This window comes from Alnus glutinosa, chromosome 4 (assembly GCF_958979055.1).
Source record: "Alnus glutinosa chromosome 4, dhAlnGlut1.1, whole genome shotgun sequence".
Taxonomy (NCBI): Eukaryota; Viridiplantae; Streptophyta; class Magnoliopsida; order Fagales; family Betulaceae; genus Alnus; species Alnus glutinosa.
The window spans coordinates 985,254-1,057,342 of NC_084889.1; the positions used below are offsets into that span (position 1 = coordinate 985,254).

Below are 72,089 nucleotides of genomic sequence, written 5' to 3' on the forward strand. Positions count from 1 at the left end.
AAACGGACCCCAAGGGTGCGTTTGGGATTACGATTTCGTAGACAATAAGTGCGATTTTAAACCAAATCACAAAACATAGATCGTTTAGGAACTGCGTTTTTAAAAATTGCTATTTGAAAACGCAGAAAATCTGCTTTTTTAAATTGCAAATAAGATTATGCTTTTTTGAAAACGCAGAATTTTAAAGGTAAATTCGCGATTTTAAAGGCTAAACTGTGATTTTGCCAAACGCTTAACTGCGTTTTTAAAAATCACATTTTTCAAATCGCACATTTTTAAATCGTTATTTTAAATAATACTTTTTGAAATCCCAAACCCAAACGGACCTTAACATAGATTAGAATCTTACGGCTCGTTTGAATCTGTAATTTTTTGAAAAATTGCAAATATCGAAAGAATTTGATTTTTGAAATCATGTTTGGATGGTTTAAAAAACCTAAGTAAAATTAAAAAAAAAAAAAAGGATAAAATTTAAGTAAAATTTGATATTTAAAAAACATTATTTAAAAAATCTCTCTCACCAAAACTTGCCATTAATATTCTACTATACCCTGTAAAAAATTTCAAATCTAGCAAATTGTTTTCATAATAAATGGTCAAGATTTTGCAAATCAACATTTATTACCTCTGTCAACTTAATATTTATAATATTTAAATAAAGAAAAATGTGTGTATAGATATATATTCCTATCTTTCAAGAATTAAGGAAGGAGATTACGAGACTGATTAACGTTTTTTTTACCAAACGGAGAAATAAATGGCCGGTACGTATTGATATATACCATGACTTTCTTCTCGATCTTTCTATTAAAATATATATCCTCCATATATAAATATAATGTATTTTTTTTTAATTTTTTATTTACTGATATTATTCCTCTTAATTTCTTACGTGCTAGCTGTCACTGATCAAATTGATCAACCCTAAATATAGATGTCGGTGATCTTCTTTCCTTGATTGACGTTCCTTCCATATATAATTAAGTATCCCCGTGCAACCCTAGCTATATATATAGAGGCTCCAGCTTATTAGCAGCCGTAAATCAGTTTTTTGTGCAAATTTTACGGTCGAGCATATATGGCTATTTCATCGGAGTGGGCATGGCTTCCAAAGGAGCTCCTTGATTCGATTTTGGACAAGGTGGCATCACCCTTTGACAAGGTCCGGTTTGGTGCCGTCTGCAAGTCATGGGGCATACTGGTGAAAGAGCGACGACGCCTGAAAACCCAAGTCGCTCAAACTCCGATGTTGCTGATTCCTAGCAAAGACAATATCAAGAAAACGCGGAGTTTATACAGGATCACTGACCGAAAAATCTCTGGTGTTAAACTCCCCATGCCTCACAATAGAAGATATTGCGGTTCTTCCTTCGGTTGGTTGAGCTATGTAACCAAGGCTTCTTTCATCACCCTCTTTAACCCCTTCAGAAACGCGAAAATCCATCTTCCACAGCTTCAAAAACTTAGAGGCTATAGAAGGTACGGTAACAAGTACGAGTATACGGTCAAAAAAGTTACGTTGTCCTCAGACCCCGCTTCCACTCCTGAGGACTGTCTTGCTATGGCAATATTTGGTGAATTTAAAGACCTGGCTTTCGTGAAATTAGGTGATGAATCTTGGACTTATGTGGAAGAGGATAGAACGTCAGTGTACGCTGATGTTATGTATTTTAAAGGCGGCCAATTTCTCGTCCTTGATCATCGAAGTGGGCTTGTATCCATTGATGTTAATACCAATCAAAAGAAGATACTTGCGCCGGCAGATTTAGAGTATACTGAACGGACATATCTGGTGAAAACATCTAGTGGAAATTTGTTGTTGGTACGGAGGTTGATCGATTCTTGGCCTTTTGGGCTTTCGAGTCAAGGTATGACTAGTTGTTTTGAGGTGTACAAGCTTGTGTTAGATGATGAAAGTGAAAGGGTGGTGGAGCGGGTGGAGGTGAAGAACATAGGCAATGATGTCTTATTCTTGGGAGACAACCAGTCCATATCTATTTCAGCTTCTCACTTTCCGGGTTGCCAACCCAACTCCATATATTACACCGATGACTACATTGATACTAAACCATACTACCCCAATGGCCCGATTGACATGGGTATTTTCAATTTGGAAGACGGAAGCTTTCGACCACACTACAAACCAAATCCTGCCCACAAGCATATGTCTCCCCCAATTTGGATACTACCGTCTATGTTGTAGCCAAATCATGTTTGACATATTTTGTTTTTCTATTATATTATGAAATTAATAGCATTATTCCAATTGTTTTTCTATTATATTATAAAATTAATAGCATTATTTCAATTGCTTTTCTATTATTATTTCACATTTGTTGGTGTTTCATGTCATATATTCCAGATATTGAGCCAATCTATCGATCATCATAATCTGAAACTAGTTTCTGTCTTTTTCGTGTCTCTATACCAAATCAGAAATTTAACTAGTCCCCCACTGTACTTCACAAGGCAAAAAAATATATGAATATATATATATATATATATATATATATATATATATATATATTTTAATAAAAAAAATTAGATAATTAATTAAAAGCATTTATATATTTAGCCAAAGATCTTAAAAATATGGCAACACAATAAATTTAATGCCGGTCATACATGTATTGTTGGGAATTGAATGCTAGTTAAAATTTAATTGTTATAAATTATTTGAAACCCAAAAAAAAAAATAATAATAATAATAATAATAATTGCGTACATTAATTATTGTATTGTCAAATATCAAGCACCATTGTAATATGAAATATAAATTAACAAAAAACGATGTTACGTACATTACGTTTGATCCGCTAGAATACTAGTGTTTGCATGCAGTTTATCTTGCTATAGGATTATAGGTAAATTAGCCAGTGAGAAATCAAAAGCTTAAATTATTGGATTAATTTCAACTTTAAGGATGGAGTCATGACAACTATTGATGTTAAGAAGATTAAAATTGAAAATATTCACACCTTATTACTGCACTTTCCTTGTTACATGGTGCTAATGAGTAATGATCATGATATATATCCGCTTGTGCTCGTATTGATTTTGTTTTTAGTTTTTAGTTTTTTACTCTATTATATTCAAATATGGGGAGGAAAAAATGGGTCAGCCATGAGTAGTTTTTTTTTTTCAAAAAAAAAAACAACTCCAACTGGAGTCATTTTTAAAACGACTTGACTTGGAGTCTCCAACCAAAAACAACTCAAAAAGGTTGATTTTTTGTAGTGCATCAGGTACTCTTTTTGTTGGTATTCTTATTCTTTGTTGCCCCTTTGTGATTTTTACATGTAATAGTTGTGTTTTTTTTTACATGATTTTTATAATTTAATATGATTGAATGAAAATATAAAAAATATTTGTAATTTTTCGTACGCGCTAAACACCGAAAAATGTTTTCGACGGAAAATATTTTCACGTAAAATGACTTCCGAGAAAATATTTTACGACGAAAATCATTTTACGCCAAAACAATTAGAGAATAAGTAACAGCTATATTCGATGGGGATTAGGCTTAGGTATTTCGAATTTTGATATGGATTAAGTGAGTATTTCCATTAGATAGATGATTCTCTGCCAATTAAAAACACAACTTTTCACCAACTAGCTAACGCCAATGTTCCATCCAATGGTCCTGTGAGTTTTTCGTTTTCTTTTATCTCTATGTTTTCGATCCAAAATTGTCCTATGTAATTTTAATTTTATTTTTGTTCTATTATTTTCCCTGCCTTTTCACGCTTCTGTCATCTCTATCCTATATCCTTCGTTTTTTGTTTTTCACCATCACTGTTTTCTTTATTTCCTTATGCTTCTCTTTTTCTCTCGTGGTTTTGTCTATGATTTTTTCATTATATTATACTGCAAGGCAATATGCTTTATTTTCTATTTCTTTATCTTTTCTTTCATGGTTTTATCTATGATTTTACCCATTATATCATACAACAATGCAATATGAAAGAGTTTGTTCTCTTCTTTTCTTTTGAGAATATTTGACAATACCGTAAGATTCGTTTGTTGTGAACAAACATCTAGAATTTGCAATTGTAGATCATTTACTTTCTCTTACTCTCAGTTTTGTTTCTTTGAATTTCTGAATGCTTGAGAAATACTTCTACCTTGTATTGCAATTTAAGATCGGGAAAAAAAAAAAGAAAAAGAAGAAGGATTTGATGGGAGTTTTTTTTAAAAAAAAGGAATAAGAAAGGATAAGATTTTACTCGTTTTGGGTTATACCAGACCCAGAAGAAGAACAAGAAGAAGAAGAAGAAGAAAACCAAAAGAAAGGAAGAAGATTTGGGTTCTACCCGACCCATAAGAAGAAGAAGATTTGGGTTCTACCCAACCTAGAAGAATAAGATTTTGGTTATACCTGATGCAAAAAAAAAAAAAAAAAAAAAAAAAAAAAAAAAAAAAGAAAAGAAGAAGAAGAAGAAGAAGAAGAAGAAGAAGAAGAAAAAAAGACCAAAAAAAAAAAAAAAAACAAAACAAAAGAAAGAGAGAATAAGCTTTTATTCATTTTGGGTTATACCCTCCCCCCCTAAAAAAAAGAGGTCAAGTTGTCCATATTATTTTGACTTTTTGTTAGCTTATTATTTTGGTCATTGTTGGTCCAATTGTTAACCAATACCCATCTTTTGGCATTTGAGGTATTATCTAAAATTCAAGCCCATTTGTCAATTTCTTGGCTTTCTCTTTGGCCCATCTGTGGTCCTTCTTTTGACATTTGAGGTATTACTTAAAACCCATACCTATTTCAGCCCATAGTTGGCTCTTTTGTTTTGCCCATAGATAGCACATTATGTGTTTGGCCTGTAAGGTATTCTCTTAAACCTAAGCCCATTTTACCCAATTACCGTAGCTAATACATTTCAGAGAATATATTTCCAAGATATTAGATAATATATTTCATATATTGAAATGAAATATATTATATTGATATTGTACATTACTTTCCTTTTATAAGGTTGATTGTAATTAGGTTTTATGGTAATCAAATCAATCAAATTTGATTACCATAAATTTGATTACCATTCTTACCTATCTCAATTCTCCTATCAATATGAGTATTCTGTATTGTAAAATAATCAAGATATTAGATAATATATTTCATATATTGAAAGGAAATATATTATATTGATATTGTACATTACTTTCCTTTTATAAGGTTGATTGTAATTAGGTTTTATGGTAATCAAATCAATCAAATTTGATTACCATAAATTTGATTACCATTCTTACCTATCTCAATTCTCCTATCAATATGAGTATTCTGTATTGTAAAATAATCAAGCAATAAGAGCAACAATGTAGCCCTTTAGGCTTTACCCTGTGCGTATGTCATAGATCAAACCACATAAAATTTATTTGTTTCCATTTTATTATTTTCGCTATTTGTCTTTACTTTTCAATCATTTATATTTTCTTTCAATTACTGCACTTTCCTTGTTACATGGTGCTAATGATCATATCCGCTTATGGTCATATTGATTTTGTTTTTAATTTTTTATTCTATTATATTCAAATATGGGGAGGGAAAAATAGGTCAGCCGTGGGTCTTTTTTTTTTTTTTTTTTTTTAATTTTTTTTTTTATTATCTAAAACGACTCCAAGTGGAGTCATTTTTAAAACGACTCGACTTGGAGTCATTTTAACAAAAACGAGTACTCCAACCAAAAACGATTCAAAAAGTTGATTTTTTGTAGTGTCTGGTACTCTTTTTGTTGTTGGTGTTCTTATTCTTTGTTGCTTCTTTGTGATTTTTACATGTAATAGTTTTTTTTTTTTTTTTGTAACATGTGATCTTATTTAAAAATTTAACATAATGGTTGTTTTTTTGGTGATCTTATAATCCTTTTCTGGCTGCTAGCTATGTATGATGAAGTTGCTTTTGTTTAAAACTCAACGTTAGGATTGTTTCATGGTTTATTTTAAACTTAACATTATAGTTTAATTTGGTTTTGGTTATTTTCGATTCTTTGAAATTATTAGCAAATTGTATTGCTTATTGCAAGTTCTCAGCAATCCAGAAAAGACACGTATCCGGACCACATGCACTTTCTTTGTAATTATGATTAGAGTCACATGCCAGCCGGTACCAAGGTAGTTTTCCAATAGAGTAATGATTCAATGCCACCTAAAGATGCAACTTTTTACCACCTTGCCTATGTGGCAAGGTGGTTCCCCACTACTTTTTGAGTTTTATTATTTTTTAAAAATAAATTAAGGTGAGGGACCACCTTGCCACATAGGTAATTTGGTGAAAAGTTGTATATTTAGGTGATAGTGAATCATTACTCTTTCTAATATCACAAATAAAAGTTTTTTCAGAATTTAGCGATTCCTTTGCATGATTAATGATGTGAATATCTTTTGCTTCGTTTAAATAACAGAAGAAGATTATAGGTATTTCGAATTTTGATATGGATTAAGTGAGTATTTCCATTAGAGATATGATTTCCTGGCAACTAAAAACACGACTTTTCACCAATTAACTTATGTGGCAGGGAATCATATATGAGTTTTAGTCCTTAGGTTATTATTTTTTAAAAAAGATATGATTCCTGCCACATAGATTAGTTGGTGAAAAGTTGTGCTTTTAGTTGGCAGAGAATCATATCTCTTTCCATTAACAACAGATAGCCCATGTGATACTTGTTGGCCCTTACCACATGAACCAATTATATATTTAACCCAAAATTGTTACATGAAATTCAATTAGTTAAATTTTTTTTTATTTTTTGGGTCAAGGTAATTTTGGTTTACCTAGCAATTGAAGTTTAACTTGATATGTCTTTTGTAATATTGCAATCTATTAACTTTCATTGGGATGATAGAAATTGAGAATATTATTAAAGTTCTTACTCGTTTTATATATATATATTGAGCAATAGATAGTTGTGTAACTTGTGTTGGCTGTCTGTGTTGTATACTACTTCTGCCTTTTTTCTTTTTTATTGAAAAAAAAAAAAAAAACCATGGGGCTAGTTTTTGGTGGTATTCTTTTTAAGAAATTGAGTAACGCTTAAAACTACAATTTTATTTTACAATGTTAATGTGATAGTCTCAACTAAATATTGGATCAATCATTGTTAAAAAAAATAATAAGTAAAAATCTAAAAGTTTGTTGGAATTACCATATCAGCATTGTAATATAATTGTTCCATAAAAATACTGTAGTTTCTATAATTAATCTAATAAATTTATTATTCATCAAATAAAAAAATTACAAATGCTCAATGGGCCTATCAACTGTGATAAATTACCACTTATCTCAAAAGTTCAAGCGTAAGAATTATTCCTTCAAAATTTTAATAGACCTAATTAATCTTAAAGATTTTAACAAAATAATTGAGTTGTTAACTTCTTGAATCATTCATAGATCATGATGCAAAAAAATAATAAATAAATAAATCAATAAATCGCCCCAATGGACACAGCACGTGATCATTGTTCGGATTTAGGGGGTTGTCATATGTTTTGTACAACTCTTATATAACAATTGTACAACAATGTTGAATGCAGGTGTGTTTAGCATTTAAAAATAAATGAAATAAAAATATTGGACACATCAACATTATTGTGCAATTATTTTACAAAATTATTGTATCTCTTTTAAATTAATAAGTTCTAAGTCGTATAACTTGTCATAAAGATGAGATTTATGTTTTTGTCATTTTGTGATTTTATGGGAATCCCATGAAACCAAGTTGAGGAAATAAAATCAAAACATCACATTAGAATAAAATAAATGAAATAAAAACCAAGTTGATAGAAGGTCTAAAATACCCCTACCTTTTGTAGCCGTCCTTACCTGAATATAGGGGCTCTGCAAAAAAAAAGACGAAAATGACTCTTTACAATTTTAAGTAAAAACTTAAAGAATAATGATTCACTGCCACCTAAAGATACAACTTTTCACCACCTTGCCTATGTGGCAAGGTGGTCCCCCACTACTTTTTGAATTTTTTTATTTTTTAAAAATAAATTAAGGTGAGGGACTACCTTGCCACATAGACAAGATGGTGAAAAATTGTATATTTAGGTGGTAGTGAATCATTACTCAAACTTAAAAGGGAGAAGGAATACGAATATGAGAAGTGATTCTCACGCAACCCCTCTCACACAACTCATCTTACATTGAGTGGGATCCACACATGTGAGTCCCACCTAATGTGAGAGGAGATTGTGTAGAAGTTGTGAGAGAATCATTTTTCATATGAATATACGATGATTTGTTGGCTGCAGGGTGCAGAGATTGTCAAATGCTTTGCCATAATTTGTTGCTTATGCTTCTGGATCATTTCTATTTTCTTTGCGAGGGGTGTTATAAAAACATTAGGTGCATACTAGTTACACCCCCCCTCTCACATGGGGTGGGGCCCACCACATGTGGGCCCCACCCCATGTGAGAGGGGGGTATGCACTTGTTTTTTTTTTGGCATTTCCCTTTCTTTGGTGTATCTGTCTCTGATGAGCGGAGTTGGATGAAATGACAAGGAGCAGTGTCGTTTGGTCACAAAGCATAAGGAGTGATGATTTTTTTTATTTTTATTTTTTATTTTTTTATATATATTTTTTAAAGATAAGTTTTTAAAATATTACTTATTATTTTTAAATTAAAAATCTTACTAATTACCCCTCATTAAGTATAATAAGTATCAGGCTGGCCATTAGATAGCATATATATTCTAAAAAGAGAGCTGACAAGTGTTATGCCATTTATAAATAATAAAATTTGTTTGGGCAAATTCTTTAATGGTCCTTTTCAGAAATTAAGTGGTAGATAGCATATATATATTCTGGGGAAAAAAAAAAAAAACACATTTGTTTGGGCAAATCCACTTATTTGGATCATATTCAGTGTGATTAGAATAAGAGAAATGTTAGACATTACATTTTTACCTAATTATCCAACTTTGTTGATATGGTAATATTAATATAGTCAATCGATTTATTTTTTTGGATACATTTCTTCATTGATTGTATACTTTATAGCATCTTAAAACAAATACACTATTTTAAAAAATCCCTTCCCCCTTTTATATTGAAAAACCAATTGTGAATTTTCAATCTCAAAACAAAAATTCATGATAAATTTGAACCATTAATTATTGACTTTGAACTTGAATTCATGAACAATTCACTATCATTTTTTATAGATAGTTTTCATGAATAAAATTAAAATAAATAAATAAATCAATCAAAAAGCAATACTATACTATACAATAATAGGCTATAATAATAAATAATAATAGGATTTTTATTTTTTATTTTTAAATATTGTTGTGCAATTAAAAAAAACAATAAAATAGTTTTTTTTTCTTCTCTTAAGTTAACTAAGTTAAAATTACACTTAAGCTAAAACAAATATAGGAATATTAACATTAATTGCAGTACTGTATAGATAAAGTTAATTATTTGAAGATGAAGAGATTTAAAATGTAATTTGATTGCCGATCGAGTTGCGATTTGAGGGCATGAGTTGCATACTTTTGGACACATGGATTTCATGGCATGCCTTAAATTAAAACACTCTCTTCACAAAAAAGAAAAGAAGAATAAGAAGAAGAGGAGTATTCATGAATATATACAGCTCATTACGTACTAATTTAAGAGAACATTACTATAGGCATAAACTTAAGAGAACATTACTACAAGCATAAACTCGGTTTCATGTCAAGGCATTACATACTGCTCATTACCTATAACAAGATAGACACTTTAATCCTAACAGTTTATTTAACATAAAGTCATAAAGATAAATCGAGAGTTAGGAGAGGTAGGAGGTAATAACTTGATTGCCAATTGGGATGGTGTTCGATCTTAAATATAATTAGAGTAATGTTATGCACACTTTCACTTCTCTACATCCTTAGGTGGCTTTTTAAAATCATAACTGGATTAAAAATTTAATAGTGATTTTAAAAAGTCACCTAAGAGTATAGAGAAGTAGAAGTGTGTAGCTTTACTCATATAATTGATCACGTAGTTATTTATGTTTGACAAAATAAGATTAAAAAAAGGGAAAAGTACACATAACCCCCTCAAACTACCACATCATTGTCAATGTACCCCCCAAACTACCAATTGTGTCAATCTCCCCCCTTAAACTACCAGAAAATGTCAATGTCCCCCTAATGACAAAAATGCCCCTCATAAAATTATTAAAATAAAATAAAAACTAAAAAAAATTATTAAAAAAATATAAAATAACAAAAAATTATTCCAAAAAAAATAAAAATTAAAACTGTTTTTTATTATTATTTTTAAATAATAATTTTCATTTTTTTTAAAAAAAAAATGTTCTTTTTCGTTTTTTTAATTTAATAAAAACTGTTTCTTTTTTCATTTGTTTTATTTTTTTTTTTTAAAAAAAAATAAATAAATTTCAGTTATTTTTTTTTCGTTTTTTTTCCTTTAAATTTTTTTTTTTCGTTTTTTAATTTAATAAAAACTGGTTTTTTTTTCATTTGTTTTATTTTTTAAAAAAATAAATAAATTTCAGTTATTTTTTGTTTTTTCGTTTTTTTTTCTTTAAATTTATTTTTTATTTTTCGTTTTTTAATTTAATAAAAACTGGCTTTTCTTTTTTTTTTTTTCATTTGTTTTTTTTTTTAAAAAAAAAATCAGTTATTTTTTGTTTACTTTTTAAAAAAAAATTAAAAAATTTGTTCTTTTTTTTTAAATTTTTTTTTCGTTTTTTATTTAATTATTTTATTATTTTTTTTTTTAAAAGTTTTTTAGTTTTAGTTTTAATTTTTTTGAATTTATGAGAACATTTTTGTCTTATTCAAAAAAAATTAAGGTCATTTTTGTCTTTTTGTTGGTCTTAGGGGGGACATTGACATTTTTTAGTAGTTTAAGGGGGGAAATTGACAAAAATTGGTAGTTTAGGGGGTACATTGACAATTGAGTGGTAGTTTGAGAGGGTTATGTGTACTTTTCCCTTTAAAAAAATATTCTTGATTTGACGTCAAACCAATTGCCCAACTATTAAGTACCCTTAAAATTCCTAAATCCCCAAAATGACCTCAACTACCACCAATCTTACCTCCCTCTGACTCTGATGGTGGCCACGGCCACGCTGGATCCAACCCCCTCCGACACATGGACCTCTCGAACTCCATTTTCAGAGCCTACTTCGAGACTGAGAGCAACAATATCCAATTGTTTTAAAAAATAAACAAGTGCAATCAGAATCTGAAATTCTCGGTAAATTAAACCAAAAAGAAGAAGCATAAATTCATCACAAACACAAATTTTGCCACTGGCTTGCGAATTGAATTTGAAGTTGATCATATCTACTTAAACACAAATTAAAGTTTTCTCGTTAAAAATACATATGATCATGGATTGATATCATCGATCATATGTTTTCAAGTGCCAAATGACTAAAACTGAAAAGCCCAACACTACATAATATCCAAAGCGAAAAAACCTTCTTGTGTGGCATAATTTTTTTCGATAAGGTAATTCCTATAGTTCAAAGAAGTATCTCTATAATCTCTTTTTAGACCAGCTGAAACTAAATTAATTGCTCGGTTTTTGTTTTCTGTTTTCAAAACAAAAACAATAATAAACAATTCAAAAAATAAAACACTCAAATCTGTTTTTACCTTTATGTTACATCAAAACAGTTGGCAGAGAATCATATCTCTTTTCATTAACAACTGATACCACATGTGATACTTGTTGGCCTTACTACATGAACCAATTATATATTTAACCCAAAATTGTTACATCAAATTCAATCAGGTTTTTTTTTTTTTTTTTCAGTCAAGGTAATTTTGTTTTACCTGGCAATTGAAGTTTAACTTGATATGTCTTTTTGTAATATTGCAATTTGTTAACATTCATTGGGATGATAGAAATTGAGAATATTATTAAAGTTCTTACTGGTTATATATATATATATATATCTTTCCAGTCAAGGTAATTTTGTTCTTACTAATGTATCTCTTTTAAATTAATAAGTTCTAAGTTGTATAACTTGTCATAAAGATTATATTTATGTTTTTGTCATTTTGTGATTTAATGGGAATCCCATAAAACCAAGTTGACGAAATAAAATCAAAACATTACATTAAAATAAAATAAATGAAAATAAAAACAAGTTGATAAAAGGTCTAAAATACCCCTACCTTTTGTAGGTGCCCTTACCCGAATATAGGGGCTCTACAGAAAAAAAAAAAACTAAAAAGGCTCTTTACGATTTTAAATAAAAACTAAAAAGGGGGGATGAATAACAATATGAGAAGTGATTTCCACACAACTCCCACACAAATCCTCTCACATTGTGTGGGACCCATACATGTGGGTTCCACCCAATGTGAGAGGAGGTTGTGTGGAAGTTATGAGGGAATCATTTGTCATACAAATATGCGATAATTTGTTGGCTGCAGGGTGCAGGGATTGCCAAATGTTCTGCCTTAATTTGTTGCTTATGCTTCTCAATCATTTCTATTTTCTTTGGGAGTGGTGTTAGAAAAACACCAAGTGCACACTAGTTGCATACCCCCCCTCTCACATGGGGTGTGACCTACCACATGTGGGCCACACCCCATGTGAGAGGGGGGTGTGCACCTAGTGTGCACTTGATTTTTTTTTTGGCATTTCCCTTTCTTTGGTATCTCTATCTCTGATGAGCGGAGTTGGATGAAGTGACAAGGAGCGACGTCGTTTGGTCTCAAACACAAGGAGTGATGATTTTTTTTTTTTTAAAAAAAATTTTAAGGATAAGTTTTTAAAATATTACTTATTATTTTTAAATTAAAAATCTTAGTAATTACTCCACGTTAAGTAGAATAAGTAACACGGCCGGCAATTAGACAGCATATATATTCTTGGAAAAAAAAAAAGCTGACAAGTTTTATGCCAATTTTATAAATAATAAAATTTGTTTGGGCAAATCCATTAATGGTCCTTTTCAGAAATTAAGTGGTAGACAGAATATATATATATATATATATATATATATATATATATATATATTCTGAAAAAAAAAAAAAAAAACACATTTGTTTGGGCAAATCCACTTATTTGGATCATATTCTACTGTGATTTGAATAAGAAAAATGTTAGACATTACATTTTTATCTAATTATCCAACTTTGTTGATGTGGTAATGTTAATATAGTCATTGGATTTTTCTTTTCTTTGGATACATTTCTTCATTGATTGTATTCTTTATAGTATCTTAAAACAAATACACTATTTTAAAAAGCCCCTTCCCCCCTGTTATATTGAAAAACCAATTGTGGATTTTCAATCCCAAAACAAAAATTCAGGATAAATTTGAACCATTAACTATTGACTTTGAATTTGAATTCATGAACAGTTCGCTATCTATTTTTATAGATAGTTTTCATGAATAAAATAAAAAAAAAATTCAAACAGCGATCCTATACCATACAATAATAGGCTATAATAATAAATAATAGTAGAAGAAGAAGAAGAAGAAGAAGAGTATTCAACTATTCATGAATACATACTACTCATTACGTACTAATTTAAGAGAACATTACTACAGGCATAAACCCAGTTCCATGTTAAGGCATTACATACAGCTCATCACCTATAACAAGTTAAACACTTTAATCCTAACAGTTTATTTAACATAAAGTCATAAAGATAAAGATAAGATAAACACACTATAACAAGTACTTAATGGTCGTCATTCTTCATGTGGTTCTCCCTTTTCTCTTTGGTGGTGAAGCGACGCCCACACCCATTCTTAAAGCACTCGTACACAGCAGAAGAATGCTGATCATTCTGGTGCTGCTGCAGCATTCTGTCCCGATTGCGGAAGGTCTCAGAACACTGGTGGCATTTCACCGGGGGAGCCATGGTAGCTTTGAGGATCAACAGAGAGCTAGGGGAGAGAGCCATGGTAGCTTCATGGTAGATTTTGACATCAAATCACTTGCCCCTCCTCTGTCTTCCAACCCTCATTTCCTGATACCTCTCATGTACAAGCCCAAGTAACAAAAAAAACAAGCCCAAAACCAATGCCTTCGTGTCTACTTGGAGCCCAAAGCCCCCTAGGGGTAAAAATGGAAACTGGAACATCTTCCACGTACACTACAAAATCCGGTTCAAGCACAGTCGCAGTATGAACCTATCAACCCCGACTATTAACTCTTAAAATTCCTAAATCCCCAAAATGACCTCAACTAACCACCTCCGCTACTGACTACACTACCACCAACCTCCCTCTGGTGGCCACAGCCACGCCGGATCCAAACCCCTCCGCCACATGGACCTCTTGAACTCCATTTTCAGAGCCTACTTCGAGACTCAGAGCAACAATATCCAATCATTGCCCTCCACGTAGGACCTTGCCAAGATACAATCCTTCCTGACTTACTTCCTCTTCCTTGGGCAATTTGAACTGGCAATTGCTGTGGATTCCAATCCCTTACCAAGACCATTCCCATCTCCATTGCAGCTTATTAACAATTAACAATTAGAATCCAAAAAAATATAAGAAAAGTGAATCACAAAAACAGCAAAATACTTCAATCTCATACCTGTCTATTGCTGATACGACGTACAAGAACAGCTCCCCCCCCCCCCCCCACCTCCCCCCTCCAGAAACACAAAACACTAAATTCACTAATCACAGCAAGATAGGTAGTCAAAATGTGCACTGAAACCTTCATCATTTGATTGGCTTGTGAACCCAGTAATAACAACCAAGCACATCTCAGAATAGTCCCAACACCACTAGCAAACAGCATACATCGGCCAATAATTCTTTATGAAGCCCCTGTAGTGTTCCATAAATCCATTGGTGTACCTATCAATGTTTTGCCTTTTTGTTTGCTCAAACCCATTGAGCCCGAGAACCACAAGGCTGAATCCCAAAACCACCAAATGAAGCATAAATATTGCCAGCCAAAATATATACCACCAGCGGCGTGGTGGCTCAGAAGCTAGCTTTTGAGCACTGTGGCCACTTTTCCGACTCCGAACCACATTCTTTAATTATTTAAATATAAACAATCGCAATCAGAATTTGAAGTTCTCGGTACATTAAGCCAAAAAAGAAGCATAAATTCATCAAAAACACAGATTTTGCCACTGGCTTCTGAATTGGATTTGAAGTTGATCATATCTACTTAAACACAAATTAAAGTAAATTACCCAGAGAAAACACAAAGACTCATTAAAATGCTGGGCATCAATAAAATGAAAAGTTCATATTGAAACGTAATAACAAAGGGTATGAAGCATTTATCTGGTTGTCATCACAATGGTCGTTGGTTTATTGACCCCAACCCATTAAAGTTTTCTTTCAAACTGGGTTGGAGGAATTTCCTTCAACCCAGTCTACAAAACTAACATTTGCTCAAAATACATATGATTCTCACGTGCATTTTTAATAGAACACCACATGGATCGATATTGAAACATCGATCATATGTTTTCAAGTGCCAAATGACTAAAACTGAAAAGCCAAACACTACATAATATCCAAAGCGAAAAAAGAATACTATTTATCAATGTAATTCCACTACTGCATTGTGAGTACAAGACATCTGTTCATGAACTTGACACCTCCCACCTTTCCTTGAATCTCAGGAGGCAGAAGAATGACACGTCTTTGGTCCGATGCTTCCACCAATAACTCAGATCGACCCCTGTACTGCATATATAGGTCAGAAACTAATAATGTCAATCAGAAATTCTGCAAATTCATTCAAGATAAAAGGAGCAAAATAACATAACAGAACTTTAGAAGTTCATTATCCTTAAAATCCATTAAAAGGAATGTCCAAATTCGTACTTCTTGTGTGCCGTAATTTTTTCAATAAGGTAATTCCTATAGTTCAAAGAAGTATCTCTATTATCTCTTTTCAGACCAGCTGAAACGAAATTGCTCGGTTTTTGTTTTCTGTTTTCAAAACAAAAACAAAAACATTAACAAACAACTCAAAAAACAAAACACCCAAATCTGTTTTTACCTTTATGTTACATCAAAACAGTTTTTCAAACATGAAGCAAAAAACACATGAACAAACAGAGCCAAGAGCTACTTCTAATTTTCTGAACAGGAAGCTCAGAGAGCTTCAAAAGCATATTCTCTTATCTATTTATAGTTTCTCTCCTCATTACATTTAAATATTTTAGGAGGTGAAAAAAAAAAAGTCTTAATGTCACCGCAGAGATCCAAGTTTAAAGGTTAAAAGTTCAAATTCTCCACCAGATTTATGATGACTTGAAATCTTGAAGGTTCAATTCCTAATTATTTTTCCTCCTCTCTCTCTCTCTCTCTCTTTTTAAGGAAAATATTCCGTCTCACTCGGAATACTTCCCCAATAAACAATAAAAGAAAATTACAACACTTGCGAAAGACACCTGAAGGGAAACAAATAACAGAACTTTGATAAAAAGGAATCAAAGATTTGAAGAGTGGAAGGGTGGGCGTACTTGATATAGCTTGATCTTGGACTTGTCAAAACCTGGCATGAGAAGGGTTATTGACTTCTTGGCTTAATCAAATTTTACTGGTGCCAATGCCATATTGCTGCTATGGCTTGCTGGCACAGAAAGAAGATTCTTTGCATCTTGAATTACAGTGTCGAGCAAACTTTGGTTCCAGAGAAGACGGAAACTGACTTGGTATTGTGGAATGAAAGCAAAAGGAACGAGCAAAAAAAATTTCTTGAATGTTTTTTCCACTGATTCTACATTCAAATGTTTTTTTCCATTGACACTGTTTTTTTCTATTGATTCTACATTCAAATGTGAAGAAGCAATACCAAAAGCGCCAGAAACCTGTGCACCAGCTTGGATTGTGCAGTCCCAATAACGTAATACAGAATTGACAGATACTGGACTATCTCGATGCATCATAAGGAAGCAGCCGAATTTATGCGGTTCTCAGAAGGCAGAGGATCCTCTCTGCATGACACATAAGCAATACATAATCTCGTTGGGTTTACATCTAAATGTGATCACAATAAAAATGGGAATCACATTTACCCCCAACATTTGTTCCAGAGTTTCCCGTACTTCTGCACTCATTTTCCCATTCAGATAGAACCTGCTGCCACTAATACTCATGGCTTTATCTACAAGTCTCATGAGTGAAGGACCGGCCACTCTCCCAAGATCAGTCTTTTCAGCCACATTCCAGGAAGCACCCCAAGCTCTTCTCCCACAATCTACACATTATAAACAATGGTCCATAAAGTCCTCCGAAACATTCAAGGGCAACTATATCTTTCAAATTAGACTGCACAACAATAGCACCTACGAGATTAGGTACCCACCCCTTCAAGAACTCCTTGGGTCATGTTAAGATGAGCATCTTCTTGCTTTAGCAGATCGAGAGGTTCAAGAAGCATCTGTAATAAGCAACAACAATTCTTCTTGAGTAACCACTCAAAGAAAAAATATACACGGTGAAATAGAGTAGGATAGGAGGTTAAAAAACACACTTTAGTGGTTTCCAACCTAACAGCCGAAAGGATCTTGTGGCATGTAAACAGGAGAAGTTCCAATCTTAAAATTCAAAAGATAATCAGCTGTGGGTCTTGGTTATGTATCACCAAGCATGTGCTGAGCCCGGCCAATGCATAATGCTGAGAACCAGAGAGAACTAAATTGATTAAAAAATCACTAAATAATTTGTGGTAAATAGAAATCTTAAGTTATAAAAACTCCTAACATTATCTCTAGGGCGGGAGAAAAAACGCGATTAGTTTGAAATCATGTTATAGGAGCTGACTACAAGTGGTAGACGGACATTATCTTTCAAAAAATAAAACTCCTATAGAAAAAAAAAGAAAAGATAAAGGAATATCGAGCCTAAATAACCTGAGTTGTTTAGAAATAGTTCTTACATTATATCATATGCTCTCTTTTACATTAGTGAAGAAGCTCTGACTTCTTGCTGCTTTGATTGAGATATAGTCGATTACAAAAATGTTTCAGAATTCTTATTAGCACCATAATTTCTCAAATGGAAACACCACAAAATTTTCCATGAATGACAATTACCCACTATTTTTCTGAATAAATATTTAGAATCAATAGTCTGTTTATAGTTGCTTACAGATCCAAATGCAGATTAACACAATCTGTGCATACCATATTGTCTACATTTCACACAACCAAATTATATGAGAAGTAAAGCAGTGAACTTTTAACTCAAGAACCCACAAATTATCATCGAAAATAAAACGCAAAACATAGCCATGTACCTGAGCGGCGAAAACCGCTGACGTGGTCTTGCCGGACCCACCTTTGCCCAAAAAGGTGACCAATTTGGTTGATTGGTGAGAAGAATTACTACCATTGCTGCCACTACTACCATTAATTCTCTGCTGATAAATCCGCAACCGCAAAAGCTCTTCTTCGAAGAGTGGAATATTGGGAAGTGGGGGTGTGCGAGGAGGATAGGAGAAGAGAGACAAGAAGCCATTCTTTGACAAAGAATTCTCGGCGGGAGTGAGAGTACAGAACTCAGAAGGCTGGGGTTTTTGCGGCTTTTTTTTGAGTTTGGGAATACACAAACAAACTGTTCAATGTTATGTGAAACAAGACCTTAAATGCATGCGTCGGGCCTACCAGGTAGTCAAACTCAAATTACAAATTTTAAAACAATGTGTGAATCAGTTCTCTCTATTAAACTCTCGACTTTTAGAACAATGGTTAATTAAGATGGATTAGAATCTTAATCGGATGTTTGGGTGTTTATTTTAAAAAAAAATTATTAGTATTTGCAATTTTTTAAGTTTTACTTAAACTTTATTCAATTTTCTTTTTTTTAATTTTTCTCAAAAAGCCAAACAATCCAAATATAATTTTAAAAACAAAATTTATTGATATTCGTAATTCTTTTTAAAAATCAGACATCCAAACATCCCACTAATATTCTGCCCTGTAAAAAATTTTAAATCTAACAAATTGTCAAGAATTTGCAAATCAACATTTATTATCTCTATCAACTTAATATTTATCATATTTAAATAACGAAAAATGTATATATATGTTCCTATACTTTCAAGTATTGAGGAAGGAGATTAATACGAGACTGATTAACGTTTTGACCGAACGGAGAAAGATATGGCCGTTGATAACATGACTTTCTTCTATATCTTTCTATTAAAATATATATCCTCCATTTATAAATATAAATGTTTTCTTTTTTCTTTATTTATTTATTGGTATTATTCCTCTTAATTTCTTACGTGCTAGCTGTCACTAATCAAATTGACACTAATTATAAATGTCGGTGATCTTTTTTCCTTGATTGACGTTCCTTCTATATATAATTAAGTGTCCCCGTGCAGCCCTAGCCATATAGAGGCTCCTTATTAATTAGCAGCCTTACGTAAATCAATTTTTGGTGCAAATTTTAAAATATGGCTATTTCATCGGAGTGGGCATGGCTTCCAAAGGAGCTCCTTGATTCGATTCTGGACAAGGTCGCATCACCCTTTGACAAGGTCCGGTTTGGTGCCGCCTGCAAGTCATGGGGCATAGCGGTGACAGAGCGACTATCGACCCCTGAAAACTCAAGTCACTCAAACTCCCGTGTTGCTGATTCCTAGCAAATTAAAAGACAATATCAAGAAAGCGTGGAGTTTATACAAAATCATTGACCGAAAAATCTCTGGCGTTAAACTTCCCATGCCTCACAATAGAAGAAGTTGCGGTTCTTCCTTCGGTTGGTTGAGCTTTGTAACCAAAGCTTCTTGCATCACCCGGCCCTCTTCAACCCCTTCATAAATGCGAAAATCCATCTCCCAAGTCTTCAAAAACTTAGAGGCTATATATAGAAGGTACGTTAACAAGTACGAGTATACGGTCAGAAAAGTTACGTCGTCCTCGGACCCCGCTTCCACTCCTGAGGACTGCCTTGCTATGGCAATATTTAGTGAATTTAACGACCTAGCTTTTGTGAAATTAGGTGATGAATCTTGGACTTATGTGGATCGATGAGGATAGAATGTCATTGTTCGCTGATGTTTAATTTTGTATTTTAAAGGCCAGGTTCTCGTCCTTGATCATCGAAGTGGACTTGTATCCATTGATGTTAATACCAATCAAAAGAAGATACTTGCGCCCTCAGATTTGGAGCATGCTGAACGGACATATCTGGTGAAAACATCCGGTGGTGGAAATTTGTTGCTGGTACGAAGGGTGTTCGATTCTTTGAGTTTTGAGCCTTTGGGTCTGCAGGGTATGATTGATTGTTTCGAGGTGTACAAGCTTGTGCTAGATGATGAAAGTGGAAGAGTGGTGGAGCGGGTGGAGGTGAAGAACATAAGAGATGATGCATTTTTCTAGGGAGACAACCAGTCCATATATATTTGTTTCAGCTTCTCACTTTCCGGACTGCCATGCACCCCAACTCCATATACTACACTGATGACTACATTGATACTAAACCATACTACCCCAATGGCCTGATTAACATGGGTATTTTCAATTTGGAAGACGGAACCATTCGACCACACTACAAACCAAATCCTGACCACAAGCATATGTCTCCCCCAATTTGGATACTACCGTCTATGTTGTAGCCAAAAAATGTACGTTTGACATATTTTGTTTTTCTATTATATTATGAAATCAATAGCTAGCATTATTCCAATTGCTTTTCTATTATTATTTCACATTAATTGTGGGTGTTTCGTGTCATATAAATTAAAAAAAAACGATGTTACATTACGTTTGGTACGTCCGCTAGAATAGTGTTTGTTTATCTTGCTATAGGATTATAGGTAAATTAGCTAGTGAGAAATCAAAAGCTTAAATTACGTATGTGTTGTATGCTACTTCTACCCAGTTTTTTTTTTTTTTTTTAAGGAAACATGGGGTTAGTTTTTGGTGTTATTCTTTTTAATAAATTGAGTAACACTTAAAACTACATTTTTATTTTATAATGTTAATGTGATAGTTTCAACTAATCATTGGATCAGTCATTGTTAAAAAAAAAAAAAAAAAAAAAAAAAACTAAAAGTTGGTTGGAACTACCATATCAGCATTGTACGATGATTGTTCCATAAAAGTGTAATTTCTATGATTAATCTAATAAATTTATTATTCATCAAATAAAAAAAATACGAATGCTCAAAGGGCCTATAAAGTGTGATAAATTACCACTTATCTCAAAATGTCAAGCATCAGAATTATTCCTTCAAATTTTTAATAGACCTAATTAATCTTGAAGATTTTAACAAAATAATTGAATTGTTGTTAACTTCTTGAATCATTCATAGATCATGATGCAAAAAAATAAAATAAATAAATAAATCGCCCCAATGGCCATGGCACGTGAACATTGTTTGGATTTCGGGGGTTGTCATATTTTTTGCACAATTTTTATATAACAATTGCACAACAATGCTGAATGCAGATTTGTTTAGCATCTAAAATTAAATAAAATGAAAATGTTGGACACATCAACATTGTTATGTAATTATTGTACAAAATTGTTGTACAACTAACGTATCTCTTTTAAATTAATAAGTTCTAAGTCGTATAACTTGTCATAAAGATGATATTTATTTTTTGTCATTTTGTGATTTTTTTTTTTTTTTACAAGTACAAAGAAAAGACAGGAAAAAAACATTGAGGAACTAGAAAAGACGAAGAGGATTCCTTTCCAAAACAGGTAAGAAAAGGAACCCGCAAAGTAGGGAAATTGAGAATGCAGTTAGAAGAAAATCTAGTCATGGCCTAGGATGCCACATGATGGGCACGTAAGTTTGCACTTTGGTTGATATGACTAGCTATATAGCTAGTAAATGATAGAATAATGGTAGGGAAATCGGAAATGAGAGATGAAATACGCCAGTCTTGAGTGATAGCAAGATTATTGATGGCAAGAGTAGGGGTGGACGCGGGTCGGATTGAGCCGGATTTACATGTTTTCCACAACCTGCCCCGCAGTGAACGGGTTAGAAAATCGGGATCTGCAACCCGCATAGTGAATGGTCAATCCGCTGGACGTCAAGTAGCACGGATCGGGGGCGGATTCTGCGGGTTCCGGTATTCTATTTGTTTTTTTTTTTTTAAAAAAAAAAACTAATCATCATCAAGCAAAATGCTAATTTTCTTCAAAGTTATACAAAGGAGAATGAAAAAATATATATATATTACAATTACAATCAAAATTCAAATTGATAAATAAAGCAAGTGAATAGTTAAATAAATTAACTTGTTAAAATCCATATACATTCTACTCTGTAGCCCATGCCAGACAATTTCACAGTTAGTCTAAGTCATCAACTCATCGGCAACGAAAAAAAAGACATAAACAACATATTACACACAAAAATCAAAGGAAAACTCCCCCAAGAATTTACTCTCCAAATCCATGACAAACAACATAACCCTCAATTCCAAAAAACATAAAATACCCATGTGAAAAATTACAGTAAATCACCAAATCAGAGTCACAAACTGGTCAGACACACCAAAAAGCAAATCAGAATCAATGAATCACGCTGCCAGCAGCTGCTTGATCTTCAAAGGCGCACTTCAATTTTCAAACTTGGAGGGTTTCACACTTTCACGAGAACACGAGATAGTTTGTGACTATTAGGGTTTTTTGGGGGAAATTTTAATGGGTATTAGAAGTATAGCTATTGCGGGGCGGGGCGGGTGTGCGGGTGGGGAAAATTTTAATCCCACAAACCGCCCAATAAAACACGGGTTGCAGTATTTAGGATCCGCACATTTCAAAAATCATTTTAAATCTGTTATTCATGGATCGGGGTAGTGCGGGCTGGGGCGGTTTCGCGGGTGCGAGCGAGTTCTACCCACCCCTAGGCAAGAGTGACAATTAAAGAGTCGCCTTCAAAGATGACAGAATGAAGCTTAAGGGAAGAAGATAATTCTACCGCCAATAAAGCTGCTTGTGCTTCTCCAAAAATAGCTGCACAAGGAGGACAGATTTTTGTCAAACATTGAATGAGTGTACCTGTGGAGTCTCGACAAACAGCAGCTTGAGCAGAGAAATTATTTCGGATAGCTGTATCATAATTAATCTTGTAGGAGAGTGGCTCAGGCTTGGACCAAGTTGCATGTGAAGGGCCATTCTTATGAGACCAAGCAGCAAAATGTTTCTTAGCAAATTTATTAATAGCAGCAAAAACAGACATGGCATTTGGAACAAGAGCTTCATGAAGAGTGTTATTCCTAGCAAACCAAATATGATCACAAGCAACTGTTGCAAAAATTTGAAACAAATGAGAACCTAATGTAGGAATACCAATTTTTCCTGGATAAAGAATGATATCCAACCACTTAGTCATTGAAGAAATATGCAGAGCAAGAGAGTCCAGTGGCCAGAAAGAATTCCTCCAAATCACGCGTGCTATAGGGCAAGCGAAGAACAAATGTACCAAGGAATTTGTTGGGCAAGAGCATAGAGAACAAGAGATATCTAAATCAGGAGCATGAAAAAAAAAAAAAGAAATACAATCCTTTGTGGGGATAATATTTCAAACCATTTTCCAAAGAAATAGCCGCAACCTATGATTAAGGTGAAGTTTCCACAGTCCTTTCCAACTAGAGGAAGGTTTTGGAGAGGGAATAGAAGCCCATTGAGAGGACAACAGATGATAAGCCGACTTTGTTGAAAAATTCCCAGAAGAAGAAGGGGCCCACAAAAGTGCATCTCCATAAGTGCAAATTTTGATCTTCAATATCTCAAGAACAATTGCAGGATTAAACAGAAAACTTATTAAAGACAAATTCCAAGTCAAAGTAACAAGAATAATAAGATTCAAATCGCTAAGGGATAAGAGGTTGAAAAGGCAAAGATCCGTGGCTGAGGTTTAAAACCAAGAAGTGTTGGAACCCATGGTGAAAACCAAACTGTCAAATAACTAAAAACATGAGGTATAAAGCAGGCTCCAGTTGTAAATAGAGGAGTAATAGATTTAATTCCATTCCAAATATAAGAACCTGAAGAAAGTGGACTAGTTAAAAGTTTTCCATATTCGACATATTTGATCTTGAAAAGAGTCGCCCATAGACAATCTTGATTCAAAAGAAGCTTCCAACCCAATTTGGATAAAAGAGAAATATTGACATCCTTCATAAGACGAAACCCTACACCACCTTGATCATTTGGTAAACATAAAGAACTCCAAGATTTAAGGGTTAAGTTATGAGTTTTACCTTTTGGAAAACCCCACCATAAATTCTTAAAAGCGGTATCCAAACGCTTACATAAGATATCAGGAAGAAGGAAAGAGCTCATAGCATAAGAGAGGATATAGGAGGCCATAACCTTAATCAAAACAAATTTTCTTGCTTCGGAAAGAGTTTTTGAGAGCCAACCTTCGATTTTCCCCTACACTTTATCCAAGATATCCATAAAGGAGGCTTGTTTAGATCTGCCAAATAAAATTGGAAGCCCCAAATGCTTAGCATTAAGTTGAGTATTGGCATAAGGGAGAATACCAGCAATCCCAACCTTAGTAAAAGCCGCAGTATTAGCACTAAATAAAATATTTGATTTGGTGACATTGACAGTCTGACTAGACCACATACTATATTTGTTCAAACAATTTTGAATAATAGAAGCTTCACTGGAAGTGGCGTGCGTAAAAATCACCAAATCATCCGCAAAAAGAAGATGATTTAGAGGCATGCAATGGCGGGAAATTTTAAACCCCTTAAGACTATTAAGAAAAAGTCTTAAAAGAACCTCCGTTCCTATAATAAAAAGAAAAGGTGAAAGGGGATCACTTGACTCAATCCACGTGTGGGTCGAAAATGGCCAAAAGGGCAACCATTTAATAATACCGAAAAATAGGTTGTGGAGATACAGAGACAAATCCAATTAATCCATTGAGCGAGAAAGCCCAGTTTTTTCAATATGGACAAAATAAAACCCCACTCCATCTTATCAAAAACCTTCTCCACATCGATATTGACAGCCATCAACCCACCCTGACCCCTCTTTGATTTAAGAGTATGAAACATCTCATGAGCAAGAATTGAGTTATCTTGAATGTGATGCCCAGGCACCAAAGCTGTTTGAAAATGGGAGATAATTTTAAACAAAAGAGGCTTAAGCCTATTAGCCAGCAGTTTAGATATAATCTTGTAAATAATATTGCATAGACTAATATGCCTAAAATGGTTAATAGAAGAAGCCCCTATACACTTAGGAATCAGAGCAATAAAGGAGTGATTTTGCTCGCGAAGAAGACGATTGTATAGGAAAAAATTCTCAACTATCTTAAGAACTGTGTGCTTGATAGAATCCCAATACTTGACATTAAACAGAGCCGTAAAACCATCCGGTCCAGGTGCCTTAGAACAACCCAAACTGGTGAGAGACTCATAAACCTCAGAATCAGTTGGAGTAGCACAAAGATGTGTATTGTCCTTATCTGTGATAACCTAATCAAATAAATTTGAAAGCTTGATCTACAGGAAATGAAGGACTCGTAGAGGTGAATAGATCCTTGAAAGGACTAGTAAAACAATTGTCAATATCAGACCTGTCCTGGAATCAACTCCCATTTGAAGATTGCAGAAGAGAAATAGAATTCCATCGCCTGCTAATAATGGTACTTGTATGAAAAAACCTAGTATTAAGATCAGAGGTAGTTAACCATAGTTCTCTGGATTTAGATTTTCAAAGAGATTCCTCCTGTTTTAGATTTCATCTAAAAGATTCTAAAGATGAAGCTCCAGTGCTAGATTGGAGTCTGAAGGAGCTTGTTGAACCAGATCAAGAAAAGCCAAGGTAGAATTCAGCTTTGTTGTAATATCCCCAAAATATTGTTTGTTCCATTGTTTAATAGCAGTCTTGGTGAGCTTTAGTTTCTGAGATAAACAGAAGGATGGAGAACCAGCAACTGGAGTAGACCATGCTTCTTCGATGACTATTCCACAAGTTGGATCACGGGTCCAAAAATCTTCAAATCTAAAAGGACGAGGCAAGGATGGGGTGGGAAGGGAAAAATTTAAAAGAAGAGGATTATGATCAAAGCTAAAGGCAGGAAGATGGGTGACTAGATAAGAAGGGAAAAAATGGATCCACTGAATATTTGTAATACTCCTATCCAGACGCTCTTTGATCAAACCAGCACCTTGTCGGTGATTTGACCAAGTAAAGGGATTACCAGAAAAACCCAAATCAACAATTTCAAATTCAGACATAAAATCAAACATAGGATTAGAAATTAAGCTATTATAAGGCCGACCACCAATTTTATCATCTGGAGAAATAATAGTGTTAAAATCTCTTATGCAAAGCCAAGAATCATTATGAGATGCACCCAACCCTTCCAAGGTGTGCCAGAAATGCAAGCTCAAATGCTTATAAGGAGGACCATAAACAAAAGAAAGCAAGCATTTCACAACAGGATTCATAGAAGAATACCAAACACAGATAATATTATTACAAACATAAAAACTAAAAATAAACATCAGTTTTCCAAGCTAGCAAAAGACCCCCTTTAGAACCAGAGGGAGGTGCCTGGACTATCAAAGTAAAACCTAGTTAGTGCAAAATAGGGTTAGCTACAAGAGGAGCAGTCTTTGTTTCAATCAAAAAATGGATATCAGGATTATGTTGCCTGATAATAGCCCGTAAACAACGAATTGTAGAGGGTTGAGCTAGACCTATACAATTCCAAGAGAGTACTATCATGGACCCGGAGGGGGCATGGCAAAGCCAGTCGCCTCAAAGTGGGCAGGAGAATGAACTCCTGTATGAGTTTTTGAATGAGGACCTGCATCAACCAAAACCTATTGTGTTACACTCCTGGACTTAACCCCAGCTTTGTAAACCTTTTTTTGCCACTGATGGAGTAGAAGGGGAATAAGCCTTCTTGTCCAAACGGTCCGGGAAAGAAGAAGCTACTGGCAAAGGAAACTATGATTCTTGAGCTAGTGGAGAATTCTTTAGAGTAGTGAGGGCATGGGCTACCAATAACATACGGTCTTGGAAGGTACTATAAGTAGCCAATTTCTTTGATGGAGTGGGAAAGAGCTTTGATATATTAGAAACTGAAGTACACTTCTGCCCCGTGATCTTGCTCAGCTCAGAGAGGGATGTCGGGTAATTTTTCAGCTGTTGGTGACTTCCCATTTTTGGCAAAGCCTGAGGTCTTGGGCAGATAGGGATGGTAATGGGTGGTTCCTTTTGCTAGAGAAGGGTGGAGCTTGCGGTGGGTAGGTGCAGTGGATGAGTAAACTGGAGGAGTGTGATGTGGAGACATGCGAGTGTGTATTTGGAAAGGTGGTGGAGGGAGCGTGACTATAGGGTGGGTGTAAATAGTGGAGCTGACAAGTAAGTGAGTGTGAGGATAATCCGACAAAACAGAGGAACCAGAAACATTTGAAGAATGTAATTGAGGGGTGGAAGAAGGACTAACCGCAAAATGATGTATAGGTGTTGGTGGAGAAGGAGAAACCGGATCAGTTTCTAATGGAGGACCTTGATAAAAATGGAGTGTTGATGGCCCAAAGAGTGTAAGGCCCAAAGAGGAGTGGCCCATTACACCCGTGACCTGCTGGGCAAGTTGGAGATGGCTGGTATAGTTGTGTTGGTCCGTTGGGCCGTGTACAGATGGGCCCGTAAATGAGTGGCCCATGGTAAAAAAATGATCCTGAGTAGGGCTGTGATATGAAGGTTGAGGACCAGTCGCTGGGCTTGAGTAGGCCGGGTCTAGAATAATACCCAACAGCTGATCCGGACAATGTAAGTTTGCCCTTCCCCTTTGCAGACGTGTCCAAGTTTGGCTAGAGAGACATGGATGAATGAGGGCTAAGTCCGGTGTCATGTTGTCCTTGCTCTCGCACGTGTGGATGGAACCTTGGTGTAGATGAAGCTTCCTCAACAAACTTTAGTGGAGAATAACGGGGAGGCTGCATGGTGGTCGTCGGACCTACTAAAGGGGCCCGTAAGAAGAAACCCGAACCCAAATCCTCGGTGCAAAGTAAAGATCGGAGATCTCCTGGGATACGAACTAGCCGAGATGAAGGAGGAGAACGAGTTTCGGGGTAGACATAATTGTGTAAAGACACCCCATACATATCATGAGGACCTGGTTGAGTAGGAGCTGGGCAAAAAGACTTACAGTGACCCATCAAGCCACACAAAAGTACAGTAGTCTGCCAACCTTTCATAGAGAAATTTTATCCCTAAAGATAGAAGTCTAGGATGGGGAAGGTGAAAACCAGGCACCAGAGGCTTGGATACATCCAAGACAACGCGCATACGAAGGTGGTGATGACATAATTCCAGGACAATCACCATTATCAACATCTAGAACATCGTTACCAATAAACTTTCATATTTTAATGGCATTAACGGTCGTCATATTTTGTAGGGGCAGACCATGAACTTGTACCCAAAAGGCACATGTAGACAAAATAACTTCAGCATTTGTAAGCTCATGAGGCCATTGTTTAACCACCAATAAAGCATCTTTGATGTTCCATGGTCCATTATCCATTATTTTTATGACAAATTCAGCATTAGATACCGTAAAAAGAAGATGTTTAGCATGAATAAGGTTTACCTCAAAGGGGGTAGCAAATTTCCATGAGAGGGACAAGATATCCCAAATCGTGTACACCGAAGGAGGATTTGGCGAGATAATACACCCAAGAAAACGGAAAGAGTCGTTTTGTGGAAGGGCTATAGGTGCCGACTCCAAGGGGAAAGGATCAGCACAATTGAGAGCAGCAGTTTCCTTGATTAGGGCCTGGAGATTGATGGATTCGGTTGCCATAAATAGGAGATGTGGGGAAGATGAGAGGGATGCGGTGATAGTGATAGAAAAGGATGGTGAATAAAGGTGAAAAAACCTAGTTATTTGTTAGAGAGAAGGTAGAGGTTCTCTCACTAGAAGTGAAAGATAACAAGCATAATTAGTCTTCATTTTGTGATTTAATGAGAATCCCATGAAACCAACTTGACGAAATAAAATCAAAACATCACATTAAAATAAAATAAATGAAATAAAAACCAAGTTGATAAAAGGTCTAAAATACCCCTACCTTTTGTAGCTGTCCTTACCTGAATATGGGGGGCTCTACAGAAAGAGTCTAAAAATGCTCTTTACGATTTTTTAAGTAAAAATGAAGGAGGAATACAAATATACGATGATTTGTTGGCTGCTGGGTGTAGATATTGTCAAATGCTCTGCCTTAATTTGTTGCTTATGTTTCCCATTTCTATTTTCTTTGGTGTCTCTGTCTGTGATGAGCGGAGCTGGATGAAGTGACAAGGAGCGACATCGTTTGGTCTCAAAGCATAAAGAGTGATGATTTTTATTTTTTTATTTTTTTTTATAGATTTTTTAAAGATAAGTTTTTAAAATATTACTTATTATTTTTAAATTAAAAATCTTAGTAATAACTCCCCATTAAGTAGAATAAGTAACACAGCCGGCCATTAGATAGCATATATATTCTAAAAAAAAAAAGCTGACAAGTGTTATGCCATTTTTATAAATAATAAAATTTGTTTGGGCAAATCCTTTAATTGTCCTTTTCAGAAATTAAGTGGTATATATATATATTCTGGAAAAAAAAATAAAAAAATAAAAAATAACACATTTGTTTGGGCAAATCCACTTATTTGGATCATATTCTAGTGTGATTTGAATAAGAGAAATGTTAGACATTACATTATTATCTAATTATCCAACTTTGTTGATGTGGTAATGTTAATATAGTCATTGGATTTTTCCTTTTTTCTTTTTGGATACATTTCGTCATTGATTGTATATTGTATAGTATCTTAAAACAAACACATTATTTTTTTTAAAAAAAAACTCTTCCCCCTTTTATATTGAAAAACCAATTGTGGATTTTTAATCCCAAAACAAAAATTCAGCATAAATTTGAACCATTAAATATTGACTTTGAATTTGAATTCATGATCGATTCACTATCTATTTTTATAGATAGTTTTCATGAATAAAATAAAAAAAATCAAACAGCAATCTTGTACTACAATAATAGGCTATAATAATAAGGGGAGTGATTTTTACACTCACACTACACAACAATGGCACAACACCAAAGCACAATGGAGTGGGGTCCATGTGTGGGCTACACTCAATTGTGCCTTGGTGTTGTGTTATTGTTGTGTAGTGTGAATGTTTTAATCGTTTCTCTAATAATAAATAATAAGAGGATATTTTTTTTAAAAAAATCATTGAACAATTAAAAATAAAATAAAATAATTAGTATTTTTTTCTTCTCTTAAGTTAACTAAGTTTAATTTACACTTAAGTTAAAAAAATAATAATAAATAAATAAACAGTTAACCAGATACTTTTGGCCTTTGTAAGAACCTTTTGAATCACTACTAAAACAAATATAGGAATATTAACATTAATTGCAGTACTGTATAGAAAAAGTTAACTACTTGAAGACGAAGAGATTTGAAATGTCATTTGATTGTCGATCGAGTTGGGATTTGAGGGCATGAGTTGCATAAGAATAAAATGGCTACTTTAGATACTTTTGGACGCATGGATTTCGTGGCATGCCTTAATTAAAACATTGTCTTAACCAAAAAGAAAAAAATAAAAATAAAAAAATAAAGAAAGAAGAAGAAGAAGAGTATTCATGAATACATACTGCTCATTACGTACTAATTTAAGAGAACATTACTACATACATAAACTTAAGAGAACATTACTACCGGCATATACCCGGTTCCATGTCAAGGCATTACATACTGCTCATTACGCATAACAAGATAAAAACTTTAATCCTAACAGTAAATTATTTAACATAAAGTCATAAAGATAAAGATAAGATAAACACTTATAGTTGGAAACCATAACAAATACTTAATGGTGGTCATTCCTCATGTAGTTCTCCCTTTTCTCTTTGGCAGTGAAGCAACGTCCAAACCAACTCTTGAAGCACTCGTACACCGCAGAAAGATGATGATCCTTCTGGTGCTGCAGCATTCCTTCCTGGTTGCTGAAGGTTTGAAAACACATGTGGCATTGAACTAGTGGAGCCATAGTAGCTCTTGAGTCTTTAAGATCAACTGAGAGCTTGAAGAGATAAGGGGTAACTTGGCTTGTATGTTTACTACGCGCAATGGTCAATGGGGATGGTATTCTTAAATATAATTGATCTTTATTACCGTGTGGTTATTTATTTTTTTTGTGCTGCAGCATTCCTTCCCAGTTGCGGAAGCTTTGGGAACACATGTGACATTTAACTAGTGGAGCCATGGTAGCTCTTGAGTCTTGAAGATTAGCTGAGAGCTCGGAGAGGTAAGGGGTAAGTTGGCTTGTATGTTTTTTGTGCGCAATGGCCAATAAGGATGGTATCCCTAAATATAATTGATCTTTATTATCATGTAATTATTTATGTCTTCGGGTGTTGCACCATTCATTCCTGGTTGTGGAAGGTTTGGAAACACATATGACATTGAACTGTTGGAGCCATGATAGCTCTTGAATCATGAAGATCAGCCGAGATCTAGGAGAGGTAAGGGGTAACTTGGCTTGAATATATTACTGTGCGCAATGGCCAATGGGGATGGTATTCTTAAATATAATTTATCTTTATTATCGTGTAGTTATTTACGTCTTCTAGTGTTGAAGCATTCATTCCCGGTTGCGGAAGGTTTGAGAACACATGTGGCATTGAACTAGTGGAGCTATGATAGCTCTTGATCTTGAAGATCAGCCGAGAGCTCGGAGAGGTTGGGGGTAACTTGGCTTGTATGTTTACTGTGCGCAATGGCCAATGGAGATGGTAGTCTTAAATATAATTGATCTTTATTATCGTGTGGTTATTTATTTCTTTTGGTGCTGCAACATTCCTTCCCCGTTACGGAAAGTTTGGGAACACATGTGGCATTTAACTGGTGGAGCCATGGTAGCTCTTAAGTCTTGAAGATGAGCTGAGAGCTCTGAGAGGTAGGGGTAACTTGGCTTGTATATTTACTGTGTGCAATGGCTAATGGGGATGGTATTCCTAAATATAATTGATCTTTATTATCATGTAGTTATTTATGTCTTCGGGTGTTGCAGCATTCCTTCCTAGTTGCGGAAGGTTTGGAAACACATGTGGCATTGAACTAGTGGAGCCATGATAGCTCGAGTCTTGAAGATCAGCAGAGAGCTAGAAGAGGTAGGGCGTAACTTGGCTTGTATATTTACGGTGTGAAATGGCTAATGGAGATGGTATTCCTAAATATAATTGATCTTTATTATCATGTAGTTATTTATGTCTTCGGGTGTTGCAGCATTCCTTCCTGGTTGCGGAAGGTTTGGAAACACATGTGGCATTGAACTAGTGGAGCCATGATAGCTCTTGAGTCTTGAAGATCAGCCAAGAGCTAGAAGAGGTATGGGGTAACTTCACTTGTATATTTACTGTGCACAATGGCCAATGAGGATGGTATTCTTAAATATAAGTGATATTTATTATCGTGTAGTTATTTATGTCTTCTGGTGCTGCAGCATTCCTTCCCGGTTGTAGAAGGTTTGAAAACACATGTGGCATTGAACTGGTGGAGCCATGGTAGCTCTTAAGTCTTGAAGATCAGCCGAAAGATAGGAGTGGTAGTGGTACTTGGCTTGTATGTTTACTGTGCACAATGGCCAATGGGGATGTTATTCTTAAGTATAAGCTATCTTTATTATCATGTAGTTATTTATGTCTTCTGGTACTGTAACATTCCTTCCCGGTTGCGGAAGGTTTGGGAACACAAGTGGCATTGAACTGGTGGAGCCATGGTAGCTCTTGAGTCTTGAAGATCAGCCGAGAGTATGGAGAGGTAGGGGGTAACTTGGTTTGTATGTTTACTATGCGCAATGACCAATGGGGATTGTATTCTTAAATATAATTGATCTTTATTATCATGTGTTTATTTATTTCTTCTGGTCCTGCAGCATTCCTTCCCGATTGCAGAAGGTTTGAGAACATATGTGACATTTAACTGGTGGAGCCATGTTAAACTATTGAGTTTTGAAGATCAACCGAGAGCTTGAAAAGGTAGGGAGTAACTTGGCTTGTGTGTTTATTGTGCGCAATGGCCAATGAGGATGGTATTCCTAAATATAATTGATCTTTACGTAGTTATTTATGTCTTCAGGTGTTGTAGCATTCCTCAATGGTTGCAGAAGGTTTGGGAATACATGTGGCATTGAATTGGTGGAGCCATGATAGTTCTTGAGTCTTAAAGATCAGCCAAGAGCTAGGAGAGGTAGAGGGTAACTTGACTTGTATGTTTACTGTGCGCAATGGCCAATAGGGATGATATTCTTAAATATAATTGATCTTTATTATCGTATATTTATTTATGTCTTTTGGTGTTGCAGCATTCATTCCCGATTGGCATTGAACTGGTGGAGCCATGGTAACTCTTGAATCTTGAAGATCAGCTGAGAGCTTGAAGAGGTACGGAGTAACTTGGCTTGTATGTTTACTGTGCGCAATGGCCAATGGGGATGATATTCTTAAATATAATTGATCTTTATTATCGTGTAGTTATTTATTTCTTCTGGTGCTGTAGCATTCCTTCCCGGTTGCGGAAAGTTTGGGACATGTGACATTTAACTGATGGGTAGCTCTTAGTCTTGAAGATCAGTCGAGAGCTCGGAGAGGTAACGGGTAACTTGGCTTTTATATTTATTGTGCACAATGGCCTATGAGGATGGGATTCTTAAATATAATTGATCTTTATTATCATGTAGTTATTTGTCTTCTAGTGCTACAGTATTCCTTCCCGGTTGCAGAAGGTTTGGGAACATATGTAACATTAAACTGTTGGAGTCATGGTAGTTCTTGAGTCTTGAAGATCAGCCGAGAGGTAGGAGAGGTAGGGAGTAACTTGGCTTGTATGTTTACTGTGCGTAATGGCCAATGAGGATGGTATTCTTAAATATAATTGATCTTTATTATCTTGTAATTATTAATGTCTTTTGGTGCTGAAGCAGTCCTTCCCCGGTTGCGGAAGGTTTGGAACACATGTGACATTGAACTGGTGGAGCCATGGTAGCTCTTGGATCTTAAAGATCAGCCTACAGGTAGGAGAGGTCAGAGGTAACTTAGCTTGTATGTTTATTATGCGCAATGGTCAATGGGGATGGTATTTTTAAATATAATTTATCTTTATTATCATGTAGTTATTTATGTCTTCTAGTGCTGCAACATTCCTTCCCAGCTGCGGAAGGTTTGAGAACACATGTGACATCGAACTGGTGGAGCCATGGTAGCTCTTGAGTCTTGAAGATCAGCCGAGAGCTCGGAGAGGTAGCGGGTAACTTTGCTTCCCTTTATTCTCTTCCTAGCTTTAGTGTTTTACGGTGAAATCTTATCGTCCTTCGATGTTTTGTGGCGAGATTTGACCATCCCTTGGTATTTGCGATGAAATCCGACCGTCTCTTGGTGTTTGCAATGAGATCCGACTGCCCCTTGGTATTTGCAGTGAAATCCGACCACCCCCAAATGGTTTATTGTGAGATTCAACCGTTCGTTGTAGTCTTCTAGTGAGTTTTCAAAAAAAAAAAAAAACTCAAGATTAAACAAATTTCCACCTTGAGTTTGATGGAGGATATTAAGTATATCAGAAGTTCAAAAATCCAAGCTATAGTTGAATACAATCACTTACCCACAGCTGAAGACTGTGACCTAATTACAGTTGAAGACTATCATTTAGTCATAGTTTTGAGATTGTGACCTAGCGACAGTTGAAGTCTATCACCTAGTCATAGTTGACGACTATTACCTAGTTGTAGTTGAAGTCTATTTGTATTATCTAATTCTCTTATAAATAGGAGCTTGTTATATTGTAAACATTGCTCAAAGAAATAAGAGCAAAATGTAATCTTTTGGGCCTTATCCTGTGGCTGTAAGTCAGACCGACCATGTAATTCTTTGTCTATTTATTTATAATTTTCGCATTATATTATCTTTCAGGTGGCATCCCCCTTTGATAAGGTCTGGTTTGATACTCAAATTCCCATGTTGTTGATTCCTAGCAATGACAAAATCAAGAAAGAACAGAGTTTATACAACATCACTAACTCAAAAATCTCTGACGGTAACCTCCCCATGCCTTACAATGGATGAGGTTGCGATTCTTCCTTCAATTGGTTGAGCTTTGTAACTAACACTTGGTCCATTACCTTCTTCAACCCCTTTAGGAAAGCGAAAATCTATCTCTCACATCTTCAAAAACTGGTAGGCTTTAGAAATTGGCCCAGTAAGTAGTATACAGTCACAAAAGTTACATTGTCCTAGGACTTGCTTCCACTCTTGAGGACTACCTTGCTGTGGCAATATTTGGTAACTTTAAGTACCTGGCTTTCATGAAATTAGGTGAAGAATCTTGGACTTATGTGGATAAATATAAGCAATTAGTGTTCGTTGATGTTTTGTATTTTAAAGGCCAAGTTCTCGCCCTTGATTATCGAAGTGGGCTTGTATCCATTGACATTAGTACCAATCAAAAAAACATACTTGCGCCGGTAGATTTGGAGTATACTGAATGAACATATATGTTGGAAACATCTAGGGGAAATTTGTTGCTGGTACGGAGGTTGTTCGATTCTTGGCCTTTTGAGCCTCAAGGTCAGGGTATGACTGGTTGTTTCGAGGTGTACAAGCTTGAGCTAGATGATGAAAGTGGAAGGGTGGTGGAATGGGTTGAGGTGAAGAACATTGGAGATGGTGCCTTGTTCTTGGGAGACAACCAGTCCACATCTGTTTTAACTTCTCACTTTTTTACACATGCACAGAGAGAGAGCCAAAAAAAAAAAGGCGAAGAGTATTTATGAATAATTCGGAGTAATTTAAGAGTATATTACTACATGCATAAACGTGGTTCCATGCCAAGCATTACACATAACAAGATAAACACTTCATAATCCTAACAGTGAATTATTTAACATAAAGATAAAGATAAACACTTGATAGATATGAACCATAAGTACTAATTACTGGTCTCCATTCAAGTGGTTGTCACGCCCACACCCACTCTTAAAGCACTTGTACACCGCAGAAGGATGGACATTCTTCTAGTGCTGAAAGCATTCCATCCCAGGTGCGGAAGTATTCGGAACAAATGGGGCATTCAACTGCTGGTGGTGGATTCATGTTAGTTCTTGAAGATCAGTCGAGAGGAGAGGTAGGGGGCTAACACTTGGTTTGTTTACGGTGTGTAATGGCGATGGTAAGATTTTTAAATATAATTTCTCTTTTGACGCCACAATCTCGTGTAGTTATTTATGTCTCAATACTGTGACAAAATCAGCCAAAAAATGACCCAAAAAAAAATCTTTAATTTGACGTAAAACCACTTGCCCCTCCTCTCAAACTCTCTTCCAACCCTCATTTCCTGATATTTCTCTCATGTGCAAGCCCAAGTAATAATAATGATCAAACTGAACAAGCCCAAAGCCATTGAACCAATGCCTTCGTGTCTACCTAGAGCCCAAAGTTTCCTTGGGGTAAAAACAGAAGCTTGAACTTCTTCCACATGCACTATAAGTACAAACGCATCAACCCTAACTATTAACTTTTAAAATTTCTAATCCTCAAATATTTGAAAGATAATATAATGTGGAGTATAAATAAATAGACAAAAAGAATTACGTGATTTGATCTATGACTTATGTTCATAGGATAAAGCCCAAAGGGTTACATTTTGCTCTTATTTCTTTGAGTGATATTTACAATATAACAAGTTCATATTTATAGGTGAATTAGATAATACAAATAGATTTTAACTACAACTAAGTAATAGTCTTCAATTGTAGTTAGGTTACAATCTTTAACTATGACTAGGTAAGTGATAGTTTTCAACTGTAGCTTGGATTCTGGAACTTCTGATATACTCTAACACCTCCTTAAACTCAAGGTGGAAATTTGTTGAATCTTGAGTTTGATTTTTTTTTTTTTTGAAAACTCACTGGAAGATTACAATGAACGATTGAATCTAGCTGTAAACCATTTGGGGGTGGTCGGATTTTGCCGCAAAACACCAAGGGGCAGTAGGATCTCATTGCAGACACCAAGGAACGGTCGGATTTCACTGCAAATACCAAGGGACGGTCAAATCTCGCCTCAAAACATCGAAGGACGATAAGATTTCACTGTAAAACACTAAAGCTAGGAAGAGAATAAAGGGAAGAAAAATAAAAAATTGAGATCTATAGGATCGAACATTGGCGTTAGCTATAGCTTTGATACCATAAAATATAATATAATGCGGAATATAAATAAATAGATTTAAAGAATTACGTGGTTTGGTCTATGACCTACGCCCACAAGATAAAGTCCAAACAACTATATTTTGCTCTATTTCTTTGAGTAATGTTTACAATATAACAAGCTCCTATTTATAAGAAAATTAGATAATACAAATAGACTTCAACTACAACTAGGTAATAGCACTAAGTGATAGACTTCAACTGTAGTTAGGTCACAGTCTTTAACTGTGACTAGCTAGGTGATAATCTTCAACTGTTATAGTTCATAATCTTCAACAGTGAATAAGTGATAGACTTAATTTGTAGCTTGGATTCTTGAACTTCTGATATACTTTAACAATATCAAGCACCTAATAAGAAATATAAATGAACAAAAAAAAAACGATGTTACATTATGTTTGAAATGCTTGAATAGCGTTTGTTTATCTAGCTAGAGAATTATAAGTAAAGGGGAATGATTCATACACTACTAGTGCACAACCCCACCACAATGGTGTCTTGGGATTGTGCACTAGTTGTACACTAGTTGGGGTTGTGCACTAGTTGGGGTGGGACCCATGGTGTCTCAGGGTTGTGCATTAGTTGTATTTTTATCATTTTCCAAATTAGTAAGAAATCAAAAGCTTAAATTATTGGAATAATTTCAATTTTAAGGATGGATCGAGTCACAACTTTTGATGTTAAGAAGATTAAAATTGAAAATATTCACACCTTATTACTGCACTTTCCTTGTTACTTTAGTGTTTATGAAATTATGATATCCGCTTATGTTCGTATTGATTTTGTTTTTAGGTTTTTTTTTTTTTTTTTCCTATTCAAATATGGGGCGAAAGAAAAGGAAAAATACGACAAGATAAAACACAAAAAAGTAAGCAACCCAAACAACCAAAATCAACCATATATAGAACGGCGCTAAAACAAATTAACACGCTAATCAGCATGAATGGGTCAAATTAATTAACGACCCACCCATAAAGAGAACCAAAGCAGTCCCAAAGGGCGACAAAGCAAAGGGCGCAGGAAGGGACAAATCTTCCGGAATCGTTGCAAGCACAACATATATATGTTGTTTATTTGTGATACATTTTTTTACAAATCATTCATTAAATTTGTATATATATAGTGTACATCTAGCAGGTCTCTTCCCAAAACATTATTAACATTAGAGAACACATAATTCATTGAAGCCAAACTGCATAAGAAAGGCTGAAAGAATTAAAAGTTCTTAAGGTTTGTTTTAAAATGCCGCAAGTTAGTCAGATTTTTAACTCCCCCGGCGAAAAGACAACATGTTTAGTAATTTTTTTGCTAGTGTTTGTTTGGGCTTTAGCAGTGGTTTGACCATCACTAAAGCTTCTTTTTCAGTGTTGGGTGGTCCTACTATACCACCCCATGTGGTGGTTGGAGGTGGTGCCAACTTTGAGATAGGAGGCCCACAATTTTTTCATTTGGCTAACATGCATGACAATGCAACGTCGTGGCACTGCCACATCAGGGAGTAAAAAAGGAATATTTGTTGAATAATGCTATACGTAGGATTTTTATCCCCTCAAATATATATGATTTGTCTTATAAAATTATCATTTAATTAAAATTTAATTGTGATCCATCCTAAATTCAATTGTAATTTTAAAAAACACATCACTTTTAAAGGGATAATAGGAGAATAAAAGTCTTAGGTATAGCACTATTTGTATTTGTGTAGTTTGAAAGTTCATTTCCTCGTGAAAATGTATATGAAAGCGCCACTAAAAAATCCAGACAAGTTCTTAATTTTTTTTCTAAGCTAGCCAAGGTTAAGAAGGTTAATTAATTAGTAGGTAACCTAGCTGTTTGTTTAGTGGAGCTTGGTTGTCTGGCTTGTTTACTTTGACTAGTTAATTAATCTCAAGCCAATTTGCGTTTGACTATTCGTATAACCGAATGAGATCGTGATGGGATTGACAGAAACAATATAGAATTAGCACATTTCTTGATCAGAATCTAAAAAAATTTGTCAAACGTGGTATGCTTCCCATCATAAAATTTTAGCTTTTTTTTTTTTTAAAAAAAAATTATTATTATTAAAAATAGAGATTTTTAACAATTTTATTACTCAAATTGCTAGCAAACCGATCGAACAGAAAATTGCTGAAAATGTTGAGACAAGTGTACTCCATAGGAAATTGCTGAAAATCTAAATCATTTCCACAATCAGGAGTACAAATTAAAGTGATGAATTTCAAACCAAAGAAGGACCAAGTTTAATTGGAATTTAGCATAAGCAAAGATAACTTCAACAAGACAACAACTATATAGAGATCGAGGAGCCACTAGTTTGTACAAGAAAGTAGTTTTACTGTACGTAGCAAATGTGTACATAGAGATCGAGGAGCCACTAGTTTGCACCTTTAGCCTCAGGAAACAAGAAACTTGGCAAGGGACTGGCCCTTGGCGACCTTGGCGGCGGCTCAGAAAGCTTGTTCCCAGAACTATCGTAATGAATAACTCCAGAAAACTCCGGTGGCCGGCATCTCTCACCCATCAAGATCCCTTTCTGCCACAAGCCACCTTCTCCAAAGCCTCCCTCCGGTAGTACTCGAGCACCAATATCAGCTTCAGATTCATCACCACCTTTTTTCTTGTACGTGATTGGATTTGCCTGGTTACTGATAGTTGTCACGAGCTTCTTGGGGGACGCCAGAGGTGACTTAGTTGAAATTGCTGAAGAACGGCGCGAATGTTTGGCACACAAAGCCACCATAGCCGCAACCGAGATAAGCAAGCCGATTGCTAGGGGCACCGAGCCAAACTGGTGGCTGCCATGTTCAGAAATTAGACGTACCATTTCATGAATTAATGTTGCCTGAAATTGTTCAATGCAAATTTGGAGGACGCTTGAATGATGAGCGCGCTTGTATATATATTGGTGGTTAATTTCTTATTTTTTGTGATCGTTAGCTTTGGCCGGTGGAGGTGGGAGAAGTAGGGGAAGACTTCTCACATCTTCTTTGTGCCTTCATCATGTCTTTAGCCCAATAAAGAATAGTATTAAATTAGGTTAGTTGTGGGTCAATTATTGGTAAATTAGTGAAAATAATTTTCCCAGGACATTGAACCTTCTAACTCCCTTCCCATACATATCACCCAAATATCGGGTGTAGTTCATATGAATTGCGATGATCTTTATAGTCGTTGTTTATCTGACTTGCGTGCAATTTGAACAGTTTCACAAATAAGACAAGTATGAAGTTCACTTGTCTCGAGTAGCCTGCAGGTGTACGTGTAGGACTATGATGCATGTAAGAGTCACAGCTGATACTGCATTTCAAGATACTAAGTTAATGTCGTTGACTCGTTAGGATATCAAATTTGATATTTTCTCTTTTGAATCAGCTTTTCTTTCGCCATTTAAGAAAATATTTATTTTTATCATTTTGGAAGGGTTTTAAGTACCAAATTTTGTCAGAATTCATAATCTGATAAGTATTTTATGTAATAAATAGAGTTTTGTCATTTTTGGCAAAATTTGGTTTTTCCCAGCTGTTTAATTAAGCTCGCTTGTGGGCTTAGTTCAATACTTCGATCGATGTTGAGAATAAACTCTCAGAATTTCAGAAAAATCATTTGTTTTTCCCTTGGGCAACCAGAGTTTCCTCTCCCCTAGCCTATTCGATATTGTCTACTTTCCTAAATTACCTTACAACCTTCAACAATACTTTATGCTTACTAGCTATCACACGTTGCCAGATAAATCCCAGATATGTTCGGCATTAGACCACTTGTCCGGTGCAAGTAGGCCTAGTTCATATATGAAGTTGTTCAAATTGCACGCAATTCGAATAATCAATAACAAAGGTTTCCAATCTAGCTAGTTCATATATGCAACAACATTTCCATTTATTGTTCATAATTAAGGTGATTGTTGCCAATAACTTCAAGAAGAAATTTGAGGTAAATAGATTAATCCAACGATATGCAAATCTTGTTCGAACGAACCCGCCAAATACTATTTAGTTCTAACTCAAAGAGCTTCAATCGCTTTGATCAATTTCTAATTCGATCGTAACTCGTTCGATTGAAGTGATGAGGTCTGCTAGTAAATTCCTAAGAGCTTTATTCGATATTTCAATTGAGTTTTGTTTCGTTCGATCGAACTTGTGACAAGATAGTTTTGTCATTTTGTTTTTAAGGTTGTGATTCTACTTCTATTTAAAGCTCAATAGGACAGCTTGGTCGCCCTAGAGAGTGAGTTTTTTTTTTTTCAATTTTCCTCCAACTTTATGATATTTTTTGAATTTGTAGAATAATTGTGTGTTACTGTGCTTGGAGATTCGATCCGGAATCGAGTCCAAACTGTGTTCAATATGCTTAGGCCAGATCAACCTGAAATGAATATTAATTACAGTACTAGTACTCTTTAATAATTTAACAAATACACGAGATAATTAAATCTCACATAACTTATTAGTTATTACACGTATACATGCCTTCTATTCTTCTAACTCTCCTCACCGATTGTTCCCGGCCTTCCTCTTTCTTTTTCTTTTTTTTTTTTTTTTTTTTTTTTTTTTTTTTTTTTTTTTCTGAGGGGATCTTTTGGGCAATGCCAAGGATGCAAATGTAAGTTCAACGTACCAAGTATGAACTCCTAGTCGGTCACCAATTTTTTGGATGAATTGTAATAAACTATTAATTATATTATTATTATTTTACACGATTACCATTTTGTTGATGTATTATATTTTCTTCTTTAACGATTTATTTATGATAGTAGGTTTGAGGTTGTATATTAAATGATTTTGAGAGTTGAAACTTTGGTGTTTATAATTTCTCATGGGCCCGCCAAAAACTAATTTAAACTAATTCCACCACTTCTTCTTTCGATTGAATTTGTCCAAGAGGACCAAGACGCGTTGATCATCTTTTTGGCAGGATTAAGCCAATGAGATTGCTATCATTAGAATTCAAACATCAAGGGAAAAAATAAAAAGAGCAAAGCATTAAGTCAACTTATTGAATTGTTCCTGCCACATTCATCTTTTTTTTCAAAAAATAAATAAATAAATAAAATTGTTCGATCCTGCCACCGCTAATTGTTCGATCCTGCCACCGCTAATTTGCATAGTCAAATGCATTAGCATTTTCTATATGACTAATGCTAGAGAGTAATGCTATTAAAAGGATTTTTGTTCTTTTTTTATTTTTCTAAATGTGTTGTGTCTTTTAAAATCACCACTGAATTTTGATCTAATAATGATTTATCACATATCCAATGGCGGTTTTAAAAGTCACATGATCACCTTTGGTGAGAAAAGGGGACAAAAGTCCTACATATAGTATTACTCAATGCTATATACCAGATTTTTAGCCCTTAATTAAGTCCAACTATCTCCCAATATTGACATTACAGTCCTTATCGAATTTTGATTTTTTTTTTTTTTTTTAAAAAAAAAATGCTATTTGGTAGGTATTGTTATACGGATGTCATGATGTGATAATGAAAATTAACTATTGATTTTTCTTTTTACAAGCCGTCATTATTGATTCAGAGGCTATTCGATTTGTATGATAGATTATATATACTAAATAACATTACTCTTTTTTCTTTTTTTCTTTTAACAATAATTGATTCAAAAATTGGTTGAGACTTGAGACTGTCACATTAGTATTGTGAGATAATTTGAAGATAAAAATGTGGTTCCTAACATTAATAGTTTTTATATTCTAAAACATTATATTCTAGAAATCAAGGGTACTGATCAGCTGGCTCAGTACGTCCGGCCATTCAAAAATGTGCTTCAACATTCTCCACTCCTCCTAAGGATGGAATATGATCATCTCTGTTGTAAGTGAAATTGAGTAAGTTATGTCATGATCAAAATTTTTTTTCACAAATCTAAATGTCTATATGCATGATGTTACATAGTGAATATATTGCCACATCAATAAAAATTTTAAAATGACTAGTGAATAATTAAAAAATGGCTAATCTTTATTTCACTTTAAAAAAAAACCCTTGTCTAGCTTCGAGTTTGAGCAGATTATAAAAGGAGAGATAAATTACATGAAATAGGTTACTAAAAAATAAAAGAAAGACCGAGGCCCCGTTTAATAACTCCCTCCCCCTTATTTTTACCTTTTCCAAAAAACCTCAACTCAAAACATTTTTAACATTTTTTATTTTTTATATCACATCAACAATTTTTTTATTATTATTTAATTAAAAAAATTCATTACAAAACAAAAAATTTCTACTTTTCCATATAAATTCTTTCTACTTTATATCACATCAATCACTTTTTACTCACACTCAAAAAAAATATTCTCCCATAAGGAAAAGGGAGGGGAGGGAGATTACTAAACGGGCCTCACGAAATCAATGAAAAATAATGGCAATTCTAAATCATTAATTAATCCAGCAGTTTCTTGCATGCATTAATTATGTAATTAGCCAGCGTGTTGAACACGTACGTCGTCCCTAAAAAGTTTGCCGTCCAGCTCATGGTGGTTCGAATTTTCCAAGGCTAGCTATATATATATAGATATATTATTAATTAATTTGCACCGATCGATCGAATGTTGTATATTTTTCCAATAATGTTCTGAAATACCTTTGCATGATTAGGTGGGCTATCATTCAATTGTTTCATTATAAGATAGTTAACTAACACCTTTATTCTCTATCCGACCTCAAAATTGCCTTAAATCTGATGAAACGTTTACCTATATTTAGTTTGACAACACCAGGTTGATGTTGTCCCCGGCCGATATCCTTAAAATGTTGCTTTCATAAGATCGATGTGATTGCATTTGCTGGCAAAAACTAATTCAGTCGGCAAATCCCTTGTTGGTACGTACGGCTGTGACAACAATATATGCTTCCCTTAGCTTCTATCACAATCTTATTGGATCCAAAGCAAGCAGCAACTGTACATGTGGATATGCAGTGCATCGCACCAAGCCGCAACGATAAGCTGGTGCGTCACATTGTAGTTGGAGTGGAGTAATATAATTCCTACTAAGTGGATGAGCGCGCATCATGTGCGCGCGCCCGCCACGACAGTGCGAATTGAACTAGCGAGCCGCATGTTGTTGCACATATTGCATTGTCACTTCCAGTAAGCATAGGAGGTCTTGTCTGGCTCTCTCTTTTGGGTTGTTTCATATCTTAAGGATGGGTTGAGATTGCCACATCAGTATATATATTAATTAGGACAAAGATATATATGATTTATAACATTACTTTATATATATATATATATATATATATGTTTAGTCCATTCCAACTTGATTGCTTTGATGCTGATGTGGTTTGATGGGAGGGAATAATCTTCAAGTGTGGCTCCCCTAAATGGAGTTTATTTTGACAATATGTTTGGATAGTTAAGAGCTAAAAGAAACTTTTTGTACTGAAATTGACGTCGTAAAAGGTGTAGGGTAGGAAGATGAGTAATATAATTATTCACGATTAATTAAGTGTTTTGGAATCCGTCGATCAGGAAAAAAAACATAAAGAAATTCCCTTGACAAATTTTATTCAATATTTAAAGATAGTGGAAACAAGTTTATATATATATAGGCTACAAATTCAAATCTTAAGATTATTAGAAATGCTAATTCAAATTAAATAATTAAAGATCCACTGGCCGGTAATCTTAATTAGAAGAGATAAGAATTCTTTTTATTATAACAAATAAAAAAGCTTAATTCTTGATGATCGAACAAGGATTAATTTCTAATGGATTAATTATTATGATCGATGACAATTAATAGGCTTAAAAAACAATCAAAATATAACAAATTCATGAAGAGCGGGCCTTGTGCATGTCTGACGTACATCTGTTCCCAGAAATTAACTATGATGACTTAAACAACAAACCGAGATTACAAAGAGATCTTTCAAAGAGATATTTGGCAAAAATCTATGATGGCGTTTAAGGCCGTGGAGAAAAGGTTATAATTTTTACCCTTTTCAGCAAATAAAAAGAACTGTTTGTTGGCCGGTTGAGGTGTGTATGAACAAATTAGGATCATATCTTCAACAGTACTTTGTAGTCCAAATTATATATTAGCAATTTAGACAGTAATTATGAGCAATTTGAACAATTAATAATTATGAGAGAAATTATATGATCAGATCCGTTTGTCCGAATAGGCAATATTTTGAACTATCTCAATCCATATATATGAACTATGAAAACTATCTTTCAAACTAGTTTCAAACCCTGTAAGACAATGGTGTTTCAGTGCAGCAGGTCATGAAATGTGCATTCCGATCCCAATAAGCAATTAATCTTGTAGGCAGAGAGAAGCTAGGAGAATGCGACTCTGAATTTTCCTATTTATTGAGGGTTATTGTAGAAGCATATCCTTAATTGTCTAAAGGGAAGTAAGGATGGGAACAAATATATTTCACCAAAATGGCAAAATTAAGCCCATTCTTTGGTGCACGTACCATTAATGACACTGGCATGGAGTTTGTGTCCAATTGGTTCCATCCATCCATGATGCGGTCTATCGTAATAAAGTAAAATTCAGAATTCCAGCAATTTGATATCCGAATTATTAGCCTGTATAGGTCTATCTATCCCAACAAGTAGGTGACTTATTTGAATAGATAAATCCCATATAAACTCGATCTCTCATATAGATTTACGATGTAAATTGTTAGTAATATAACTACAAAATTAAATCTCTATCCAATTAATATAGTGAGGCTTGAATGGCCTTCCCAACATTAGGTCTCGTTGGTTTGGAGTTCATATATAACTTGTGTGATTAGTTGACACAGCCACCTCAGAGTTGATAGATAGAGGGTCCCTCACCATTCGGTGCTCCATTAACATTTACAACATCCCACTAGAAGATCTCAAAGATGGGGTTCGCTTTTTTACGCACTAAATATGTAATCCATCTACAGTCATGACATAGTATCACTCTATATATATATATATATATAGTATTCTCACAAAGTCAACCACCAAATAACAAAGAAGAAAAAATAAATTGTTTATTACGACATCCACACATATATATATATATATATATATAATACACATTGAGAAACAGGTTTACAAAAATGGACTGTCTTTTTCCTATCGATCTCCATCTGATTATAGCCTGCTCTTAGATACCCGTGAACTTTCACAAAGGTGGATATTAGATAATTGGTAAGGCATGCATTTCAAGGTCGTTCGGACACCGTTGAAAATCATATAAATACAAAGTACGTATTAGATTTTAAGTTTGAACATTGTTTTCGTAATTTAGTTTTAATTTTAATTGAGCATTTTGTGTGATTTTACTTGTTAAATGAGAGCTCTTGAGCTCATAATTAATGATCAGGTGTTAAAATATAAATTAAATGATTAAATTCATAATTTTTTTTTATTGACTTAGACTTTTGAAATAATTAAGAATGTATACATATATATATGATCGAGAGCTCAAACATATTTAGAGAGAGGTCACACTTAGAGGTGATGATCATGTAGACTGCTTCCTGGCCTTATGCTGTTTAATTTCTTTGGAAAAAGAATCCCACATACAGCAATTGAATAGCAAAGGACGTTCTTGTTATAATATGGTCGGTGCAACCAAAGAGGGTCTCACGTGCCACCAAACCCGTCACGTGTTTTGAACACTGCTCTCATATATATATATATATATAAAGAAAGCAAAGCTTTTACACTAACCAACCTCATCAATAAATACCATTATTATGGTGCAGCTGAAAATCTTCTCCCCGCAATGTGCCGTGCCGTCACAGCTACTCATGTTTCTTTGAAACCAAACATAAAAAAAATGACCGAAAAAATCATAATCATGAATTAAGCATCATCATGGTAATCATGCGCTAGCAACCCAAAATTGTGTAGTATTCTCTCCCTTTTATGATGACAATAACCTTAATTAATACATGTACAAGCAGCTCCATCATACTCTCAAATATATCATACACCACGATCCATATATATAAACTAGAAAAAGATGTAAATTCAGAATACAAGCAATGAAAGTTTCCACTAGCCATTTCTTTTTCTCTCCTGTGTATTCACCTGAGATTGATATCATGACCATCAATGGTGCAACGGGTTTGGACCAGTGGGAACACGGCGCTTTTCAACACCATAACGCGGATCAATCTCGCTTTCAGCCGGCTCGGGCTGCACATGCGCGTTTGGTGAAGGTTTCCGGTGGTGGGTACCGGTGTGTGGTTGGTGGTGTTTTACAAATGGGGTGAAGTCAAATTTGCTGGCTAGAACTTTTCTGCTGATCAAAGGGTGGCGAGAGAGCGGTGAATAGCTTATGGTGGTGGTGGTGGTGGTGGGGATTTGTTTGTTATTGATCTTGGACTTGAGATTGTGGAATTCATGAAACAATAGCAAGAGGAGAGAGAGCCAAAGAAGAATGAAAATAACCATTTGAGATACTTTCAAGGCCATGGTGGAGGAGGAGGAGGAGGGAGAAGGGTAAGAAGACGAAGCATGGAGCAGTGGAATGAGGAAGAACTCAAGGGAGAGGTTTCAGTAGATGGAGATTTTTCGTGGTTTGTTTTGACACCTTCAATCTAATGAACTAATATGGAGAGGGTTGAAATGTGTGTGCCTTTTTTTTCCTTCCATGTGAGACTCAAGAGTACCTTTTTATGCTTATTTATTGAGAGAGTGTAGGGGAGAGAGGGAGAGAGAGAGAGAGAGAGGCCGGTAGACCCTTTTCCCAATGAAAGTTCCTTCGAAATAAAGGAATAAAAAAGGATCATAATTGTCGATTGTCAAACCTTGAATTATGTATGATTGTGCTTATTATTAAGTTCTTGAATATTTTTGATACATAAGTAGAATATATAAATGTTTAATCTCTCTCTCTCTCTCTCTTCTCTCTCTCTCTCTCTCTCCAGGTGCAGGACAACGCAAGATTGGGTACAAGGAAAGTTCCATACTGGTTTGAGTGAATTGCAACTAAATACAAAGGTGGGGAATATGCTATCCACATTTTCTATGGGCAAAGCAATCTATGAACTGTATGGAAAAAGGTGACGATAAACTATAATGTCAAAATAAGTAAATAAATAAAGAAAGAACGAAAGAAGGACATATGGCATCATGTCGGTTTGAAATATATGGCCATAAATAAAACTAGTTAATTTCTTTACTTATGGTGAAAAGAATAACATAAAAACAACTTGCAATCAATCCAAGCCGCGCTGGGAAACAGCAACTTAAGGTAGCTTTTTGTTGAATGCTAATTGCATTAAATGGTTTGGAATTACGGGTGGTAATTTGTATTTGCGTATCGTGTTTGAATTGTGTTGAAGTTAGGTATAAAATTATATAGGTCAATTATAATCTGACTCATTTAATTATAACGGATTAGACCCTTTCAACACTAATACACTAATTTTGTGTTGGGTTTGGGTCGTGTTGTAAGTCGTAAATATCAGGTGTCGAGTTTGGGTTGTGTCAAAACATATGTATAAGACTATATAGGTCAACTCTAACTCGACCCATTTAATTAAATGAGTTAAAACCTTTAACCCTAATCTGCTAATTTCGTGTTATGTTCGTGTATAACTTGTGGGTCGTGTAAAAAAAAATTATCAATCTTATTTAAAATTCAATAGTGATCTAGCTTTTTTCATACCAATATACATGTTTCAAGTGAACATAGAACGTAATAGGATTTATGTATATCTTTGGCATATATATACCGAGGAAAATTGAATGATAATTGAGAGGCACATGCCAAATTTAGTGCTTAATTAATCATAACTACCCAAAGGAAGAACATAATACTTTATATGCATTGATGGAAGGGCTAATCCTCTTGCTATGTGTTCATCAAGCTTTCTTAATTTAATATGACACTATAGGATTTATAACTTGCATGACACTTTTATTTAAATCTTAAAGAATCTAATTTCATGTGCCAATCAAAAGTTGAAGGACAAAGTTTTCCCTCACTTAGATTGAAAGCATTTTTTTTTTTTAACTCAATTTATTAAATTGATATGAATTTTTAATTCTCACATGCAATTTTTTTTATAGAGCATATGATTCTTATATACATTTTTAAAAATGTATATCATAATTGCATGTATTTTAAATACAAGTTAATTTAATAAATAAATTGAAAAACTTTATCTAAAATTTAATGGGTTCGATTTGATTTCCTATACAATTTTTTTGCCAATAATATTGGAGTTAATATTGCTATTACGTTGACTTTTCACCTAGCCCCCCGAAAAGGGTGAAAGTAAACCGAAAACTACAAAGCGGTGAGAGGTCCTCGTCACAGCCTTAACCCAAGGCCTAAACATATTGGACCTTATTGATTGATGGGTTGGGCATTGCTCGATCCGACTCAATAATAATTTACCCAAGCCCAATAGACTCAACCGTAAAGGACTAAAGCCCACGGTCGACAAGATACGCCTAGAAAAGTATTACAAAAGCAATACGACACCATCTTCTTTATCCAATAGAAACACGAAAAGGGGTCCTCTTTGGTAGTCTTATTTCTTTCGGGTCCGACTCAGAACTCGGCGTTGTGCATCGGAATCCTGATTCGAAGAAGCGAAGATGGTACGCAAAATTTGTATCTCTGATTTTCACAAAGATAATTATTTTAGGGTTTATTGTTTGAATTTGCTCGTTTTTATTTCTGGGAAAAGTGTTTCTTATTAATTTCACACAATTCTTATGTATTTTAGGGTTTTTATTTGTCTCAAAAGACCCCTAGGCGTTTAATTAGATGCCTTTCCTTACTGGTTTGCTTACCATATTTTAGTGTTTAATTGCTTTAATTTGTTTTTTTTTTTCTTTAGCTTTCTTCATTATTTAATTTGTATTAGCGTTTAGATGGTTTTGATGATTATAAAAAGATAAAATTAAAAAAAAAAAAGAAAAAAGAAAAAAAGATTAGCCGGTATGATCCGGACCAATTAGATCCTGAATCATAGGAAAAAATCGGTTATAATCAGAGAAATTAATAAATTTTGTAGCTGTAACTTGAATTTGTTTACTGGCTATTATTTCTTTTTCTCTTTTTTAAATATTAATTTCCAGCTGAAGAGGTCTGTTCTAAACGACTTAGGTTATCATAACAACTTGGGTCATATTATATAGCTTTTTGAGATACATCTTTTGAAATGGGAAGACAGTTAGAGACAGTAGGATATTGCTTGAGGTGCTTGATGCTTTTTGGAGAAATTTGCAAGTAGCATAGTTTACTTTGTCCAGAGCATGTATTGTTAATCTCCATAGTTTTGACGTCAACAAATTGAGAACTATTTTTTGAGGCTTACACTGGAATAAATGGTAGCATCCGACATTTATATTAGTTCTCCATGTTTGTTTATCACAATTTTCCTTGTAAAGCTTCGTAGGACATTTACAATGTTCTTTTGGTGAATTTGCAAGTTACAGACACCTAGTTGATCTTGAACTAACTACCTACTTTACCCTCCATCCTATTTTTATGGGAGGAGGGGGTCTATCAAATTGTTTTCTGCTTCTTCTTCTTTTTCTTTTGGTGAAGTGGCAAGTTACAGACACCTAGTGGATCTTGAACTAACGACTTTACCCTTCATCCTATTTTTTGGGAGGAGGGTTTCACAAATTGTATTTTTCCATTAAAATTGACCCATTTGATCACTGTTGATTTGTCAATCTAGTGGTGGCCGTTCCAAGTTATGATACCCTTTTACTTCTGTATGTTTGAAGGGTTAATTCTTGTATTTTATAGATCAGTTTCGCTTTTGAGCAGAATCTCTGAGAAGTGATAATTATTCATGTCTGACATGAAACTGTAATTCTCAAAGTTATTTTCAAATGATGCTTTGGCGTTTTCTGATTCTTTTTGCTTTTATCAATCATCTCCCTATCCATTCATTGAATCTGCTAAACTTGGTTTGCTTGGATTTCTGCAGTCTTCACTTGCAGCTGCTAGAGCAGACAATTTTTACTATCCTCCAGAATGGACCCCAAGTCAGGTATGCTTCAATCGTAGTTGCTATAGTACATTGTTAAAATACCTTATGACGGTGCATTAGTACTTAAATTTTCTCACAATTGTTCTTCTTTTCAGGGTTCTTTGAACAAGTTCAATGGTCAACATGCTCTGAGAGAGAGGGCAAGAAAACTAGACCAAGGCATACTGATTATAAGGTAAAGCACCGTACGCATTCCCCAAGTTTCTGATAGTATGTCTGTCTCGAAAATCTTACATTTGTATTGGAAAGATATTTACATGGTTTAGTGACTTATAAGCTTTGGCTGATAATGGAAAAGGAGAGCCCCCATGTGCGGCTCAGGGCAATAACACACTTTACAACAGTCGTGGGCAACTAGAGTTTGGCTTGACAACCTCTTATATTTGCAGGCCTTTCCAGGCTTAAGACTTTCTTTATGAAAACGAGGGCTCTTTTTTATAGATTTTTTTATTTTTTTTTTCATTTCTATCCTTACTTTTTATTGTTTTCTTTCCTGTGCATCTATGGATCTCTTTTCTTTTCTTTCTTTGCCAATTCCTAATTGCTCTTCACCTTGCTTTCAGGTTTGAGATGCCCTATAATATATGGTGTGGTGGATGCAATTCTATGATTGCAAAGGGTGTTAGGTTCAATGCGGAGAAAAAGCAAGTGGGAAATTATTATTCTACAAAGGTATGTTTTGCAACTGATTAAAGATGCGTCTGACTGTTTGATGTAAGATTGCAAGGACCATGAATATGTTAAAGATTATATTCACGACGTGTTTTGTTTGAAACACACAAATAGACATGTAGTCACTTTCTGACTTATTCTGTCTATAAGCATCTAGTCATATTTAACTGTGATAGTTAGTTTTAGCTTTTCTTATTTTTCGGTGCCTCCTCTCACAGTATTTTCAATCAACGGTTAAGGTCGGTGTGCTTCTTTCAGATATGGAGCTTTACAATGAAGTCCGCGTGCTGTAAACATGAGATTGTTATTCAGACAGATCCAAAAAATTGTGCGTATGTGATCATCAGTGGGGCCCAACAAAAGACTGAGGAGTATGACATTGAAGATGCAGAGACCTTTGCACTCCCTGCGGATGAAGGTTAGTTTGGATTGGTTTTTTTTTTCTCTTCCTGCTCTTGGCTTTTTTTCTCCTTTTTTTTTCTTGCGGGGGGGGGCGGGGGGGTTGGCACTCGGCACTCATGTCAGATGGAAATAGATTGAGTTGATTGCGTTCTAAAAACGTTCATTTTATGTACTTATCTTTTCTTGGTGGACCACTTAACGGGTTTTAACATGATGTAAAACTAAGGGCTCAGATATTTTCCACGGGATATTTTATAGCTACTTATTGTTGTGTTTCTGTGATGTTTCTTTCCAAATCTTAACCTCAATTTTCTTTTATCCCAGAAAGAGGTAAACTAGCAGATCCATTTTATCGTCTTGAACACCAGGAAGAGGATTTGCAGAAGAAGAAAGAAGCTGAGCCAGTGATAGTTCGCCTCCAGCGAGTATCTGATGCCAGGCATTCAGATGACTATGCCCTCAACAAGGCTCTTCGGGCACAACTTAGAGTATGTTACTGAGCTTATATTAGCTCTTCATTTTCATTTCTTTGATTGACTTCTCACTTTCGGATTTTCACAGAATCAAAAGAAAAGAGTCGCTGAAGAGGAGGCTGTTTCAAGGAAAAGGGGCCTCAACATACGACTGCTTCCACCAGCTGAAGAAGATGTTGCCAGTGCAGCCCATGTGAAGTTTTCTGCCAAGTTCGACAGAAATAGGAAGGATAAGCGAGCATTGATCAATGCCGCTTCTATCTTCTCTGGGTCGTCTGGGTCTTCCACATCCGCTAAGAGACAATTGGGGCTAGAATCTAAGAGAAGGAGAATTAGTGCAGCCGCTGCATCCAACATACTGGCAGGGGGGTTCAAGCCATCATCGTGGTCACAGAGTGCCGTTACTTCACGGAGGCACAGAGGAAGTTAAGTTTCCTAGAATGATATAATCGCAGTTTTTCTAGAGCATCTGGTGTTGATTTGGCTTTCAACATCGCCTGTTCATAGTGGCAATGGAGTATGTACATAGATTTGAGCGTTATTGTTGTCTATTGGGTGTTTGTATGTGTCAAGCTTCTGCACTTCAGACGTTATCGCCACTTGAATACTCTACTTCCCTTTTCTCTACACTTCAACTTGTTTCTTGCAAAAGGCAGTATATGAAAAGCTTTGATGTGTTCAGCCTACAAAATAATTGGGAAATAGCATCTGGATGAGGATGGACGTGTGTCAGTGTTTTATTGGTTTTACACGCGGCACAAAATCCGTAAACTTTTTTAACAGAATATGGACGGAATGAGTAAAACCTAAACGGTGAAAGCACAATGCCTGTTTCCTTCTCTTTTAAAAGCCTAGATGCCAAAAAAAGGTAGTTAACCGTTGAAGATAAACCTATGACCTTTATGCATCATAGTTCAAAAACAACAAAGAAATGGAGTCTGAGAAATCATTTTGTACGCGAGAAAAACGCTCTGCGTCATAAGCAGTTACCGGTTGAGGTAGGGAACTCTGCTAATGGTTATTTAATCAGATAGGTAGGCTTTATTAAAATGAAACCAAAGAATACAACAGAGCACAGGGGAGGCAAGAGAAAGAGCTCTCTAGAGTCTAAACCCATCAACTGAGAGAGCTAGCCAGCTTCATGCATATATATATATATATATATATATATATATATATATATATATATATATATATTTCCAAGCAAGGTCAGTAGTAATACAAGAAAAAGAATGTTAAAACAGTTTCGGTTGGGCGCCAAAAGCTTCGTAGAGTAATGGTAATCTCCTTTTGCAAAATAAGAAATCTAGAGAGGGTGTTTATTGGGGTGCCAGCTAGTCCCACTCTGATGATGAAGTCAATTATATGATATAATAGGCAGAGGCGGAGCTAGCTTTTACAAATTTGGGGGGCCAAAACTTAAAAAAAAAATATTAATAAAAAAAAATTAAGGGTAAAATTTTAATTTTAATTTTTAGATTTTTTTTTTTTTTGGGAGGGGGGTTGCCAAGTGGCTCTGCCCCTGATACCAAGTGTATTGATTCAATAACAATAATTTTAGCTAGATAAAACCTAGGAGTTGATATGTATTTATCTTTAAGGATTGAAATGGTTAGTCTCTAGAAATGGGTGAAAACATCTCTCTGATCGTGGCCTCGGAACGTGGGTCATTGCACGTCCCGAAATGTGTGCCTTCAAATAATCCAGAACGTGTATATCCATATCCAGATTAGAAGCAACTTCGTGGAGCGTGTTTTGAGTATCCAAGACACGCCCAAAAATCTTGGATTCTCACGACCTCTCGCCTATGGTTTGACATGCGCTAGGCCTTTGCTTGAGTTAAACTCGATTAATGGGCTTTTTATTCAATATCTATAAATCGTGGGTAGACGTACCCCCCACCTTTAGGTGAGGAAGTGGTCCAGCCACCCCAAGGTGGTGGAGAGGAGAGCTCCCCGCCACCTTCATTTTTTAAAGTTTTCTTTTTCTTCTTTTTTTTTTTTGTTTTAATTATTTTTTGAATTTTTTAGGAAAAAATGCTCTTTACCCCCAAATTATCAAGTCCACTTGCCCATGACATAGACTTCATACTGTTTTATGTATATACATGTATATCCCCTACTTTAATCCTCAATAATAATCTTATCATTTAGTTTCCTTGTGAGTTGTGATGTCCAAGTGTCACTTCAAATTTTAGGAGCACAAGTGCCGAAGTGGAGATATTATTTTGACTGTAAAAGGTATTTTGAACTCCTTCATTAATATCCATATCGTCATCCTCTGCGTCTTCATCTCCTCCGGTCAAACTGTTTTGATTTGAATTGGGGTTGTCCGTATTATCTAAAATGTGTCTTTTCTTGCTATAAAAATGTTTACCAATACTGTTGTCGAAGTTGGGCCGTGTAGGGGAAGGCAATTAAAGGGGTAGCTCTAGCTACCTAATCACTGCCTCAACATTTTAATCTGTTGTCCCAAGAGCTAGCGCGTGACATCTATAAACGTGTCAAACCCTGGAAGATAAAACAAAAGAAATACATGCACTCTTTGCTGTCATACACAGTAGTTAGTGAACAATTTGGACTGAATCATTAGAAAAAGAAGATAGAATAGTTCCGGCTGTAAGCAGCGGCAGACACGATATGCTTAATGATCTTGTTGTGCCCAGTTTGGATTCCTCTCACTTTTTAGCTGCACAGAAACTCCTCCGTACACCTATAAAGCCTACAACCACCTAACACTGCAATAAGATCACGCAACTGAGTCAAAACTAGCAAATCAAATCCAAATAACTAACTTATTTCTCTACCGAATCATTAAAAAAAAGAAAGAATTGAATAACATAAGGGCCAGTTCTGTCAGCTCTTATTGTGCACCGCCAGTACAAAAAGCCATCATTTGAGGTGCTCTTGCTTGTCTCTCTCCCCAAAAAATCAGGTTTTGGGTTTAAACATAACACAGGCTTCTCTTTTCCGGGTTTGTAGCTCCATGATACATACACTTTCTTCTGAATGGTCTACTTCACTAGAGTTTTGGTATTTTCTTCTTTGGAGTTTATGGCTTTGGCTGTGTGTACTTCACATTCCGGTTTGGGCGACGAACGGATCCGCGAATGTTGAATTGAAGGGTGATTGCTGCAAACACTCTAGGTCAGTAAAACCTAATCATCCTACCTTCTTATTAAGTAAATCTCTCTCTCTCTCTCTCTCTCTCTCTCACACACACACACACACTCACATATTTGGTGGAATTTTGAAGTTATGGTGATTTTAGTGCCTGTTTCTTCTACTTATTTGTATGCTAATTATGCCTAGCATGCGTCTGCGAGCATATATAATACACAATTAATGCATGGAAATATAAGACTCAAAAGTGCAACGTATATTAGGAATGCATGCTTTTTAACACATCGATCGGTCAAACTTACAATGATGCCGACCCATTGTAGGGTTGCTATTACTTGAAGAAAGGTCTTAAGTAGATTGACTGCGATTTGCATATCTTCTTCTCCTCTATCTACGCAACAACTTTGATTCTTGGACTTCCATTTCTTTATTTTATTGCGGGTTTTTTTTTTTTTTTTTTTCCTTCAATTTTTTTTTGAATTATATCACTGACTGCCTAGATTTTTCTTACCTAGCCAATAGACTGCCTAGGCTTGTCTTGTACAATACAAACATGTTTGTGTTACCTCTTACGTTCAAGGAAGCTTTCTATTGGCAGGAGTTGAGTTCACAAAGTTTTTTATTTTCTGTGAAGGATAAATAATAAATCAAGTTAAATTGTTCTTTACTTTTTGAGTCAATAAAAAATTTGAAAAAAACTTTTACTTCTATTTCAACCTTTTTCATAGTATCATTATATCGTTGTTAATTCTATATTTCACTTTGAAAAATCATTTTTGAGGATGAAAGTCTGTTAGCAATTTTTTTTGTAACAATAAGTATTATTATTGGATCGTTTTTTAGTAAGTGAATCAAGCAAAATCGGACCCACAAGTGTCTTTTTTTTCTTTTTTTTTTCTTCACTTTAGATCGCAGTCAAGAATAAGCATATTTTCTTCTCTCGGTGTTCATCTGCAAAAAGTGAACAATATTAAATGCCTCTGCGGCTTCTGCATTGTTACCAATACTGGGTGTGTCTGGTACAGTAGTGTCTGCCGCTGCATTGACTCTGTGCTTACTTTTAAAATTAATCTGATGAAACTACAGTTTACTTTCATTAATTACTGTCTTCTGTTACCATAATTTTTTATTTATTTTTTCCCTTTTTGAAATTCATTTTGTTCTGGAAGCAGTAAAAATGATCACTTCTTCTTCTTGGATTGCAAGTTGCTTTGCATAGAATGTGTGTATAACCTAATCTCGAATATTGGCTTGGGTTGAGAATGTTTGTGGATTAATGTTCTAATCCTAAATATTATCTCCTGAACTTTAAGCTGAATCAATTATTAAGACATCAAAGGTGTAACACCTTGTCCCATATTGAAAAGATGAGTAGCTCACATAAAGTAGATGTGGTTTATAAAAATAGTCATGAGTGCTAAGTTTCACATTACTTAGTTATTATGTGAAACTGAGTTTTATAAGGAATTTTAAGAAAGCTTCAAATTGACTAGTCATTTTTGAGTGATGGCGCAAATGTGGCTAGGGCTTTTCTCGAAAGTCATTACAAATGGTATTAGAATCACCTAGTAACGGCAGGCCATGTAATACTGAAGCGTTGCATAACGTGGTTCTGACGAGGACGTCAGGAGTTTAAGAGGGGGAGCTTGTAACACCCTGGTCCCATATATATTGAGAAGATGAATAGCCCACATAGAATGAGTATAGTTTATAAAGATAATTATGAGTGTTAAGTCTCACATTACTTAGTTATTAGGTGAAATTGAGCTTTATAAGGGATTCCAGATAAGCTTTAAATTGACCAGTCCTTTTGGAATATAGCGTAGATGTAGATAACACTTTTCCCGTTAGTCGTTACAAAGGGTGTCTAAAGTTCAAATTAATTTCAACTAACGTATTTTCCTAATCACTAATTAATGAAGGATATAATATATAGTACGTACCATGGACAACAAATAGCTATCATGCTAAACCGAAATAACTGTTTTTCCCTTAAAATTTTGAAATGCATCATAAAACTGTATAAAGTCCAAAATGCCCTTTATAGTAATAATACTATATATATATGATTATTATTTTTTTTTTGAGAAAATATATTATGATTATTAGTATTGATATTACTACTACCTTATAACCTACACATAGCACGGGTTTTTGTCTTAAATTCTATCTTCGTAAGAAATTTTAGGTTGTCAAAGTCTCGTCTTCTAGAAATCAAATACATAACATACAAAATTATGCTTTTTTTTAAAAAAAATAAATAAATAAAAAAAAAATCAATCTTTCATTAAAATATGAGGAAAACATATCAAAATTGCTATGAGATAATAGAGCATGTTGCTCTAAAGTTACAATGTCAGTATAGATCCACATAGAAATTTTTTTCATCCAAACACTATCTGGAGCTTATTTAAGACGCCTTTAGTATCCTACACAATCTGCTCATACCAACTCCAGTTTGTCCATTGTTAACTTTACTGCATGTACTACATGCAATGAATCACCCTCCAAAATAATATTGTAGACCCAAATCACGGCTAAACTCTGCTACATTCAAGGCAGCCTTCGCTTCCGCTATCACAGGTTCGAATACAATACATGTAGTCTAACTTCTAGTAGCAATCACATGACCCAAATGATCTTGCACAATGACACTGATACACAGACGCCAATTGGTGAGGTCAATGGCCATGTCCCAATTATCCTTGCAATATTCCTTATGGTAGGTCTTTACATTGTTTATGTCCTTTATCAATACTTTGTTTCTCAATTACTCATTCTTTTACATTTGCTATTTTGTTCTCATTTAGAAACACTTCAGCCTCTTGAATAATGCGGTTTGGGTGAGTAAACTCGCCCCCATGTACCACTGTATTTCTTCTAAACCAATACTCATTGCAATCACTATCAAAAATTCAATTTCCTCCTCCGAGCACCTAACTATGCTTCCATCATGACCTCTATAAAATTTACTCAACCCCTAGAACTCTTTTGCACCCTTCTCCCACAGCCCCCCAGTATAACGACCTACCCCCAACGACACACTATTGTCCGCTTTTAGCTCTCCTAAACCAGACTTCCCAATAGGTCACCCATTTTGGTACTACTCTCATAGAAGCATGATTAATTGTAGAGTTCTGATAGGTTCATGGTCATTACGGCTTTAAAACACATTGTGTCAAGAAAAGTGCGTTTATACATAAGGCTGTAAGCGAACAGAACTACTCGTGAGCATGCTCGGGCTTGGCTCGGATTAGCTCGACTCGGGATCAGTTCGTTTATTAAAAGAACAAACCTTGATTATTTTTCTAAGCTCGTTTAATAAACGAGTTGAACATGCCAATACTCAGCTCAGCTTAGGGTAGGCTTGTGAACAAAGCTTGTGGAAGTTCGACTCAGCTCGATAGGCTCGTTCATTATATTTTTTTATATGTGTGTGTGTGTGGAGGTTTGTCTTATAAATATAAATTTTATATTATATAAAGTTTAACTTTTTATTTGTTTATTTTCTATTCTACTACAGAAGTCTAGTTATAGTCTTATGACTCTTATAGAGTGGTTGAAAGAATCAGTCATTCACAAGCCCACACAAAATGCAAGTGTTTCCCACACAAAACGCACGAATGCTAAAGGTAATAAAACACAGGAAATAACTACAAAACACAATAATATAGTGGGAGCCAACTCTCCATCTCGATCCTCCATCTGACAATCAACCTTGGAAGTCGCACATCATGTGCTACAAAGAGACATCCCCTCTTATTGAGATAGTTCTGGCTTCTGAAACACGCATCATCTTCTATCACACTTCTTAATCAATCATTTTCTTCTTTCTCTCAACAGCATCTTATTCTTTTCCATAACACATGCACCTCTCATAATGGTGGTCATCACAATCTCTCTGCCTCTCTCGTCCTTTCTCTGCACACACTATACTTCAATCTCTGATTCTCAAAACGACGAAGCCGCGGCCTCACTCTCAAGATTTGGCCAATTGAGGAAGACAAAGGCCACTTTGGGTTCACTCATACGAGGCATCTTCTTCCTGTTAGATATGTTTTGTTGTTGTAAAAATTTTGTGTTGTTACTTTTTCTATGTTAACTTGATTACTCTCTTGCATAAATAAATTTGAGTTTTGAGTTTTGAGTTATTTATCCTAAAATTTCACTGGCATTGTGATTTTTTTGGTGAATCTCTATTTCTCCTTCACCTTCATAGTTTTGGGTCATGAGAAAATCGGGAAAAAAAAAAAAAAAAAAAGAAGAGAGAGAAGAAGAAGAAGAACAAGAAGAAAGAAAGAAAAAAAGAAAAGAAAAAGAAAAACACTTCATTTTTTTCATTTCATCGAAGATTGTGTGTGTGTGTGTGTGTGTGTGTGTGTGTTTTTCCTATATCTATTGCAGTATTGCTCTCTATTTTGAGTTTCAGAAACAAAGGAAAATTTAAACGAGCTTGTTTATGTGATAAATAACTTTCGACTTTGAGCCGAGTTCGAACCCCCGCTGGTGACCCTCATGAGCTTGTGCATGCCCCTCCATCTCATGCTGGGCAATGACTCTGATACCATTTGTAACGATACACCCCCAACAACACAATATTGTCTGCTTTTGATTCCCCCGAACCAGTCTTCTCAAGATGTCACCCATCCCGGTACTACTCTCGCAGAATCACACTTAACTACAACTTTGAGCCGAATTCGAACTCCCGCTGATGACCCTCATGAGCTTGTGCATGCCCCTCCATCTCATGCTGGGCAATGACTCTGATACCATTTGTAACGATACACCCCCAACAACACAATATTGTCTTCTTTTGATTCCCCCGAACCAGTCTTCTCAGAATGTCACCCATCCCGGTACTACTCTCACAGAATCACACTTAACTACGAAGTTTTAATAAGTTCATGGTCATTACGGCTTTAAAATCTGTTGTGTCAAGAAAGTTGTGAATATATATATATATATCAAACCCCCTTCCATAAAATGTGACACTTTCACACTCAACTCCATAAAATGTGGCACTTTTACACTCTAAGTTACAAAAAATACAAAGAGAGTCATTGACAATACCTTTCTTTAGTAGATTATGTTTTGTTGGGAGGAGATTGTTGCAAGCCTGCCATAAAAACACTTTAACTGGGTTTGGCACCTTGAGGCTCCATATAGTTTTCTAAATTTTGCCACACCTAGAACTGGTGGAACCTTCCCCTTCCTACAGATATTTCCTTTCTTTCTCCATATGATAGACGTTTCGCACTGTGAACTCCCTTGAAGTAGTGCCTTTAAACCAAGGAAAATATGTTCATTCCTCTATGAGTTGTACACTCTCCGATTTTTTTCATCTCATATTTGCTTACAAAAAATTTAATATCTTAAAAAAAGCAATATCGTATAATATATATATTTTTGAAAAAAAGAAAAGAAAAAAGAAAACCCCATATATTATTTTAAATAGTTTTCCATTTTGAATTGAGGATTTGTTGAGATCTAGTCCAAAAGAAGTTTTGTTCAATCTCTCTCTTTTGGCTAATCTTAAGTTGGAAAAAGAGTCAATCCGTTAATTGTTGGTGTTAAAGTGGATGGGAAAACAAAGTGCATATGACCTACACGTGCATATTTTTAACTTGAAATGCCAAAATTTTCCTAAACTTCCATTTACAAATACACACCTAAACTACCAATTTATGACAATTGACTCCTTCAAACTGTTACTTCATTGTGATTTGGAACCTCAATTAGATGGTGGCCAAACAGCCAAAACAAGGGTTGTTGCTCTTTAGGCTTTTGAGCACGCGTTCGAAACCACCCTTAGCCTTGAAGGGGCATTTGGCTTCCTCAAAAGCCTTCAAGGGTGGTTGACCACTCCTCAACCCCTCCTCTCTCTCTCTCTCTCTCTTCTTGAATTTTTGTTGCTTTTTTTCTTCCAAAAAATGAGATAATTTAGACATTTCAAGTCTAAAACATGCACATATAAGTCACATACAGCATTTTTCATCTATTTTAACATCAGAAATTTTACATAGGCCAAATCCCAATGAAATGATACTTTGAGAAGGCCAAGTGTCAAAAATGGGTAGTTTGGGGTGTCTTTACAGATAGTAGTTTAGGAAATATTATTTATTTCAAGTCTAAAATATGCACGTGTTGGGCACGTGCATAATTTTCCGTCCATTTTAACGAAAATAGCTAATAACGGACTTTTTGCTACAAAATGATACTTTGAAGGGACTACTAATTAGTGTCACAAATAGTATTTTATTGTATCTTTGCAAAATGCGTGTTAATTTTAGGAAGGTAAATATATTTCCCCTAATTTTAAACTATGAGTATCATGCTTATATACGAGAATTGAATATATAGGCTGAGTCGGTCACATTAAAAAATTTTAAAAACTCAAAGAGATTTTTTTTTTTTTTTCTTAACTTTAATATATCACCTCCATAATGGATATTATCTTCTGATAAAATACGTGTATATATATATATATAATATTAATGTTATAACACCCTGGTTTCATATTGAGAAAAGATAATACAGATGTGACTAGTATTTTTCTTTGTGTAATTACAAATGTCCACCAACTGGGCCATGAATATCAAAAAGTCAAAGTCCAGTTTTAGGCCTCTTGACCGTGGCAAAATATATATGCGCACCATCGTCAAGTTGCAGTGAAAAACTATACCAACAATATTTGTGTAGTTCCGGTTCATCCAGATGGTATGGCTTAGGAGGCTTACCCCTTCATTGATAAGACAATATAGTTCATTTAAATATATATAATATATATATTCTTCTTCTGCGTATGTTGACTTCCCTAGTTCGCTAGGATAAAGTGATGCTGCGCGCATATTAGTATTATATATGGAAACATGGTGACTCTTTCATTTTTCTCTGATACCCGTACAGCGAGTTAGACTTGAAACACTATTCATGTGCACGTGGTCCATTTTTTTCTTTTCTGGTCGTGCGTCTTAGGTTAAACTATATATCATGCATGTTTAATATTTGCTAGATTGGATAGTAGCTACAGCTCGATTTACTCTAAGAAGGGGATTAAACTATCGTGTTGAATGTTTTTGCCCCCCAGATGATCGATCATCTGATTGAGCACTACGCCAACTTTGACGATCGAGAAACGGTGGATTCCAGGATACTTCTAAACATACAAAATACAAATTAACATCTGCATATGTAAAGGTATGTAATAGGTCTTTTCTGTCATCTTCATCTATAATGAAAAAAAGAAAATAAGAGAAAAAGTATGCAATAGCATTAGAGAAAAAGAGACTGATCAATCAGCTGAAGGTCCTTTTTCCATTACACATAAATAAATAAAAGCTTTTGTACTGAATTTTGCTGGTTTTGGCCTCGATGTGGGGCTGTTGTTGCTGGTGGGAGGTGGTCTCCTCCTCCCTCCCTAGCTTGTGTAGCTTTGTTTTCTTTGTGAGTGGACGTTGCCTTTAATTGTACTCTGGCTTGTTGTTTCGGGGCCCTTAATTTGTGGCTGCCCGGCCCCGACCACCCCTTTATTCATATTTCAGTTTTGTTTATTTCAATTATATATTATTAATCCAGAAAAAAAGTTAACACTTAATACAAAACTTTTTTGGCAAAGTAAGCCATACACGAATATAATCTGAAATACATCAACTTACCTAAGTGTCAAACTAAAACAAAGTTGATATCTATCTATGGAAATAATTTTTATTTATTTATTTATTTTAATAATTTTTATTTTTATTTTTATTTTATAGGTCTATGCAAATGTTTAACTAGTCATGTTACAGTTGATCTCACTCACCCACCAAAAAAAAATGAGTCACAGTTGATCTCAGGTTGACATGCAGTTTTCCAGATATTCATTCTTAATGAAGTACCCTTAAAGTGCATCATTGTTAATTAGGAACCACTAGAGATTTGTTTTTCCATCCAATAATCAGAGCAACATATATATAGTTACAGATTCTGCCTTGAGATTTTGTTCCATGTCTCCTTGTTTAATAGCTCGCTTTACAATCATAAAATCATTCATTCCCGTTTGAATTGCACTACAAAATTAATTACATGACATGCTCACGATCTGATCAATGACCATTGCAAGCTCTCTAAAGTCGCACCATATACATAGTTACATGCTGTAAAATATAATTCAAACTATTAAATGGTTCATCTTCAATTCGAAATGGAGAAGATGCTAATGCCTCTAAAGTGGTTAAGTTTCTTGGTAAGTAGAAGTTCACAAATTAGTGGCAGCAAAAATTAATGAAACTTGGTATCTAAAGTTCTAACATTCTAAAGCCATAACTATCAAGATAACAGAATCGAGTGGCTGATTTTTATGTCTTCTTCAGTTCTTTGGGACGTACTTACATCTCCGAACATATATGTAAGGAATTCCAACCATACATCAAGTTTACCTTATAGTGCTATAGCGTATCATGATATTTGTGGTATAGCCCAAAGTTAGAGGCCGGCTTTGTACTCTTTGAAAAAGTTATATACATCCTGTGAAACTGATAATTGATATGCCATTTAAATCCCATTCTCTGCAACAATTTATTGACTTAGTGTAATTTTCTAGTTTAAAATAAATCTGTAAATATTTCTACCTGGAAGTTCTGAAATTAAAGCTGCTGCGTTTGGTGCTGTGGTGCTCTTGTAACTCGTTGTGTGGAAGATCTGAGCATGCATGGCACTCTTTAAGCTGTGAAGCTAGCAGTGATCATGATACTCCAAGATGCTTTTGACCAAGGATAACTGCCACCCCATGAGATATAATGATATATAGAATCGGATATTAAAGAGAGGAAAAGAAAACGATTGAACTCTAGCTTGCTTCTCGAACCTGCTTATCCACAGAACAGATTTATTGTGCAAAAAAATATTCAGAACCAGCAGCTATATATAATTCAACCCCTAGTAGCCTTGTCTTTGGTAATTTTACTCTTTCTTTTCCCTTTTTATTTCAATTAATTTGAATCTCACTCCAAGATCCAGATGACAAGCACTATATATATATATAGCTTGATGGTTGCGTGAGACATTCATGCATACAACCTATACATATATGGACATTTAATTTTGTTTTACTTGATCATTTTCCATCACTACTATAGATGTAACCTGAATTGCTTGCTACTATATCCTCTGAAAGTGACTCAAACTATTAGTTGCAATACAAATGTGGCATCCAGGTTAAACACAAGTTGTAAATATGTAGCCCATGTACATGTCTTCTGTACAAGGAAAAAATAAGGAATTATCTAAAGTTGTATATATTGAAATGATTCATGTTTTCTTGTAGCTTCCCTAATTTCAGTTTCGGTTTTTGATTTCTAATGTAATTTTGCCTCTCTAATTTTTTATTTTTATTTTTGGATGAATAAGATTTTCATTCCAACACAAAGTACTATTAGAAAAAGATCGATACACTCCAGCATGAAAGAAACCAAGCTGGCCGGATCACAGTTACTTAGCAACAAAACAATCTACAAATTAACGAAAACCCCAACTACCTATACATTTACAAGGCTATCTCCATTATACAAACAAAACCAAAACGTCAAGCCCTACATAACAAAAGAATTAATCAATCAATATAATTAAGTTTTCTCCAGGACCCTAGCTACCAGAAAAAATAAAATAAACCCAGCAGCCCTTCAGCCATCCGGAGTTAGTATACTCAATGGAATACTCCAATTCTCACACAACTTGGCATTAACAGGTCGGATTTCTAGTAAGTAGTTGTGTAATAACAGGAAAAAACAACGTATTTATATCATCATAAGAATGAGTACGCATTGAAATAATATTGATCACACAATTCAACACAATGATCGATGTTTGACAAAACAAAGCTCCAAACTTATATTATAAATTATAAGGCAAGAAGTACAACAGTGGTCACACTGAGTTTTACATTCAGCAAACAATTAATTCATCAGAACAAATAGCAGTTGAATAAGGCTAAACACACCTTTGTCGCTCATGCACTGAAGAGAAACTGCAATTCCTATCACCCACTGTAGGATTTCAAGAGAATTGGTCTTCTAGAAAATAAGAATGCAACGAATTATTTGAGATGTCCAAAATGTTTGAACTAGGGTTTTGCTGTTGAGGATTAATCAAGGATGTAAAGAAAATTGAACTAGAGTTTTGCTCTTGGGCGCTTTGGGTGGTCATGAAAATTGAATTAAGTATCCGTTCTTGGGCATTGTTGGTGGTCGTGAAAATCGAACACGGCTTCACTTGGGGTTTTGAGGTGAGAGTGGGAATTGCACTCCCTTCGGATGGCTTCCTGCTTGCCGTTCTGCAGCAAAAAGACTGCATATTAACATTGTTGTTGTCCCAATTTTCAGGAAATCCAGGAAAATCGTCTTGGGAATTAAAAGTCAGAGATGATGTTGGTGCACCCACAATGCCCAAAAGTTTCCCATTCATTTGATGTTGTAGCGAGTGATTGGTAGGTTCTTCAACTTGAGCCATTTTCAGAGAGGATTTCATCTCGTGGATGCGGAAACACGATTCCTCATCTGTTTCAAGGGCGCTAGATGACCATGACTGTCCCAAATTATTAGGGTTTGCGCATTCATGAGAAATTTGTTTTGATACCTGATCAAGGCCTCTGATTATCAATTTTTCCCTTGTTCTCTCCCTCGCTCTTGCTCTTGCCTTGTCCCTGGAATCCCTTGCAACTACATGTAATTTTCTGTTCGCTTTCTCTTTGGTTATGCAATTAAAAAATTCGCCTTCCACATTTTGTGAAACCACTTCACTGTCGGATGTAACTGACACGCTCTTACCACCGTCTTCAGTAGTACTGCAACTAATTCGCTTCACTTGTGAGATGTTCTCCGTGAGTTCCTTGATTGCAGTCTTGGACTTGGAAAACAGCCACTCAATGGTTTTGCTTGCTTTGTCAAAGCCTAACATGTCTTGCAGATCAAAGAACTTACGCGCAATCTGAAGCGACAACCTCATTCTGCGGTCTCTCGGGCCTTGAGCTGTACAGATCTTGCTGTGCCTGTCCTTCTTTCCACTTCTCTTCCTGGGATCTGTCTGTTTTGCGCCACCGTTACTTTTCTTCTTCGGAAACCCTCTTTTCCAAGGAATCTGCTCGTCATCTTTGGTATCTATTGCCTTGTTTGAAGCCGCAGCACTATTTTGATCAGTCTGAGCTAATTCAGAAATGCTGCCGCAAACAAAAAGCTGCTGCTGTGAAAGAAGGTGACTCAATAATACTTCATCTTCGTCCACAAGAAAAGGTGCCGGCAAGTGTGAATAGGATGAGGGATGCTCTTCCTGCCCTAAGCTACTCTTTCCGTCATTTGCATAGGATTTCTCAAGCATGGACGTTGGGCTGTATGTCAAAGGGTTGGAACCAAAGCTGCAAGGAAACATAGTCTAAGCTTTTGAAGATTGCTGGGTGATCTGTTATTAAAGATGGAAGAAGAGTGCTTTTGGGCAAGTAAGAGGGAAGAAAAGGAGGAGAAAGTTAACCAGTAAAGAGGGAGAGTTACTGCTGCCTCAAGAACTCTCCTTTCACCATGAACTTTTATTGCAAAAAGTGAAGTTTGGTGCAAGCTTGGTAGTGAGACTGTGGGAGTGAGTGGATATGAAATATAGGTGATGGGCATGCAGTGGAACTGTGAAGGTGTGGAGATATATACGGATCAGTATTGTGACACTTCACGTGGGTGCAGGTGGGGAGCTTGACAGCAACCTTTCCTGTTCTTTACAGAGAGGGAGAGGCAGAGCTTGAAGCTATTATCCGAAGCTTAATGAGTGTAGATATGGCCACCTCTAGGAACCCTAGAAAGAAAGAGAGAGGGAGAGAGAGAGAGAGAAAGGACAATAATAATATGATGAATGGAACAGCTATGGCCTATGACCAAAATTGAGCCTACTTTACCGCCTTGGAAGCCTACCCTAGGCTTGCTTTGACTGGGCAACCAAATGCCAATTTTTTTTTTGATGAAAAATGCCATTTTTCTTCTCTGACTGCGTTCATATATAATTAATCTAGTCTCTCTTATCTTTTTAATCCTGGGGTAATCTCCAAATTCACCAAAAGAAGTTGTAATAACTAGTACGATATCTTCCAAATGACCGGCCACGACAATCTCTAGTTTCTCACTCACTCCACTCGTCGCAATCTGTCTCATGCACATACACAAAAAGAATTGCACATCTTCATGCTTTACTACCATTTCTACATATATACTAGACCTTCTTTAAAGCTTGGCTAGCTACGAATTGATCAATTCATAAAAGGAGAAAAAGGCATGCCTTTTTCTGCTCTATATATATATATATATCGTAGCCCTAAAGCTATATATATATATATATAATTACCATGCACATTCGCGAGACCTGCTTCAAGCTCTAGTGGTCAAATCTGTTCAAGGTCCTATTGAAAATGGTAATGGCCCATACCTAAAAGGCTTTTCTGCAGACGGCGGGGTCATGAATTTGCACTCCCATCTTTTTCAGTTGATTCATATGTACGTAGCATATTTACTACGTACTTATATACTATTTTTCTCTCTTCTAAGGGGAACAGTACTATTATGACAAGGACAATTCATGATGAACTAGGTTGGTTCAGGAAGGTCACTTAATTAATATCAATGACACGAATTTAATGAAAAGAAGAAGGCTGTTTATAAATGATCATAGGGTTTCTAATAATGATCAGAGCATGTTCCTCCAAGAAGAGGACGGCACAAGCTACTCTGATCAGCGGTTGCCTAAGCTTGCAAAGTACCGACTAGGGCTAAATAAGAGATGGCTTGTTTTTTACTTTGGGAACCTCCGAACCTGTATCAGAGAAAAAAGGAGGACCAGATAGATTCTGAATTAAAGAGCCCAGGAAAAAATTAAGGACCAAGTGGAGAATTATTGTTCGTGCTCTAAGGCTAATTTACGTGACTATCTCTTTGTATGTATTTTTACTTCACATTTATATCAGTCCATGTTCTTGTTAAAAAGTTAAACGAGGAAGAGTTAATAATTAAGTAATATTGCTATTTAATTAGTAGACTATAATATGATTGTCATATAACTGAGATAACATGACAGTAAAAATGATCAGTAGTACTCTTTGTTTTTTAATTTATTTTTTTTATTAAGTGCTGATTTAAGGCTAGCTAATTTTTATTATATTACATCATCAAATTGTATGGAAGTCGTATAATAGTTTTCTAAATAGTATTATTCTTTGAGAATTTGAGAACATTCTTAAAGCTCTTTTCTCTCTGAGTGTGCTGTTTTTTTTTTTTTTTTTTTTTTAAATGGTTGTTCTTTTATAAGTATTCCTTGTTTTAGTTAATTTTCACGTCAATCAGCAAGTCCAACTACAATATCTCAAAAATTCAATCTCACATTAAATAGGTGGATTACGAAGGTGTTGCATAAATATTAATTCTCAGATTAATTCCTTATCATGTGAGACTTTTCTATCTAACTGAGATTCGGCTCATGATTTCTAAGTCATGACAAATGGTATCAAAATTAACCTAATTAATAACAGTACTATGTGTTGCTAGGGTATATATACTACAACGTCATGCATGTGGGCCTTGTCAAGGAGGTTAGAAATTTGAGTGGGATGAGATTGTCATGCACCTTAGAAAGTTAATCTCAAATTAGGTGGATGAATTATTGAGGTGGTGCATGAGAGTTGTCCCACATTGATTCTTTATTATATAAGACTTTATTATTTATATGATTTTAATTAGGAACTCCGATGTAGCATTGATTGGCTTTTTAGGGTATATATAGTGGATGCAACTAGCGATTCCATGAGTCTTGACACTAGCCCACCATGCATGAAAGGGGGATAATTTGGACAAATTTAAAATGAACACATCAAGCCCCATCCATATATATCATGATGTCTTGTTTCAAACAATATTTGGGCACATTCTAATATATATATCATGTCTTTTGTAGCCGCTTGTACATCGATCGTTACGTTCCTCATCTTAGGAATTCATCATCCTAGCTACGTATACAGCAAAGGCCACTAGGTATATATGTCATAGCCTAATATTCTCTTGTCCCATTTTTATGAGCGTATTTAGTATTTGCATTGTGAGAAATGCTACGATCCATTAAAACTAGAAGGAAACAATTGTTAATTTACATAATTCAGAACTTCGAAAATAGAAGACCCTCATTAGTACAAATATACAAACTTATGCATGCATGTTAAAAGTTGCAGTTTAATTATGTAATATGGAGAGAAAGAAACGTGAGAATTTTCCATGATAGGACATATATATATATATATATAATGTATTTTGATGATATTCTGTTTTAATTTGGATAAGAGTTAAATGTAGTACATTATTTAATCTTAAAAAAAATTAATGGTTACAAAGATGATAAGGATTCATAAGGTATAATGTCTTTGAGTCGGGATAGTGATCTTATCTATCTCATGTTGATATCCAAATTGGTATGGAATAACCTCCAGGAAATGGCCTCTCCGCCCCAAAGTAAGCCTCAACAAGCCTATTTTTGACAAGTCCTCTAGATCAAAAAAACTCGGCCAAGTCCAGATGGACGACGCACAAGCGATAAAAAGACATTAATTATGTATATGGTGTTTGCAACACCCCCACCCCAAACAAAGAAAGAAGGGAAGAAAAAAAGAAAGAAAGTGTACATGTATTCTCAATCATCACATAATATGTTTCCCAAAAGTTGAACACAAATGGCGAAAATGATGCAACATAAAAGGCAGAATACGTGCTTTTGCTTCAATTCTTCTCCAGTCAACCAATTCCTCAATCCGCAGATGGTATTCAGGCAGACTGTTCATGTACGTCAGCGCAACATATAGGATATATGATACACAATAAAATATCTGTTATATATGTGCGGTTTATATTCTTGGTGGAAAACAAAAATATAAAATTTACCAAGGAATTCTTCGACTTATCTGAGGATTCTTCGTTTGATATCTCTTTTTTTCCTTTCCTTGACAAGACCAGTCGATCACTTCTGTTCCTGGCGGAGACAATTTTTCCACTCTTCTTGTCTAGAACCTGTTGGCTTTTGTAATTGTGATATCCTGCATGTGGTGGTGAAAGATGTCAAGAATGTGTGGTTTTTGAGCGTTGTGAATGTGTGTATTGAATTTGACATGGATGTATACTAGCTAGGTTGCTCTTGGTTATAAAATATCTACAAAGAATGTCAATTGTGACTAATCTTTAATGTTTAGGACGTGACGCGCGCACCGATATCTTTAGTGCAATTGGTACAGTGACTAGCTACATGCTAAGCATAGAAGAGGTTGAAAGAAAACCAATTAAAGAGTTAAAAATTGAGGTTAATTAAGTGAAAGTGCGGCGTAATCACTTCCAATGCGTAAGTCAGTGAATGCAAGAGCTAAGAAAGCAAAGTAACAAAGCACAAGGATGTATGAATGTGTATCTGGTGAAGGGTCTTTTCTCTTTTTATATAACCTCACAATTCTCGCCTCTCTATGGTAGGGTTCGAAGTATTCCGTTCAAATGTTGTTGAAAGTATGAGTGATTCCCCGGCCCGCGAATATTAGAAGAAGTTTCTGAACTAAGAAAGCCGTTATCTGACTTGGCGAGACGGATAATTGGTTGGTGTGCGCCATATCAAGGCATAGGCGTATTCGATGTAGACCTAGAAGAGGGCTTCTCCCTGACCTGCTGGTGATTTATCAATAAGTGGGCCTTATGGACCCATGCAACAGGAACTAGTAGTCGTCTAGTACTACACCAGTGCATGTCTTAAATCGTAACATTAATCATATAGAAAGGCCGTATACTTGCATCTTCAATAGAATATATACAAATGTCGTTTGTAGGAAATATGTTGTCCTTAATTTTCAACATCGTCTATTAGTTACTGAAAAAGCATAATTAGTGTTATGCCTAGTCATGACTTCCAGGTAAATAAGCCAAACTGGTTTATAAAACTCGATCGCTTCTCTATAAATCTAATAATTATAAACCATGAATTATCTGAGGAAATGTTAATGCGCGCATGGCCATCATTGTCCGCAAGAAAGAATTTGAAGTTGCTGCCCATATTGCTGCAACTTCAGCCAGTAATTAATTAAGCAAAAAAGTTAGAACTCGGCATATATATATATATATAGGTAACACAAATATCGGAGTCATGTTTATGAAGACAGATAAAGAATATTCAGTAGGAAATAAAAAACTGGGAAGAAGAAGTAATGACCAATTCTGCTATT

The 72,089-nt window shown here is 35.1% G+C and overlaps 5 protein-coding genes and 1 pseudogene across 5 annotated transcripts; 2 read left to right on the top strand and 4 right to left on the bottom strand.

Moving 5' to 3' along the window:
- The first annotated feature begins 1,078 nt into the window (after positions 1–1,078).
- On the top strand, positions 1,079–2,203 carry LOC133865590 (F-box protein SKIP23-like). Its single transcript, XM_062302012.1, has one exon. It carries the CDS (start codon positions 1,079–1,081, stop codon positions 2,201–2,203), a length of 1,125 nt encoding a protein of 374 aa, XP_062157996.1.
- A 12,423-nt stretch (positions 2,204–14,626) lies between these two features.
- Positions 14,627–18,515, bottom strand: LOC133866847 (uncharacterized protein At1g26090, chloroplastic-like; annotated as a pseudogene).
- A 20,906-nt stretch (positions 18,516–39,421) lies between these two features.
- Positions 39,422–40,174, bottom strand: LOC133866861 (uncharacterized). Its single transcript, XM_062303515.1, has one exon. It carries the CDS (start codon positions 40,027–40,029, stop codon positions 39,580–39,582), a length of 450 nt encoding a protein of 149 aa, XP_062159499.1. The 5' UTR covers positions 40,030–40,174; the 3' UTR covers positions 39,422–39,579.
- Positions 40,175–46,641: 6,467 nt separating this feature from the next.
- Positions 46,642–47,871, bottom strand: LOC133866984 (CLAVATA3/ESR (CLE)-related protein 12-like). The gene has a single exon (XM_062303654.1). It carries the CDS (start codon positions 47,627–47,629, stop codon positions 47,264–47,266), a length of 366 nt encoding a protein of 121 aa, XP_062159638.1. The 5' UTR covers positions 47,630–47,871; the 3' UTR covers positions 46,642–47,263.
- Positions 47,872–49,633: 1,762 nt separating this feature from the next.
- Positions 49,634–53,353, top strand: LOC133865974 (uncharacterized). The gene is made up of 7 exons (XM_062302511.1): positions 49,634–49,768; positions 51,115–51,177; positions 51,273–51,352; positions 51,741–51,849; positions 52,108–52,267; positions 52,576–52,739; positions 52,813–53,353. Exons 1-7 carry the CDS (start codon positions 49,766–49,768, stop codon positions 53,152–53,154), a joined length of 921 nt encoding a protein of 306 aa, XP_062158495.1. The 5' UTR covers positions 49,634–49,765; the 3' UTR covers positions 53,155–53,353.
- Positions 53,354–65,831: 12,478 nt separating this feature from the next.
- LOC133867402 (transcription factor TCP12) lies at positions 65,832–67,497 on the bottom strand. The gene has a single exon (XM_062304153.1). The coding sequence runs from the start codon at positions 67,244–67,246 to the stop codon at positions 65,879–65,881; it is 1,368 nt and encodes a 455-aa protein (XP_062160137.1). The 5' UTR covers positions 67,247–67,497; the 3' UTR covers positions 65,832–65,878.
- Between the last annotated feature and the right edge of the window lie 4,592 nt (positions 67,498–72,089).

Excerpts from the sequence above, each read along its gene's own strand:
- LOC133865590 (XM_062302012.1), top strand. The coding sequence starts at position 1,079 with ATGGCTATTTCATCGGAGTGGGCATGGCTTCCAAAGGAGCTCCTTGAT.
- LOC133865974 (XM_062302511.1), top strand. Across the intron at positions 51,353-51,740 it reads CAAGGCATACTGATTATAAG|GTTTGAGATGCCCTATAATA; the intron begins GTAAAGCACCGT and ends CCTTGCTTTCAG. Across the intron at positions 52,268-52,575 it reads TGCACTCCCTGCGGATGAAG|AAAGAGGTAAACTAGCAGAT; the intron begins GTTAGTTTGGAT and ends CTTTTATCCCAG.
- LOC133867402 (XM_062304153.1), bottom strand. The coding sequence starts at position 67,246 with ATGTTTCCTTGCAGCTTTGGTTCCAACCCTTTGACATACAGCCCAACG.
- LOC133866984 (XM_062303654.1), bottom strand. The coding sequence starts at position 47,629 with ATGGCCTTGAAAGTATCTCAAATGGTTATTTTCATTCTTCTTTGGCTC.
- LOC133866861 (XM_062303515.1), bottom strand. The coding sequence starts at position 40,029 with ATGGTACGTCTAATTTCTGAACATGGCAGCCACCAGTTTGGCTCGGTG.